Source organism: Nelumbo lutea, chromosome 1, assembly GCF_056320005.1.
Source record: "Nelumbo lutea isolate HS-2025 chromosome 1, American lotus-T2T, whole genome shotgun sequence".
Classification (NCBI taxonomy): Eukaryota; Viridiplantae; Streptophyta; class Magnoliopsida; order Proteales; family Nelumbonaceae; genus Nelumbo; species Nelumbo lutea.
Window position 1 is genome coordinate 70,819,365 of NC_142684.1, and position 72,089 is coordinate 70,891,453.

Sequence of the window (72,089 nt, forward strand, 5' to 3'; positions counted from 1 at the left end):
AGCAAGGCAGCGGACAGCTAATCATATATCATATATGATTAATAATTAATTATATATTTATAACACGTGAGATATTTTCGAGTTAATACATGTTGTGGGTTTGACGAGAGCTGAAGGTCTAGAATGAAAGATGTGGCTGGATTAAGGTTACAATTGAGAATTTAAAATAGCTTAATGCAATGGTTGTTCAATAGGCTATGAGCTCTAACATAAAGGGTGCGAGTCCCATGTATTTTATTTTTGACATGAAACTTCATCATTGGCTCCGTAGGAGTTTGACTTCAATTAAGGCAAAACCCATTCGAATAGCTTTTATAGGAGACTGGATCTGTTCCTCACAACTGGCACCTCACATGCACATCCTATCATGCATTGGGATTATCTCTCTTATTTATTAATAGATATTCATGGGAGATGTTCCCAATACACGATGGATGTGCGTGTGAGACGCCCATTTGTAAGGAGTAGATCCTGTCACCCTTTATAGCCTTGCATTGGGAATATCCCCATATTTCTATACTTTATTTCATGGGTGATATTCCTAATGCAAGGTTGAAAAAGGAGGTTGGAATGATGCGGGCACAAGCTTGTCCTAACGGAAGCTGATCTCATTTCACAACCCATTGAATTGATCTACTCCTCACTTAGCGTTACTCACACGGACCTCACAACATGTACCGATTGCATATTGGAAACATCTTCTCTGCTCCCCTCTTCAACTGGCTATGGAACCAATGATGAGGTTCCATGCCCGTATTAAATTTATGGGCCCTATTATAAAAAATGCGGGTCTCATGTATTTAATACTAGTGTGGAAACTATTGGTTCTATAGCCCGCTGAACCTTGCTCCATATAGAACGTGCCCCACACGTTAAGTAAGCATAATGAGTGAGAATGTAATAGTTGTGTGACATATGTCCTAGTTAATGTGCATTTCATCCAAACGTTTTTATTCCATTAGACAAAAATTATCCATTATTTTATTATCTGTAAAAATAATTAAAAAAATAATATTGAAATAGAAAAACCTAAACGCATTGGGAATTGGGACTCATTTATATTTTCTTTTTTTATTATTAATTATTTTAACAAAAATAATAAAATAATAGATAATTTATATCAAATGAAACAAAAATGTTTGAATGAAAGACACATTAATTAATACATGTATCACACAATTATTACTCACTTATTGTACTTACCTAAGATTTCTGCTACATCCGGACCCGTGAAAATACTTGGGGCTCTGATGTAAATTCGGTTGAGATCGACTTCCATTACAACAAGCCTATGCTCACACCGATCTAAGAGTCTTTCCCGACCTTGCATTGAGAATATTTCCCCATGAAATAAAACGTATCAGTATTCTTCTTCAATGCAAAACAGTAAAGAGAATATTTAGGCTGCTCGAATACGTTGTGCCGACTGCCGCAGAGTACTCGCCTGTGCAGTTGTGCCGACTGCCGGGATACAAATAGGACTATCAAAAACAAGTGTGGAGTCAAATGTATAGTATCAATCCTCCTGACTGTAGATTATAGATTATTTTGTTGGATCCTCGTTGGGCTTTACTACTTTAGGCGTGGAAACATCAGATCAGATGCTCCTGCCTTTCGGCTAAGTGAATGGGGATTTTGGGCTCCACCTGGTCTGCTGGTCCCCGCGTATAATGTACCGTACCTTACGTGTCATACATGCATGAACGACGTTCCATCAGTGGCTCAGAAATGACAAACTGGAAGCTAAGAACCAGTGTTTTGGTGTTCAACTGCTCTGGGCCCCGCTACCGGTAGAAAAGTCACCCCAATGGTTCAAAAGTAAGGGGTCCACACTTCACAAGTCCAGAACCAGCAGAAATCATCTAGTCCACTTGATCTTTAATCGTGAGAGAATCTCTTTTGTAAGAACCATTTAAGCCAAATAGCGATGTACGCGTAACATGTTGGGTGTTGGACCCACCACCAAGCCACCATGGGAGTGGTAGGTCCCATCATATCTCTACAATATACCGTGCTACGCATGCACACTGTATCACTGTACCGTACTGCGCAGTGCGGAATTACCGCGTTGCATAGGAACGCTCCCCAAAGATTCTTACGATGACTTGATGACCCTTTCTCTCTCTCTTCTCTCTCTGGTAAAATCTAACCCAACGACCCTTCAAACTTCAAAGTTCAATTCAACCCTCGCTTCTGGTGTGCATCTCGTCCTGTCCATCTAAAAACCAGAATATAGAAGAGCTGTCGAGAAAAGAATCGAAAAAGGAGAGAAGACTGATCGGGAATGAAGAAGCTCTACAGAAAAGGTAAAGTTCACCCATCGCCTCCGATTGTCTCTGACCACCTCGCTTTCCTTCCTGCGACGATTCTGACGCTCACCTTGGCGCTGCCCCCCGAAGATAGGGAAGTATTGGCTTATCTTTTATCTTGCTCCGGTAGCTATTCAAACACTTCCGGCGGTCGAGCTAAGAACAATCAGAAGAATCTTACTGGGGATCACCCACCTTCTTTTCACTGCAACTGTTTCCGGTGCTATACGAGCTATTGGGTTCGGTGGGACTCTTCGCCTAACCATCAGCTGATTCATGAGATAATCGATGCTTTCGAAGATAGTTTGGTGCAGAAGTCTAACATCAAAAGCAAGAAAGAAAGGAGGAAGAGGGTCAATATTTCGGATGACGGAAATCGCTTGGAAGAAAGTCCGAGTAGGGAGGAGCTGAATAAGTCGGAAGTAGTGGAGGAGAGTAGTGATGACATTGGTGGAGATAAAGAAGTGGAGGAGATGGAGAAGGGTTCTGTGAGGAGGTTTGTGAGTTTCATCGGGGAGAGGATCTGGGGTGTTTGGGGCTAATAAAATGAAGAAAATCGAAAACAGGTTTATTCAGTTCAATCCTCTGTTCAAGGAGTTTTTTTTTGTTTTTTTGCTATGTAGTTTTTCCCTTTTTTTCCGCAACTTTGTTTTTGTGTAAATTAACTTTTTTGCAATGTAAAAATTAAAAAGAGAATGAGTAATTTTTTCATTATTCTGAAGCTCCATTTCTTCTGCTCATAATCTGTGCCTCTCTGTACATTTCTTCGTTCCTATGGGTCTCTCTGTTTTTCTTTTTCCTTATAATCAATCGGTGGGCATAGAAGCAGACCGGATTTTTCTGATAATATGATGAAATTTCAGCGGATAGTCGATCAATAATCAGGAGGATTCTAAGTTTCATCCAAAGCAACTGAAGCGTCATCTTCATTTTTTTCAACTTGCTATTTATTCCTTTTGCCCTTATTCCGAGTTCCCTTCGAGTGTTGAAACATCAACAGAAGTCCCATTCTCCTTAGTTTTAATGTTCTTTATCTCTGATCATTCTGATTTTTTTTTTTTTTTTTTGTGTTGGATTGATCATCTTTTACGTTTCAATCCATTTTTGATATGGTTTGTATATCGGGCAATAACCAGCCAACATTCGGAATAACGGAGCCGTTAGAGGGAAACTGTATTTGGGGTGTTTTCTGAGTTTCTTTCTTTCTTTTGTTATTTTCTCTCTTATCGGAATCTAGGAATTCTAATACATAGAAGATAGAACTCGTGAAGCTGCAATTCCAAAACTCTATAAAAGTGCCTGTTTCTTGATTCCAAAAAATCTGCACTTTGATTTTGTTAGAGAGAGAGAGAGAGAGAGAGAGAGAGAGTGTGCGTTGTGCTGAAACAACGGAAAGTCGGAAACATCTAATTGCTTATTATATGTTATCGCATCTCGAGTAACGAAGTGGGTGGAGGTGGGGCTCGATTAAAGCCAAGAGAGGGTGGTGACCGACCCATCTCAAACCTTTTCCACTGTTCCCCAAAACGCATTTATTCTTTCAATGCTTGAATCTTTTATCGTCACGAGATTATGGCAAATTACGAAATAGGTCAGTCACCACGCACCAGTGCAGTGCCCCTTGGGAAGAGCCCAACAAGTAAAAGAGAGAACACACAGAAGCAAAGGAATTGAAGGATCTTCCATGTGGTTATTAGTCGGTTCGTAATCAGTTTGGTTAGGTTGCTTCTAGCACGACGACATGAATCTGGGACACCTTAATTGAGGGTAATATGGTCATTAAGTTAAAATTGCCTATTTCCACCAACCTATTTCTCTCTCTTACTTTGTTCTCTCGTTTTTTATTCCTTTTTTTTTCTTAAATCTTTTTGGTATGTAGTGGCGAGTATGCAAGCATCCACTGCTCAATTTCCCGGCAGAATCATCAAAAAACAATGACAATTGACAAGTGGCTCAAGTCTCGGTGATACTCTCTCAATTCATTCTTACCAAAACAAAATTATCTCAATTCATTCAATTGAACAATGAATTAAGCTCGGTTGTTCTACGAGGTTAGAGGCTCAATGTCTATGGGAATCACAACTCACAAGTGTGCTGTGAACATCGCACCGTTTTTTAAAAAATGGTGTCAAACTAGAAGGTATTGTTTGATGGTCGGGATTTCCTACTCACTCTACCTAACCAATTGTGAAATGGAGCCACACATTTCTATTATGAGTTGAGAGATGTATGGCTGCCATTCGTGATAGATAGTGGGTAGGAAAAGTGAGTAGAAAATCTGGTTTATTGTTTGAAGCATAGTTTTCTTTGATGTTTCACCTACACTGTGTCATTTTCTCAAAAAACAGCACATTGGCCAAATTGTGCCAAAAACGCCTGGTTCCCATTTCTCTCTTACCTCTTCCACAGCAGAAAAACGGAAAAGCTCCGCATTGTCATCTGGCAAACCCCTCGAACACATAGCCATGCCAGGCTTTTCATTCACAAAAAACAAACAAAACAAAAACAATGAATAAATAAATTTTAATTCAAAATAAATTAAATTTATTAAATCAAATATAAAACCAGCCTAATGCTTCAAACAGTGTATTCACTAATATTTACTGCACGTAACATGGTCTGGTTAATATTAAAATATTTTTATTGGCTCATATTTTACAACATATATAAAATGATCTACTATTTTTTTATGTTTCAGAAGATGTAATTGCCATCGAGACTTTTGGTTCACCTTTCAGAAGATGTAGAAACATGTCTATGTCAAGTTGAAGTGTTGAACCTTTCAGAGTTTCAGTTATCAATCAAGTAGTGAGGAAAAGTGGAAAACTAACCATTCTTAGATGGGGTCGTGTTGAGGGCTTAGAACTCTACAGCTTTGTTTGAAATTTTGAATGGGTCTCCGGTCCACGTTCTTGCGTAAAGAATTTTCATCGTGGACGGTGGACCTTTGACTTAAAAATTCTAAATATTGCAGGGACGTCAGGGGGTGATAGTAAGAGTACGACAAAGTTGAATTATTAAATCAAACACAAAGATTTGGGCTTCAATGTTTCCAAATTCCACCATTCTGGGTTCAGAATTTAGACGTTTCTGACTCAGTTTGTTGTCCCTGACCCTTTTGAAACGCTCTTGAATAGACCCAACTGTAGGCCCATTCCATAAATCAGTCGGATTGGAATCTTTGAGAGGAAGGGAGGCTTTGGATGAACGACCATTCAGGTTTGTAAACCTGCTTGAGAATTGGCCATCTACAGCGCAATACTGCACTCAAAATCTATCCTGTTATAAGGCAAATACTTGCTCTGATTTTGGTACAGGTTAATAGTTAAATTTGATTATACATGTCAATTGTTATCTTTATCCTTTACTATAGAGGTCACTCTCATAGTGTATGATAGTAAGACCAATATCCAGACCCGTTATCCTACCTTTAAGTAGAATATGACAGTAACTACTAACTAGCGGGCCCTTTTGCGATGTATGGGAAAAGGACGGGCTTAAAATTTATTGCTATTTGTGATTATACAATCCGAGGATGGGGATGGCAATTTTTCCCATTCCCTTCGAATACCTGGCCTCCTCCACCAGGCGGGCGGGGATGGAAAGGAGACTGCCTTAGCGGGGACATGGTAGAGATGCGATTAATAGGAATATCTAATTGAGGACCAGGATGGGGATGGGAGTGTTGTGACTCAGAATGGGCTGAGGACATCATAGTAAATTCACCTTGTCTCCTAGACGATCTGGCTAAGAGGATCTATGAACTGTTGACAGCGAAGGTCTGCGAAGCCTGAGGTGCACTGTGGCCGAGGGTTGGTGAAGTCTGGCCGAGGACCAACGGGTTCCGAAGAAGGCCCAGGCCGTAGGCCAGTGAAGGCCAAGTCCGAGGACTCCGAGGGGTGCCAAGGTCGAGGGCTAGCAGGATACGAGAAGTGTCGAGGACTCCAAGGACCGGGACCTACAAAGAAAGGGGACATCAGAGGCCTCGGGTGGGGACTCTGGCGGTCAAGTTAGTAGCGTGGAAAAAAGAGGGCGGACGGGGTCTGAGGAGTTCGGGCAAGTTCGCCCAAGACCCGAAGAGCTAGAAATGGGAATGCAAGTTCCAAATCAGGCCTCCCTTACCTTGGGGGAATGTCACCCTATTTATACTTGATGTCACTTGATGGTGGATGCTACGGATGGTCAGGATGCGATCTTAGCCCTAGGCGAGAGGACATCCGAGAACCGCTGCGTGTGGTTGCACCATTGGTCCCGCGCTGAACATTGACCCCTGCCTTGTACAACGCATTGACTGGCCCCGAACTCGGCCATGTGTCAGTGCGCCAAAGGCCTGCCTAAAGCACCTACATCATTTCCCCCACTCTCGAGGTTGTGGTGGAGGTCTTAGCTAAGGACCTCGGCTTCGGCCAAAGAGAGTGTCATTCTTCTTGTGGGCACTGTGTTCTTCCATGGCGAGGACCTCTAATGAGGCCAAGCTGGAGCGAAAGGTCTTTGGACAAGGAAGTGTTGGTCCCAGTTTCGCAGTCACTAAGGATAGCCCAACTTGAGAGAGTGGAGTTGTCTGCAGCGGCCGAGTCTTCATTAGAGCCGGTCAGGCCTGCGTAGACATCGTCCTCGACTTCGATGGGCTTCCGTTAGCCATTGTGCTACAGAATCCTTCAAGAGTTTACGGAGGGCCAAAGAGCACAGAAGCGTTGGCCTTGGCTCCGAAGAGCTCGATACCATGTTATCCACGGGTACAAGATGCGCGTTCCCCCAGTCGTGTGCTTCAAATGAACTGATGAGTATGTGAGTGAGCTAGGCGTCGGACACCATTGTTAAGATATAGACGACGAGTGGGGGTGTCGTGGCCGCACACGAGATGGGTCTCGACGTTGAAGGTTTTGATCGTGCTGAGGTGGGCATTGGGTCGCAACTGTATGTGAGATGGTGGTGGTGCTTTGAGCTGAAGGGCCACCAAGGTGTGGCCGCTAAGGGGCCGAGGGGTGACCATTGAGGTGCAATTGTCGGGGTGTGATTGCCGAGGTGTGATTGTTGGGGTGTGACCGCCAAGGTACGACATTCGGGGTGTGACTGCTGAGGTGCGACCTTCGGGGTGTAACTACCAAGGTACAACCTTCGAGTTGTGACCGTCGCGGTGTAACTGCCGAGGTACGACCTTCAGAGTGTAATCGCCGAGGTGTGACCTTCGAGGTGTGGCCACTGAGGGGCCAAGGACCGTCGGGGTGTGACTGTTGAGGTGTGACCGTCAGGGTGTGATCGCTGAGGTGTAACCGTCGAGGAGCGACTTTTGAGGTGTAATCGCTTGGGTGTGATCGCCGAGGTACAACCTTCGGGATTTGACCACCAAGGTGCGACCGCCGAGGTACGACGGGGTTTGACCACCAAGGTGCGACCTTCGAGGTGTAACCTCTAAGGTGCAGCCTTCAAGGTGTGGCTGCCGAGGGGCCGAGGACCATCGAGGTGTGACCACCGAGGTGCGATCTTTAGGGTGTGGCCGCTGAGGGGTTGAAGGCCATCGGGGTGTGACCGCCGAGGTGCGACCTTTGGGGTGTGACCGCCGAGGTGTGGCCGTTGAGGGTCCAAGGACCATTGGGGTGTGACCACTAAGGTGCGACCGCCGAGGTGTGGCCATTGAGGGGCCGAGGACCGTCGGAGTGTGACCATCGAAGTGTGACCGTCGAGGTGTGACCGCCGAGGTGTGGCCGCTAAGGATTCGAGGCAAGGTAAGAGAGACTCGCTTTACTACAAGAAGGTGTTTAAATGGTCAGCCGAAGTCGAGCTCTTGTTGTTACATGGTTCGGCAAGCGAGTAAAGCCGAGGCCAAGGTGCTAACGATGGCTGGTTGCGGCAACTGCTGTAGGGACAGGGTGATGAGATCGGTGCCAACGTATTGCTTCCCGTCGTTATAGTCGTCGCCATAGTTGTCTCTGCACTTTCACCATGGTCGAGGTCGCCCCCTCCTCCTTGGTGCTTGCCGGCCAAGGCTTCTTTGGTGGCAATATACTTCTATGCCTTCTTCAAAAATTCTACCTTGGTTCTGAGCGGCGTCCCGGCAACAGAGCGTTTGGGGGTGGACCCTGGGAGGAGGCCATGGATTGCTGCGTACATGGAGACCATGGGATCGAGGTCGTAGACCTCCAATTCTTCTTTCTTAAAACGATCGATGTAGGACCATAGGCTCTCGTTGTGTCATTGCTGGACGACCATGAGTGAGACGATGCTTTTCTGGTGTCGTCGACTACTGATGAAGTGGGAGAGGAAGAGATGGGCGAACTGGTCCCAGGAGCTGATGGAGTAGGGTGGGAGCCCAGAAAACTACTTGTATAGGAGCATGGGTGCACGGAAGCTCTCTAGGTGCTCGTTTGGGTCTGAGGTGCCATCGTAAGCTTTTAGTGTGGGAGCTTGAAATAATGTGCAAGAGGTTCCGTGGTGATGGCGGCGGTGAAGGCGTCCATCTTGGTGGAGGGGTGATGGCTTGCTGAGGTGTCAGCTCGGCTCTCCTTGACTTACCGAACTTCATCCTTCACAGTGTCAAGTTGTGCCCGTAGGTCGGTGATCTGCTGGTTGAGGGATAGGATGGCTGCGTCTCGGTTCCTTTCGGCTCGTCGGTTGCGAGGTCATACTGATTCGTTCTCCCTTTGATCGGGAGGCTAGAGGGTCCTCGACGGCTGACCCACACTGTGGCTACTTCCGCCAAACATTAAGGGGTCAGCCCGGGGGACCCGGCCAGGCGTTTAGCCGGCAGAGCCCTTGAAGGGCATCCGCAACAATGCCTCCTGCTGATTGCCACACCTTGTCGAGCTTCTGCGTGAGGTCATCGAGCCAGTCAAGGACTATTGGGAATTGGTCCCTGGTGACCAAATTCTACTTAGTTTCCTTGCTCCTAGCCATTTTGTTGGAAGCTGAGTCGTAGCGTTGAGGGGAAGACTTAGCAGTCATTCCCATAGACAACGGCAATTGTTGTGACTCAGAATGGACTGAGGACAACACAATAAATTTACCTTGTCTCTCGGACGAACTAGCTAAGAGGATCTATGAAATGTTGAGGGTGAGGGCCTTCTAAGCCCGAGGATTGGTAAAGTATAGCTGAGGACCAACGAGTTCCGGGAAGGCCCAGGCCGTAGGTCGGTGGAGGCCGAGGACTCCAAGGAGTGCCGAGGCCAAAGGCTAGCGGGATCCGAGAAGTGTCGAGGACTCTGAGGACTAGGACCTGTGAAGAAAGGGGACGCTAGATGCCTCGGGTGGGGACTCGAGGCAGGGACTCCGACGGTCAAGTTAGTAGGGTGGAATAAAGAGGGCGGACGAGGTCCGAGGGGTTTGAACGAGGTCGCCCCGAAGCTGGAGAGCTAGAACTGGGAATGCAAGTTCCGGATTGGGCCTCCCTTACCTTGGGGGAATGTCACCCTATTTATACTTGAGGTTGTCTAGTGGCGAATGCTGTGGACAGTCAGGATGCAATCTTAGCCCTAGGCGGGAGGACATCTGAGAACCGCAGCATGTGGTCGCGCCTTTGGTCCCACGTTGGACACTAACCCCTGCCTTGTACGATGTGTTGACTGGCTTTGACCTTGGCCATGTGCCAATGCGCCAAAGGCCTAGCTTAAGCGCCTACATCAGGGAGTAAAGTCCACACGCCGCCCTGACCCCGATTATATATGTTTATATACATTATATTAAATATATAATATTATTTATGTTATAAATCTCAAAATATATTCAAAATATTATTTGCATTTTAACTTTTCTTTATAGTAAATACCTTTCTAAAAACAAACTTTTAGATAATAAATTCGGGGATTCAAGTCCCTGATGGGCAACTCGTCTCCGTCGAGGACCAGGGATGCAGGCTAAATATTTTCCCGATGAAGATCAAGGTCAAAGACAGGGATTAACATTAAACTCGAGGTCAAGATGAAGAGTATGATCCCTACTTTGAACCCGCCCATTGCCATTTCTACCCAAGGGGGTCATCCCCCAAACCCATAACACCCTCAAAACCCATAAATATAGCGGAGGCCATTTTTCAAAAAAACAGTGCCACGTCGGATCCACATAGGCATTTCAACAAGCACCCAAGTATCTCATTGTTTGGTTCAGCCGATTATTAAAACATTGGGCATGCCTCAAAAATCGAGACCCCACCGATGCATGAAGCGCCAAATTTGGTAAGGTGATTTTCATGCATCGATGAACCGTTTCCCCCAACGGTTGGTTGATGTGTATCCTATGAGGTGCTTACCTGTCAGCACATACATAAAAAATGGCGATGAAAATCACCTTACCAAAGAGTATAGTGTTGCTCACTGCCTACGTGGCAGAAGCATTTTTTTTTTGTGAAAAATGGGTCTTGGAAGCATGGGCGTTTTTTCTTGAAAATCGGTCCCAAAAAGCGCCCATGCTTCCAAACACCATGATAGTTCCAAAAATTATGGTATTATAATTGTAGTGTCCAATACTTATAGAAATTATTGAATTTTTTCAATTATTTATTTGAATAGTTGGAAGTCTTATAATTTAACTTTCACTGAATTAAATTACCAAAATCAATAATTTTTAGTAATTAAATTACCACAATCACTAAATATTGCTCAAAAAATTATAGTAAACATCAAAGTTAATAAAAATATAAAATTAAATTTATATTTATTGAAATTAACTTTCCACTGAAAATTTTTAATTATTATTTGATAATATCATTAAATATTAATAAATTGACCAAAATTATTGAAAATATCAATAACTACATGTTGATAAAAAATACTGATAATATCAAAATTATTAAAAATGTAAAAAATAAATTATATTTATTGAAATAAAATTTCCAATGAAAATTTACCAATAATTTTTAATTATTAAATTTCCCTTTATTAATATTTTAATTATTTATTAATTTTCAGTAATTATTGATTTCAATAATTAATTTTTAAACATTTCTGAAATTAAATGACCAAGATAAGTAATTTTCAGCAAGGTCATTTTTAGTAAGTTTTCCAATTTACGAAAATTACAAAAAATTATAGTTTAGGTGTTGATATTTATTGAATAATATTCAATAATATCAGTAATTATTGAAAATATCAAAAATATTTTACAAATTGATTTAACTAATTAATTTAACCACATTTTTTTTTGTTTTTAGATGGGTTATTGGGCATGCAATATAGATTAACATGATTTTAGGAGGAACTTTAGGTGGGGGAGATAGTTTAAGAGTTGGTTAAGTGATTGAGAACATGAGAGAGAGGGGGGGGGGGGGGGGGGAGGGGAGGGGGAGAGTCTAGTGAAGAAGAGAGGGTTGTTGTTGTCACCTATGTCGTTATATAATATAGTACTAGGAGGACCATGCGACACACAAGTTTTGCTAAGAAAGAGCTAAACAATACAAATAAATAATAATATATAATTGTTTTATATTTAATTTTTTATATAATTAATAATTATACAACTTTTAATATTTTTTTTGTAATACAAAAATAACAATAATTAATTTCAGCTAAGATGGTTCATCAAATTGATGAAACCGACCAACTCGGCCAAACTTGACTTGAGTTGGTTAGATTTCTAGTATTCTTTCAGTAAGCTTTAGTGATTTCCCAACCCGACCAGGTCAGGTTAGTTTTAGTTTGAACATTTGTAAACTGATTTGACCATATTATATTTTAAATATAATTTTTAATACGAAAAATGGGAAAGTTTCCATATTTCTTAGTCTAAAATATTTTATATTATAAATTTAAATTATTTATTTATTTTTAATAATAATGCTTTAATTTTTAAATTTAAAATTAACTTTTAAGTTTAAATCTTTTGAGTCAATTGACAAAATTGATACAACTCGAGTTGGCCGAGTTTTACTACTGGTCGGTCAGTTTCGAGTAGATCTGTACACGGGTAATCCCAATCTTGGCTTTTTCTCTTTATAAACAGAAAATGACCAGGCCTTAGCCCAAGCCCAAAGCCTGATCTAGACAAATATTTTATATTATATTAATTATACATTATTAATGATATGTTATATATTTTAAAATATTTTATATATTATAATATATAATACATTTTTCACTACTAATTTTATTATTACATAATATATATTTTATGTATTATTAATATATATATATATATATATATATATTATATTTTTTACTATATATAAAACTATCAGCTTGGGCTTGGGATGAGCTTATTTGTGAAGGCCCGAGCCTGAGCCTATGGGCTTAAAACATCATCCAAGCCCGATTTAGAATGGACCAAGCCAGGCCAACCTGTAGGGCTACTTGGCCCATGAACATCTAGTTTCGGTGACCAACTCCCCAACCCAACCAAGTTGGTTTAGTTGGCCAAACAACCTTCAACTGTTCTGAAATGACTTATGTTCTCTCCAAATTTTAGATAAATTAATATTCTAGTCTCTAATAAGTAGCAATAGTTTAATCTCCAATAATAATTGAGATTTTATAGCAAAAATACAACAAATAACTAATAAATATACAAGGAATACAATAAATACTAAAAATATATTAAATTAGTCAATAAATAGTGCAATAACCAATAGCAATTTAATCTTTAACAAACATTAAGCAATAAATTATAACAAATATATAATAAATCCAATGAGTACAATAAATTAAATTTAAAAGTTAAATATTAATATTTTAATCTCCAATAATTATTAAAGAATTTCTGTTAAAAAACAAAACAAAGTTAGATTTATACATAATTGTTAAAACTATGTTTATAAAAAATAGAATAAATAATTATTGAAAATACAATAAATATTAGGATTAGTATATACAAATATAGATAAATATTTCAAAATTATTATTAATAAATAAGCTATTTAAAATTTAGTTATGTTAAATATTTTGTTACTTAAAATATTTAGATATTTTAAAATTATTGAGAATTTTAATATTTAGTCAACTTTGGGTAGACTTGTACACAGGTAGGCCCAAGTCGGGCTTTTCCCCTTTATAAACAGAAAATGACCAGACTTGAGCCTAAGCATGACCTGATCTAGACAAATATTATATATTATATCAATTATACATTATTAATAATATATTATATATTTTATAATATTCTACATATTATAACATATAATACCTTTTTCACTACTAATTTTATTATTATAATATATATTTATATTTTTTACTATATATAATATTATCGGGTCAAGCTTGGGTTAGGATTATTTGGGAAAGCCCAAGCCCAACCTGAAAAATAGTCAGGCCTAATGTTTAAAGCCCAAGCCTAAGCCTTTGGGCTAAAAATGTTGTCCAAGCCTGATTTAGAAAGGGTCCAGCTAGGCCAACCCATTGGGCTACCTGGCCCATGAACATCTAGTTTCGAGTGACCATCTCCCCAACCCAACCAAGTTGGTTTAGTTGGCCAAACAACCTTCAACCAAATCGAAATGACCCATGAGCACTCCTAATTTTAGCTAAATTAATAGACTAATGTTTAATAAATACCAATAGTTTAATCTCCAATTATTGTTGAGAATTTATAATGAAAATAAACAATTTCTAAAAATAAATTTATAATGAAAATACAACAAATAACTAATAAATATACATTGAATACAATAATTATGAAAACACAATAAATACTAAATGTATATTAAATTAGTCAATAAGTAGTGTAATATCCAATAATAGTTTAATCTCTAACAAATATAAATCAATAAACTATAACAAAAACACAATAAATCCAATAAGTACAATAAATTAAATATAATAGTTAAATAATAATATTTTAATCTTCAATAATTATTAAATATTTTTGTTAAATAACAAAACAAAAATAGATTTTTTTTATTAATTAATATTCAAAATATGATTTTAGTTATTAATTTTTTATATTTAACTTACTTAAAAATTAGTTTTTTACAATATTATTGATTTATTAAAATAATTTCATTATTTAGATTTTTAAAATATTAATTATTTATCGAATTTAGTAATCTGCAAATTACAATTTATACTATTACTATATAATTTTGTTATATTATTAATTCAAATATTATGAAATCTATTATAATTGCTTTCCTACTTGTAAGAAATTTTTTAAATTTATTACATAATTTCGTTATTTTAACTATTTAAAATTTATTAATTTTAAATATTTCATTATTTAAAATACTTAGTTATTTAAATATTTCAATAATATGTCAAGTATTTAAATTTTTATTTATTTTAAAGTTATTACGTAATATTCAATATTATATTATATAATTAGATAGCTATTTTTAATATTTTTTCTTAAAGTATTTAGTTATTGAATTATTTAAATAATATTTTTTAGTTTTAAATTTTTATTATGTGAATAGCGTTAAATAATTTTTTCATTTAAAATTTTAAAATATTATTTAGTTATTAAATTAAATAACCCATAAAAATATTATTTTTGTGTTTATAATAAATATTTTAAAGTTATTACATAATTTCATTATAATATTTAAATAATTCCTTTTTTTTAATTTAAACTTTCTTTAGATATAGATCAAAAGTGGGAGAGGATAAATAGGAATCAGAGATAATTTAGGGGAAGGTGAGGGATAGTGCTGCCACTTGGCTGGATGTTATAAAACCAAATCTCTCTTTCTTTCCTTGATGACTAACTCCCTTGCCAAGTGGCTTAATGGGCGGACTTGGTAGGAAAGAAGAGGAAAAAGAGAGAGTGAATGAGAGAGCTAGAAAGGGGTAAGGGAGAAAGGAGATAGGTTCAAGGAGAGAAGAGAGAAGGGGGAATAGGAGAAGGAAAGGGCTGCTAACGTGGGACCTAATCACTTTATAATATAGTATAGATAGATTCCAAATGATCAACAATGCAGTCTGCAAATCCTGTTGATCAACTAATTGGTATCAATGAACAACCATGCATCAATGTTATGGAGGGGTTATTGTTAGACTAATAGGCCTCGATCTGGTAAATAACAAATAGGGGTGTCAATGGACCAGGTTTGCTTGGGACCCTATCTAAGTCAAAATTAATTTGAATGGGTTAGATTGACCATTTAGACATATTGAATCAGATTGGACTGATCCATTTGTAATGAATTTATATTGGACTGGATCAAATTGAACCAATATTCAGTTCGTTGATATTAGATAAAACTATAGTTGTCAATGGACCAAATTTGGATTGAACCTTAATCTAAATAAAAATCAATTAAAAATTTTAAACAGTTTGAATCAGAAAGACGTTAAATTGGAAAAGTCCAGAATGGTCTAAATTATTCATCGATTGGATTGAACCTGGTCCATTTATAATAGAATCGTACGGAATGGATCTGATTAGACCAATATCCAGTCCCTTGACAACCCTAAGGCATATATGCCAGTCCCAAACGGTGTGTGTGGACCGTGAAGTTGAAAGTTGAAACCCACCAACCTCAATCACTTAAAAACCCACGTTAAAATCGTCTTTTTCAAAATTCAAACATGGAAGCCAAGACAAATTTGAACAACTTAAACCGGCCCAACTTGTTGGAAGTCAAGACAAATCTGATTAGTCACCGAGTTAGACGTGATTTCTAACGATGAAATAACAATTAAGGGCCTGTTTGGCATGCCTTTTTGAGCAGACCTTCTTGTAGTTCTGACGGTCAAAAGATGCATTGACCATTTGACATAAGATTTGGGTAGCCCGAAGACAGTTTGGTAGATGTGCGTCTTTCTATGCATCTGCCCACATCTTTCCACGCAAGATTAAAACACAAAAGACATGGGAAGTTTCATTTGAAGTTTCCCGAAATCAGCCCAAAATGTGCTTATTGCGTCTTTTCAGCGCACTGTCTTTTGGCAGCTAGATCTTCTGTGAGCCAAACGGGAATAGACAAAAAATCGGACTTCCTGACTTGTAAGCAGCCAAAAGATCGTACAAAAAGACACACCAAACGGGTCCTACGTATAAGACTATTTTCTTTTCTTTGCTAATAACCTAATAAAAAACATACTCGGAATCACTCAAAAATCAAAGTGACTCGCGGTTGAATTGGAATGGGGATTTGCTCTTCATAAAGTGCTGCTCACACCGATCTCACAGCCACATCATATAATGTATTAGAAACATTTCCATGAATAATAATATAAAAGTACGAAAGATGTTCTTGATCTGCGGCTGATACATGCTATGATATTGGTGTAAGAAGCGCTCTATGAGGAGCAGATCCTGATGTTGAATTAGTCTCAACTCTCAACTCCCAAGTTATTGTCCCACGTTAGACATACTGTCTCAAACCTGCACATCTGCAGGTCTCTTTGATATGATCAATGGGCCTTTCGATATAAAATCTGCTGGTCGCACGGTTGTATAAATGGGTTATATAACCAATCACAAGTGAATATGCCAATGTTTCGTTCACCTGAGATCTATTTGGACTTCATTTGCATTCTCATTCTGTTCTATTCCATGCCATTGTAAGGGGGCTTCAGCTGCTTCTAGACTTTAGTTTGTAAATATAATACCAACAAAAAAATATATCAAATTAAAATCTTCTTTTTGCATGCCAAATATCCATTTTGGCACCCTCAACTAACACTGCCTGCTATGATATCTTAATGAATATTTACAAACTAAAGTCAAAGAAGGTGTAGGTGATTTTAGTTGATAGGTGAACAACTAATATGCTTCCATGACATGAACCGAGGGAAAGTTGGCTAAGGGTGATTATGGGTCAGGCCGGGTTTGCATTTATGATAAGGGTTATAGTTATGCATGGGCCCAACTTGGATTGGGGTTCTGGGCTTGAAATATAAGCCCTAACCCAAGTTTATATGGGCCTGGGCCGGGCTTGCCCTGATTCTGGGCCAATGTCACTCATATATAAAACATTACATATCTATATATTAAATGATATAACATGCATATAAACTTATTTTATATATTGTATAATATAAAATATTTTTATAATATTTATATATAAAATATATAATATAATGTAAAATAATATGTATACATATGTATTCATTATACAAAAAATGTATAAATTTAAATATATACGGGCCAGGCCGGGCTTGAATTATTAAGCCCAAGCCTAATCCTAAAATTTAGAGGCCTGATTTGGGCCTGGGCCTGAACACAAAACCCAGGCCCAAGCCCAAAATTTTCAGGCCGGACTGAAATGATCACCCCTAACATTGGCCACTTGGCTGTCCATGTTCGACAGCAGCTTGTGCTGTCCACACCCTCTCTCCATGTTATACATATTAGATGTTTGTTCATGGGCCAGGCTTCGGTTTAGCTTTTGCTTAATTTTGAATTAATTCAGCCCGAAGCAGTACAAAAGTTCATGAGCCAAGCTTAAAGCCTGGACCATGAACTGGTCTAACTGAATTCATATAGACGAACAATGTCATCCAAAGGTATGGCTCACGCTTTGGCTCAAAGGGGTTTCATTGAGCAGGGCGTTTTCGTTCATGAGTGCCCAGATTGGATTCTTAATCTGGTAAAGGCTGACCAGAATGTTTAGCTTCTTCTGTTGTTTGCTCTTAATCGAGACCATCCAAAGAACTGTTGGCCACAATTGTTAAACGCACTGTTGTGGCATCTTCAAATTGGCAAGCAAGGTTTACAGTATTGATTCTTATCAGCCAATATAGACAAATGCACATCAGTTTTTTTGAGGCTATGGATAGGATGGAATTAGGGGTGTGAATTGGACTGGATTTCGTCCAACCCAATCCATTCTAATGTGAGTCCATTACAAATGGACCTGGCCCAATCCAGTCCAACGAATATTTTGGACCATAATGAATCGGTCCAGAGACTGTCCAATCTGTTCAAATTTCTGTTCATTTACATTGGTTTCAACTCAAATTTGGTCCGTTGACACCTATATTCTTATCTTCTATAATGGATCAGATATTGGCTCAATCCAATATAAATTCATTATGGATGGACCAGGTCCAATCCAACATGTTATATTGGTCCATTCAGTCCATCCAAATTCAATATGTCTTGTTGGTCGGTCCAATCTGTCCATATTGATTTTAACTTAGACAGAATCCAACCCAAAACCGTTCTATTGACACCCCTAGATGGAATGGTCAAAACTCAAAGTCATTTACACCTGTATCCACAATATCAGCTGACATGCTTATGGTATCAGTTTCTAGCAGATCCAGGGGTTGATGCACTAATTTTTTTTAATATATTTTACCCCCAAACTTTACTTCTGATGAAAGGTGGCCACCTTAAATTTTATTAACAATTTTTAAAAGAAGAATTTGGAATAATAGGGAAGGACATAACCCGCCTTATCCCAAAACTCAAGCAAACAAAGCTCAAACAAAGAAAATACATAGCATAAATTCCTGTAATTATTCTAATGTTCAAAGTTTATGTATAAAATCTACAAGTAAGAATATCTAAATTTTGATCATTAATCCACCACCACTCCATCCTTCAATTACTTGTCATAATTATATAGAATTTGAATCTTAACTTTAAAAAAAATTCTATTCTCATTGAATGTTTGTCAATAAATGTTAAAAATTGATTATAAAAATTATGTATTTATAAACATTAACACTATATGTATATTGAATGTTTGTCAATATGCAAAATTGCATACTTTAATTCTTCCCATTAATTTTCAACATTTACCAATTACTACCCTAAACTTTATATAAACCATTAAAGTATTTAATTCTTATGAGTATACAACTTGTTTTTGGTCAAGGTTGAGTAATTAATCTCTATTTATTTGCACTAATCACAAATGAATTGACTAAACATATTTACTTATTTAGGATGAGGTCTTATGGCGCATGTTGTTTGCTTATGATGTGTTTTAATTGATGAAACTAATGAAGGATTAAATTTATAAGAAACAAATACCTCAAAGGCAAAATGTTTTAAAATAAGACTAAAACAAAATACATGATATATAAATTTTGTAATAATAGGAGTGCAAAACATATTACACTTAGGATTTCCAATACCTTGGTTTGATAATTCATAACAACAGAGAAGTTGAGGAGGATGCCACCCCCAAAATTATAGCAAGATGGGCCAAGTTAGAATTGGAGACCCGAGAGATAACTCAGTATGGCCTTTTCCAAGGGAGAGGTCGAAAAGAATGCCACCCACAAAATTATATCAAGATGGGCAAGGGTTGCATCTAGAATCTTATGTGATAAGTGGATACCACTTTCGAAAGGAAAATTTTATAAAATAGTTGAAAGTCAAGTATGCTATATGAAGTATTGAGAGGTCAAAAAACATGTCCAAAAAAAGAATATGGGAGAAATGAGCAGGCTCAAATGGATTAGTCATAAAACTTTAAAAGGATAAACAAAATCATTTCAAGTAATTTAGGAGTAGTTCTAAAAGATGATAAAATGAAAGAAAATAGACAAAGATGGTTTGATCAACTCCATGAAAGACCTTTTGAAGCATACATGAGAAGTGATTTATTATAAATTGAAGGACTAAAAAGAATAAAGATACGAACTGTAGTAGCAAAAAATGATTTGATTCATGTAATGTTAACCGACCCATACAGCTGGGATAGCATTAGATGATGATGATGATGATATGAATTATTTGAGATGACTATAAATAAATAGAATAAAATAGCTGTGTGTACCTTAATTCACCCTATCCATGTCTATCTAAAACATATCATAACATGAATTTTTATTCAGAATTCAGATAATCTTTCACGTTGCAGCTTGGTTTGGAGTCATACCAATACCCTACGTGTCCCCCCACCCCAAGATATACTGGACAGTCCAGACTGTACGTTGGATGATGGACCTTCTGGTCCTAGAGTTGGAATTTTTGTCCACGCCGATTGACCATTCCATTTGCACTTTTTCTTGTGAATTTCCTATTTCCATATCCTCCTCCCGGTGTCAAGTTTTCCTCTCGTGTAGTTGCTTGTTCATCAGCCGGCCCAAATTTACAAATTTTTGTTGCACCCAAGGTTTTAAAACAGTTCTGATGGTTGAAAATGCAGCGGACCCAACTACTCCTGGGTCCTGAGTCCTGACTAGGCCTGGCCTAGTCCAGTAGACGACTGGTTTGAGAATTCAGGTTTTGCCTTCACTTAATTGTTTTGAGGTGCATGGCACAATCACAGTTGTCTAGTTTCTGCTAAATTGGGCCCATCCTCTGCCGATTCTTCAGTCAAGAGATCGGTTTGATTTATAATTAAGGCCCATTTGATGCATCATTTTACGTGGGTTATCAGTCTTTTAGAAGTTTGATAACTCATATTTCAGTTTTGTTCCATTTGGTTGAAGGAAGATCTTTCTATCAAAAGACCGCATTCTGAAAAAATGCAAGAAACTCAATTGGAGCTTATTTTGGGGAATTAGAGATGGAACTTCTTGCCTTTTCTTGCCTACTCAAATCTAGTTTTTACATAAAAAGACACACCCCCAACCAAATGGTTTGTGGGCCACTATGATTTTTATGTAAAAGCTCAAACTGTCTTCTGAACTAAATAAACCAAACAGCACCTAAATTAACCCATTGACGTTGAAGTTTAAGGGGGTTCCCCTCTTGGCTCCCCATATTCGTGTTTCAATCCACGAGGCAAAAACCATCAAATCTGGAGAGTAAGAAGCGTTGGTTAAATCTGGCTTCAAGAAAGAAATACAACTCTTACCCCTTGCTTAGCTTGGTTGACTTTCAAATGGACTTGTGCTCAGTCTTGGATCACATGAGTCTGACCCATTCGCAAGCCCACGAAGCCCATTATGAAAGGTCTATCTCCAACATCCATTGGGAGAAAATGAGTTGTTTGCATTAAAATGGTCCATTAAGAGACCGTGGTATGTACTAAATCAAGAAATCAACAAAGATAAAGGAAAAAAAAAAAAAATAGAAGAGGACCTAATAAATCGGCAATTGAAAAGGAATACATAGGATGCGTTAGGCTGCATTTGGCATTTCTTATTTTAAGGACTTGTCTTCTTTTTTGCAGCTTAATTAGAGAACTAATGTCCAAGTCCAAGTGTCATACGATAGAACCAAATGAGCCCACTTCAATGCTTTGGTGTCATGCCATGTCATGTATTAGACTTAATTCTCTAGTGATAAATTTGCTATTCCCTAGAAGGAGATATAGTCAAACAGGTTGGACTCTCTTAGGCTATGTAACACAAACTGTCCAACTCCAGGTTCCAAAGTTCTCGTCTAGAGAGGTCATCATCCATAAAACTGGAAGTCAGGATCCTTTATAGTGTAAATCATTGACCACAGTAGCCCACTACTATAGTTTGCAAGTTGCAACCTGAATACACAGGTAGATGCATTTTACATCAAAATTAAACTGTTTCAGACTTTCACTGATTTCTTGTCATTACTGTATTTTCATATACATGCATCACCTTCAGGAGCAGACCAGACTAGGAGTGTGGTCAATGATCAAGATTCAGATTTAAAAAAAGAAAAAAAGACATCTGAACTGAACCGAACCATCCAATACTAGTCTAAATTTCATCTATTCATTGTCTGCAAAGAAATTTTAGTCAATGAAGCTTGTAATTTATGATCATTGAACATTTAACCAACAATAAATTTATGTTGTATCTTTAGATTCATAAATAATATTTCTATCAAGGTTTTTAAAACTTGATCAGACAGGGAACCATTATGGGTACCAGTTTTCAGATCGAATGGTCTGACCGTCTGGTTTGAATGAATAGCCCATTCTGACTTAAAAAAAAAAAAAAAGAAACGGCAAAAAATTATTGTCCGAGTCAACAGTTCGACTGCCCAATCAGCGGGTCGCTGTGATCAAATCAACGGTTTTTATCTAAAAAGTGGCTTGAGGGTGAAACAAAACTGATCAGTTGACCAATTCCTGGGTTTTCAGGTCCAGTCTGGTTTTGAAAACCATAATTACTACAAAAGAAATTTGTTCATTTTTTGTGTGGGGCAGCAAGTTTTTCAACAGATGTCTCCTATAGGAGTTTTAATACTTGTACACTAGAAAACGAGATGATATAATCAAGTTTGAAACAAAGAATGTTTCCAAAAGTGTCTCAAATAACCTAAATAAATCTTATTCTATTAAGGTTTTAAAACACAAAACACAAGTCTCTTAAAAAGTTAAAAGAAACAAAAGAATGAGAAGAAGGCAGATCATCCACATTGATTCAAATTATATAAAGGCCCCTTTTGTTTTTTGGTAATTTACTTACCCCAATAAATGCAGTTATCTGGGTAAATTTTTTCTAAGAAACACTTACTTGGATAAGTGCATTTACCCATGTTTCTTTTATTTATCATATAAATAAAACAATGACCATTTTAGCCATAAAAATCCATTATTAAAAAGGATATTTTTGTCCCATTCAAGTGTTGGCAACTTTCCTCGTAGGTGGAAAAGTTATTTACCTACCTAGGAGATGGGTATCACTTACCCGGGTAAGTAGTACCCAGGAAAATAAACTTTTCTTAATCCCAACATAAATTTAAAAAAAGAACATGAAATTTTTGGTCAATAGGAACCAAATTTCTATTGACCAACTTTCCCCCTCTCAAAATCCAAAAAAAACAACACCCCCAAAGTGTAAACTTCAATAAAATAAAATGAGACTTTCAATAAAAAAATTCAAACGTAATATTGGAATTGAAAACGCTTGAGGTTCATGATTTGAATTATGAATTCTATCATAAACCATAGGATTCTGATGAAATGCCTCTCGACCACTTACCAAACTATCAAACTATTGATTTCAATTTTGAACCTCATTCCCTACTATTTCCTACAACTACATTGCCGTGACACGTTACTTATGTGGTTTGCAACACCTCGCTACTCTATTTGTTTGCAGTGTAAATCTGTATATAAATTTTGCACCTGTTTCAGTATTGAGAGTTGAATCCATTTATTTGTAACTATGAATTAGATTTAATGGCAGTGCAATTTCTCAAAACTGTTACAGAATTTGCACCATTTTCATCATATCTCAAATCTCATATAAAGTGAGGACCACAGCATCCTACTTCCTACCACATTCCAAAACAAATAACTTCGTCCTATCTCTATTTTATTTTACGTAAAAGTAGATAATGACCACCGGATACTGAGTACATATAAGACCACCATTTTGACCTACCTTTTTGACACCTATCATCATTTTTATGTTGTTGTTTTTTTATTATATTTTATACAAGAGAAAAAATCAAACTTTATTTGTAAACAATAACATGTTATTTATATAATTTGAGTTCCTTATTTAAATTTAAAAATTAAATCAAATTTGTAATTGATAACCTATTTCATTTAAAAGAGTGGAGCCCATACCATTGAAAGTCTTTATAATGAGTATTTAACTTAGGAGATTAAATTAGAAAGATTAATTTACATCTTTGAAAGTGGCAAAGGAGGCTTTTAAAGTGGAAAGAGACAATTTCTATTAGGGGTGAGCATTTGGTTTATTCGGTTAAAAATCGAACTAAATAAATCTAAATTTTAAAAATTATAATAAAAAAATAAAAATTGAATCGAAACCGAATTACAAGAAAACTGAAATAACCGAAACCAAAATTTTCGGTTCGATTTTTGCTTAAAAACCGAATTTAATTAATATATATAATACTAAATATTGTAACTTATAATATGTTATGAAATTTCATTATAATACATGTATATAAATATATTAAATTATTAATATATAAATATATAGCATATTATATATTATATGTTATATATTTTATATTATATATTACATATTATATAATGAATTTTGGTTAATTCGGTTTTTTCGATTAACCAAATTTCTAACTTTGAAAACCAAAACCGAAAACCGAAATTCTTAAAAACCAAACTAATCGAACCAAATTACCCAAAAACCATAAAAACCTAACTGAAAAAAAAAAAAAAACAAAACCAAAATTTTCAGTTCAATATTTCGGTTTTAATCGAATAATGCTCATCCCTATTCTCTATACACTTTTTCTTAGGAAAATAGGATGTTACAGACCCGATCCAGCATATACCAATCTAGGTCAACTCGAATTTGAAATAGACCTCAAACGGGATGGCTCGATATCGCTTGCTTTTCCCGGTTTGGGTCATCCGGTCCAATCATTATTCACATAGCCCAACCCAAACTTACACAAGATGATCTGGGTCGAGCCAAATCCAAAGCGGGTCGAACCGGTGTGAAGGCCAGACCCTAAACCACCCCCACTTGCTTTGCCTGGTTTGGATCGTATCCATACAACACGACCCAAATCCGGCCTGGGACCGACCCGAATCCGGCTTGGCCTGGTCCAACCGAAGTGAACCGGTCCAACTGGGGTCTGGCCCGATCGAGCTGAACTGGACCGATCAGGTGTGGTCACAACTGGATTGAATCCGACCTGTTCGGGTCTAGTCTGACCGGTCCAGTCGAGACCTGGTTTGGTCGGACGGGTCCAGATCTAAACAGTTCAACCACTCTTGATGTGATTAGCTCAAAGACAAGCCAATTAAATAGTTCAAGTTGGTCTGACCAGTTTGAACCTAAGTGGTTTGTCAAATCCAAAGCCCAAACATAGTTAAAAGGCTTTGTTGGTTATGTAAAAATAATGCATATAACATGATTTGAACATTCACCACTTGTGTAAATAACAATTATTATTACCACTAAGCTATGACCAACTTATTTATTATAATAGAGTTAGTTTTTGGTTTTAAGTACATAAATATAGGATTAATGGGTTTGGGCAGGTTGGATTGGGTAAAAGCGAGTTTGGGTTGAACCCAACCCATTTAATTTTACATAATTGGGTCATTAACGGTTTGACGGGTTAAATGGGTTGAGTTGAAACTCAACCCAAACCAAATCCAACCCAACCCGCCCAATTGCCACCACTACTTGTCTGAAATAGAAGCCATTTGGTATAGGGGATTTCAATTAGAGTACATAGTTACATACCTTTTCTTTGATACGTACCCACGTGTTTCTTCAAGGAAAATTGTCAAAAACTCACCATGAGTTTTCAGCATTTCTCTTAAATTCACCACAACTTTTCAAAATGTCTAAAACTCACTATGTCACTAACTTAACGTTAAAGAGACTAACGGTTGTTAATATATTGCAATTTTAACCTTCATAGAAAAATATAAAATATACATATATTTTAATATTTAGACATGGAAAAAAGGAAAAAGTTCAAAAAATATTTTCAAATATAAAATACATAAAAACACAAAAGTTGCAAAAAAATATAAAAAGTTATAGAAATTTCACACAAAATAAAAAATGATTTTCAAATTATAGATATAGAAATTGAAAAACAAAATCCAAAAATAAAAATTGTAGAAAAAACACCAAAAATTATAGAAAAACACAAAATTTGTAAATAAGTAACAAAAATACAGGAAATTTTATAGATTGTAGAAAATAGAAAAATGTAAAAAAAACAGAAATTATAAAAAACATTAGAAATTATAACAAAACGCTAAAAATGTAAAAAAAAAAAGAAATTTGAAAAATGAAAAAGACCCTTTTCCTCTAACTCACCATTGAAGGGTGATTTGGTCATAAAAGTTGTTATTTATGTTGATGTGGACACCTCTGTTAAGAAACATTAAGGGTGCACTAATGGAATGTGAGTTTTGGAAAATAAAAACTTACTACATAGTGAGTTTTAGATGTTTTGAAAAGTTGTGGTGAGTTTAAGAGAAATGCTGAAAACTCATGGTGAGTTTTAGACAGTATCCCTTTCTTCAAAATGAAGTTAACTACCTATAAGTACATGAAGATCAGTATCAATGAAGATCATTGATACATAGGTGATCACCATAGCACTTGCGATGAACGTTGCACTTGTGGACAAATTTGCCAAGCAAACACAAATGCATACCTCTGAGGTTCACTATTTATTGATTTCTATTTTAAGTTTCTTATTTAGATTTGCAATTAATATCCTATTTTATCTAAAAGAATTGCTTCTACACAATTGAAAGTTTTTACAATGAGTTTCTTTAAAAATGGGCATTCATGTATCATAAATTATCATTTTTTCCTTTAAGGGTGGAATCCACTATTCACTTTTCCTAGAATAGATAGACATGTGAATGAGGAAGATTGCTTTTATTTGAGAGTGGAATGAACGATTCCTTAGATACTCTTTATTGAGAATATAGGGTGCTATTTGTTTAAGCAATAATGTTTCAAAAATAACTGAAAAACTTTTGATCAATCAACTAGAATAATAAACTTGGTAACCAATCAGGCGTTATTTATCAAAATTCATGGGTGGGTTTTGATTGATTAAAACTCTTCCTATACCATGTCTTTCCCACATCATTTTTTCCCTTTAGAATATCATTGACTTGGAAACCAGTTGCCTTCGTGGGTCCATTTACCACCTTGAATTGTTGTTTTGCAAAAAAAAAAAAAATGTTGATTTGGTCAATGTATTTTGACTTGGATGGTTGAACCGTGAAACTATTCAATGAGGACAATAGTTTGTGTGCTGCTGATATGTTTGTGATGACATTACAAGCTGATTTGTTTGAGCTGGATGGTTGAACCACTGACCTAGAACCTGGAGGCAAAAAATCATGGTTTTTAAAACCGACCCAGTGACCCAACCAGTCAGGGGTTCGGTTACCGGGTTGACCCGAACGATCGGCCCATTCTAACAAAAAAAATTAAAAAATTAAAAAAATTAAAAACTGGCCAAAACTGTTTGAATGGTTCGAATGGTTAACTAGCCGATTCAACAGTTTGCTGACCAAAATCAACAGTTTTAGGGAAAAATGGGTGATTGGTTTCCGATTTTTCTTGTCTGGTTTTAAAAACCATGCAAAAAACGGTTCTCTTTTTGGGTCAATTTTTAAGAAATTTCTTTAAAGTAAAAGCCTTCTACTTTTAGAAAAGTGAGAATACTTAACTCTATTTTACTTCTCACAAAGAAAACAAAAAAGGGAAAATAAAAAAGAGACAAAAAAATAGAAAAAAGAAACAGAATTTACAGTCAACCTATATGCACTCCCATGTATTCACACCAGAGCAAATAAAATTCGTACTCCAAACAATCTGAGCCTTAATAGTTAATTCATAACTCATGGAAGAAACAATTTAATATCCCCAGAAGTAACCTTTTAACTGGTTGCCTCAGAGTCCACTTTGGTACAACCGTATAGATCCTTCTTTCAACGCAAGTGATTTCATTGATAAACTTGCGCATTAAAATAAAAAGAGATAACAAGGGAAAAAAAAGGAAAGAATAGTTAGTGTGAGAAGAGAAACACGTCTTTCGCAACCAAACATTCCTCCGATTTACAAAAACGCAACGGTTGCTGTTTTTTTTTGTATGTTTTGGCCCTTACTATCTATCTTAATTTCGAAAAAATTGTTCATGCAAAAACAAAAAAAAAAAAGTCCCAACATCCTACCAACTTGATCTGACAATGAAAAGGTTCCATGCCGGTGTTAAATAGATGGGTCAGCATCTTTTACAACGAGAACCGTGAATTTAATATTAGTGTGGAACCTCATCATTTATTCCATAGCACACCCAACAACTAAAGTGTTTAGTTAATCCAAATTCAAAATTGGAACCCATTATAAAAGTGGGATCTATCATATATGAGATATGTAGTGTCAATAATATTGGTAGGATATTGCCTGTTAGGTTCAAAATTTTGATATGACATGCCCTATATCCGATGTATTGTATCAGTGGCTTCACAATACATCCTTATAAGGATCCTATTGGAGTGTGGCCTAGTTCAGGGGGTAGACCAGTTTTAGACTGACCCCTCTGAACCAGTTCCAAAGAAAAAATAAAGGTGCAGAAAGCTTCGGTACAGGCCGCTATGCCCTTATTAACATATTAGCCTGTATTTTTTTTGGCAGGTGATTCAGGCTCGTGCCCATCACTTGTTCGTCACACATTCATATGTAGTGGGGAGGAAAGAGAGATCCGGAAAACAAAATTAAAAAAAAAAAGGAAATAAAAATTCAAAATTCAAAAGAGTGGTCCAGCTCCAGCTCCCAACATCATCCCGTTTGGAAATTGGAATTGTAACTGACCACAATTACGCTGGACCCTGGAGTAGGAGGGATGTCGGACTCGGATGAAATCATCAATCATATAAAAGAACCAAAAATGTCTTATCTCTCTCCTTCCTTCCTCGTAGCCCTACCACCAACATTGTGAAAGAAACATCCGTCTACTACGTCCCTACTCCCTACTCGATCCCCCTACCACTACCAACTACTGACTAACGAAAAAAGCCAAAACAGTATCCACACCCCCCAGCCCCAGAAGAGTGAAAACGATTTACGGTTGATGACATTTCCATAATCGATCCAATTCATACGTAATTGGTAAATTAATTCCCATTTTGAAAGAAAACTGAAAACGTTTGCTTGAAAACTTGGAACTGTGATTAAAAATCGAAAAAAAAGGAAGCAAAATCGGGCCGACATTAGTCGTATCCACCCACCTCACAATCTTGTAAGGAGTGCAAAAGCTTGAAAGCGATTGGAATCCCATTCAATGTAATCAAACACGAGCCGTCCGACATCCCGCGGCTTTCAATTGAACGGTCTAGATCGATTGGACAGTTGTCAGCTAATAAGCTTGTACATGCGTCATGCACAATCAAGGAGAGATTTCGGATCAGAGAAATCAAAATTCAAAAGCCGAACTTCCATTCCAAACAATCAAAAACCTACTTTCAGAATTTAAAGCATTCTCTCCGACTTCGGATGCTCGTCGGCAAGTGAGAATCACAGAGCTCAGAGGATGTTTCATTTGTTTTCATTATTTTTTTAATATATATATATTATATTTTGTAATTGCATGGTGAAAAGGATATTATCGTCCTTACGCTGCTGCCATAGGACGTGACCGACCGACTACTCTCCTACTCTTTCTTTCTAAGCTTGAAAATTGAAATTCTCCCCTGAACAGCCCTAAACAAATGTTGTCTTTGAGGTTTTGGGAGACAACGGGGCTTTGAGGGACCCTCCTCACAGCTGGACCTAATTATTTTTCTATTCGTTTTTATTTTTTTATCCGAAAGTGGTCCCGGCCGTATGATAAGCATATCCTCTGTCAACATTTCACTGTGGACCGTGCCATGGAACAGGAATGGATCAACCGTTTATTTATTTACCCTATTATTTTTACGGTTTAGATTTTGGTTTGCTTCGATCGATTTTTTGTAGCCTGGTGTCGTGTGTGGGAATGGGATTCGATTTCTCAGAAATTGAAAATATAAAAAAAAAAGAAATTAGCAGGGGTAAAGTGGTAATTTACAGAATGGGTACTAAAACGTCAACCTCCGAAGACGGTAACAGGGTGAAAGGCTCGCCAAAGTAGCAAACAAATACTGTAGTGCCATTTCGAGACAGGGATATGCACGGCATTATCAGAAAATAACAGCCCCACACTCGTCTTTTAAATTGTCATCTCCCACCACCATCACCTCCTTCCTTCTCCACAATCACCACCGTCTTCAAAACCTGCCTGCACACACCCACTCACTCTCACACTTCACTGTTTCTCTCTCTCTCTCTCTCTCTCTCTCTCTACTTAATCCTCGTTTCATGGGAACACGAATTCCATCTCACCAGCTCAGCAATGGCCTCTACGTCTCAGGCCGCCCGGAACAACTCAAGGAACGCCCACCTACAGTGGCGTCGCGTGCCGTCCCTTATACCGGCGGCGACGTCAAGAAATCGGGCGAGCTCGGCAAAATGTTCGACATCGCTGTCGATCCTTCCTCCAATGCTCCTCCCTCGTCCAAGACCTCTCGCCCTTCATCCTCCTCTCAGCATAACAGCGGATCCCTCCGATCCGCTTCCAACTCCGGCCCACTCAGCAAATCTTCCAGTTCCGGTCCTTTGCAGAAGAAATCTTCTGGTCCCATGCCGTTACAGCCCACTGGTTTAATCACCTCCGGTCCGCTCGGCTCCTCGGGCGGCGGTGGGACCCGGCGTTCTGGGCAGTTGGAGACATCGACTTCTATCAGCAAGGCTACCTACGGTGCGGCAGTTACCAATCTGACTGAGGAGGTTAAATTCGGGTTTAAGGTGTCTAAGTTGATAATGTGGGTTTTCATTGGGGTCATGGTCATGGGTTTGTTGGTGGGCGGATTTATGATGGTCACGGTGAAGACGCCGGTCATATTAGTGGTGGTTGGGGCTATTTTACTGCCGGTTGTGCTGCTTGTTGGCTGGAATTATACTTGGGGAATGAGAGGACTGTTAGGGTTCTTGAGAAGATATCCTGATGCGGAGCTTAGAGGTGCTAAAAATGGACAGTATGTCAAGGTCACGGGGGTAATTTTCTTTCTTCCTTTTCCTCTTTCGACAATTTATTATGGTTCACTTCCTATTGTCATTTTTAAAGTTCTGAAAGTTAGAATGTTTCGTTGATTTTATACTTTAAAGCTGCGGTATGCTCTGAATTTTGCCAAATCTTAACAGAATTCGTAGTAGCAGCGGCAGTTACTGATGATTCTCTATCGGTTTTGGGAATATAACATATAAACACATTCGTCACCAACAATACTTCAATTCTTACCGAATGTGAATTTTTAGCTTGCTATTATATTAACCTTACGCTTCTTATCCTCTTTTTTAATTCATTCCCCGCCCGGTTCTGTGAAATTCAACAAAATGGACTTGGAATGTGAGAGCAAGATCATTGTGTAGTTCATCTACACTAAGAAGCTAGCTTCTTAATTGAACCAATGATTTTCTTATATATTGCTTGAAAAGTTTGGCATTTAGCCAGGTAGGAAAGGCGTTTGGCTAAATCATTTTCCTTTCCTTCCTTGGTACCAGTTATTTGGTGCTTATTGGTGGCGTTTCTGGTATCACTATTTGGTTCACTGGAGTCCTAATTGGTTATAATTTTTTGACCGCAGTGATTGAATCTTCACACTACCTCCTTTCTTAGATTGATGTCCTTTTGTCCTTTTCCATGTCAGTACAGTCTGGAAAAATCATGCAACATTTTTTTATGAATTTAGCATTTGAAGTTTGAAATTTTAATGTTTAATCATGGAAAATTGTGCATATAAAGTAGCTTGGGATCTTGGAAAAGAGGGGAAGGTTTGCTGTTTCCATGGTGGAAGATATCAATAACAATTGTTAGGATTCTTCCGCTAAAGAATGGATATTATCTTGTTTTAGGATGTTACGGAATTTCATTCCTTTCAAAATCTGCTGGAGTAGGGGGGGGGGGGAGGTGAGTCATGATCAGTGATGGGCAAGGTGAACAAGCCATTCTTTAGGAGAATTGCTGTTGATTCACATCAGAAGGATCAAAGGTTTGATTAAATGTTCTACATGAGCTGAAAATTTGTACTTGTACTTTGTATAGGAGAATTGCTGTTGATACCTTTTGGATTTAAATAAAAATTAATTCTCAAAAAACAATAAAAAAGAGAGTAGAGTGCAAGATAGAGAACAAAACAAGAACTGAATTTAGCTATTATAACAAGACATAACTCATCAAAAAAATGGTAACAAGACACACAACTAAACTTGTCATGATCATGCCATTAAGAAAAAGGGGAAAAGCCCTAATTGTTAACCTGAAATAGTGGGGCCCCAAAAGTCTAAAACAGCTTACCCTTCCCAACACCCCCATCAATTACTGCCTTCCTGAAAAATAAAGGAAATTGACTGTGATGTTTAGCCATGTGAAAGAAGATTAATGAATAGACAATGAAGAGGAGTGATCTGGTGCACATTAAAGGTAGGATGCCAGTGGTACTGATAAAAAAAAGGTAGGATGCTAGCAGTTCAGGTTCAGCATGGATTTGGCTCAACCTGAACCTGACCTGAAGTAATTCCAACATGAAGCTGTCTAATTGGGATAGGATTACTGAACCTGACCTGCCTCATTAGTCATGAACAGTACCGCTATTCTTAGTGAGGGTGATATTTATAGTGCTTTTTTATTTGTTTGAGAGAACCCAACCGAGACCTAACCAAGATTGACCTGAAAGGGTGAAGGCATGTTTACGACTTTACCTAACTGACCAACACCCCTGGTCAAAGGTTTTAAAAGGACAAGAAAAAAGCCTATAAAGGAGTAAAGGACATGAGCTTATGTGAGAGAGAAAATATTTGAACACATTCAAAAACATAAAATATGCCCCTAGAAGGAGAGGAATAGAAAAATGGAGTTTTTTCATTTGAATATGGAATGGTGGGTGAAAGTAAATGGTAATAATGATGTTTTAAGGGTTTGGTAACTTGAAAAATATGTTTTGATTAGTCTCTTTGTTAATTATTGGATATTGTAGATGGATTTGTTTAATGTTGATCCAATAGTTGTTTTGGTTTATCTGTCTCTAGATTGTGTTGCTAAAGGCTTGTCACTGTAAGAGTAATCCATGTATGACACTTCATTTTATGTTTTTAACTGAAAATGACCTACTAGGGCACTGACATTGTTTTGATCATTATTATAAAAAAACTGAGGGGGTAACCTTCAATTGCTCCTTAAGCTTGTAGTATGATAAAGTGAAGAGGTCTGCTTGGATATTCCAGAAATAGAAGAGGTATATTAGGTGATGTGTGTAATAATATCCACCAGGGCACTGGGCTTATTTGTCATAGCTGCAAGATCTGGACCCCTCCCTCCACCCATAAGAAGGAAAAAAAAAAGGATAATTGGATGTTATGCAGATGTTGTTGCCCATTCAAAGGAATTCCACTAGACTAAATATTGATGGATGCTCTTAGGGAAATCCTTTGCATGAAGGATTAGTGGAGATTTCAAGAAATGTGAATCATCATCCTACATTCCTACTGTACTTGAAGCTGGTAGTGTTGACAGGCTTGATCAAAACTACTGTATTTCAGCATAGTTAAAAGTGTCACCTAGGCATCTAGGCCTTGGGGAGATTCAGCCCTAGGTGAATAACTAGGTGGGTGGTATAAATATTAACATCTTAGTGTGGACAAATAACTAATTGTGCCCCTATAACATGTTCATATGAGCGTGTACAATACAGCTTTGTTCATAGTAGTGTTTGTAGTGGTAAATTAGGGTTTTGCATTAGTGATTTCCTTTTAACTAGGGAAGTTATTAAAAAGTCCTGTCATTATTTCTAAAAATCAAGTCTTGGTAGCCACCTCTTCATTTATTGATTTGATATGGGGATTAATAGTTTATAATTAACGTGAAATGCCATAGTGCTTATGTATTCAGAGTTTCATACAATACAAAATATGTATGTATTTAGTTATTCATTTTTGTCACCTAGACATCAACTCACCTTGCTAGTCCAAAACATCTAGTTGTTGCCTAGCCACCTTAACTACACTGTTCTATTTTCATCACTCCAAAGACTTGCATTAGTATTTGTAATGGGATTTGAGAGAAACATCTTTGAGAGGGACTCTCATATATTGATGGACTAGAGATTATAAAAAAATATATTGATGAACTATATGAGGAAAAGTTTGAATTGTCCTTGGAGGTTAAGCCATTGAATTAGAGAAAGGATGCACTTGCATTGCAAGCTGAACCCCTTATTTATGCAACTCAACTCACCCATTGTGCATAGGGTCAATCGAGTTTGTTGGTAATATAAACTACAATGTAACCTTAATTGTTTTTGGAAACTTAGAGACCTTAACTTGGTTTGGATTTTGGAGTTGGGACTAACTAATTCATGTCCAAAAGCTTGCAAAATATTGGTACTTCTGAACCTCTGATCTTGTAAACATTTGGTTTCTAGTCCAATTATTCCTATTGGCTAGTTTTTGTCCAACAAAATTGTAAACAGTGTCTGTGTCATCTAGCATTTTCTACAGAGAAAGCATAGATCAGAGTAAACCATGCCAGAGCTGCTGGAGCCATAATCCTCTTGTTGATTGTTGACAGGGTTGTGGTTTTTGATGCTTAACTGACAGTGCTGCTTGAGCTGAGAAGCCTACTAGGAATAGCTTCACTGGATGGTTGGTTTCTTGTCTCATGAACATGTTTTCTTGGCTTTCCAGGTTTTTTAATAAACATGGTTTGAAGGCTTTCCACGTGGGGCATACCTTGTAATGCCAGAATCTGCTTTGTGAAATCCCTCCTAAACAGGCACTTAGTTTACTGGAAAAACCGAGTTATTGGATCCTAAATTTCTGTTTTGTTCTCTCTATCTTTATTCTATTTTATCTGAAAAAGAGTATTCTGTGTTGTGAGGTTTTAAACTTGTTTCTTTCATTTTCTCAATCCAAGTATAGATCGAATTCTGCAATGGCATATTTGCAATTTGTTTTACAGTTTTTTTTCTGAAATCGGTAATACTTGTTTCTTTCATTTTGTCCTCTTGCATTTTGAATAAAGTTATCATCTCTTTCAAAATACATAAAAAAATCTTGACAGGTAATACGTTGTATGTTTTTCCTGTAGGTTGTTACCTGTGGCAGCATTCCATTAGAGTCGTCGTACCAGAGGGTGCCCAGGTGTGTATATGTATCTACAGAATTGTATGAGTATAAAGGATGGGGTGGAAAGTCTGCAAGCTCCAAGCACCGTCCATTTTCATGGGGAGTTAGGCATTCAGAGGTTAGTTTGTTTAGCTTCTTAGTGGTATCTAGGCTCTGTTTTTATATTTTTTTTGTTCAAATATGGTTCTCTCTTTCAATCTATGGTGGAGAAACACAAATGTTTATTTTCCACATGCTTCATTGGTTTGGTTGGCTGATTTTGTGTTCTTGAAGTACCGGAATGCTGCATCAATTTCACCATTTCATAATTTACCTATCAACATCCATTTCCTCCTAAAGTTTATTAACACAAATACTTTACCTTCTTTGAGTTTCAACTCCTGTTTAGCTGTACCTTTTTTTATCAGCTAATGGTCAGCTTTGCTTGATGTAAATCTGGCATTGTTAAAAGGCCACTCTTTCTTTTTAAATTTTGTATCGACTATCAAGGGTTACTTACCCCTCCTTTCCTTCATGAATACAAACATCTAATTATTAGAAATAAAATACTAAAATTGGGTGTGATCTGTGAATATGTCTTATGCACTATGATGTGGGGCACACAACTACATGTACGGTGGACGGCCTAAATGTGTCAGAAAGGACATGTATTTGGGCATGTGTCAACAGTTTGCTGTTGTTATTCCTCCATTGCTGTAGTTTACTAACAGATACATTGGACTTGGATAAAATCCAAAATCCAATAAATCTGATCAGAGTTGAGTCCACCTCCCATACATCTATTTGGATTTAGGATTGGATTTGGATGTTGCTTATTTTTAATTGGCTCAAACTTGGATTTAAGTACATCCAATCCAATTAGAGTCCTAGGAATACTCATACCCAATTTGTATATAGAATTGTAGGAAATGGAGGGTCATATCCCTGTTTCTTGTATCCATATCCATGTTTGGCTATGGTAGCATATCTTTACTAGAAATATATTTTTAATTGGATAATTTAGGCTTATTTTCTTTTTGACCTACCACATTTCTGTCACATAGAGAGATGACATGGGCAGGTCCAGATCGTTAATTTGGTGAGAATCCTTTGGAGTTAATGAATGCTTGTTCACTGTTAACATAAGCCCTGCCCCATGAGGTAAAGCTTTGCCTCATGTAATTTGGAATGTTGTTCTCTCCCACTCCCCTCCTTTTGAATGTAATTCGGAAACTGCAACAAAACAGTCTCCTATTCCCACCAGTCCCGAAAAAAAGTCAATGATGTTGCTGTTCTCATTTCTCAGTACACCACTAATCCTAGACGGTCTTGGGTTACCCTGACTACTTCCGTCAAAGTTCAGCTTAACAAAACCCTCCATCGGCAGAGTCCAAGTTACTTGAACTCTAGGCTTCCTAGAGGAAGTGAGGGCAACTGCAGACCAATTCCTCATTAAATCCTCAAAGGAATAATCTGCAAAGAACTTCAAGGATTTCAGCCACAAAATAGTCCTTGTAACAATTCCTCATGCCATTGTTATCGTTGTTACTACCATTATTATTTACTGGTGATCAAGTGGAAATTTTATAAAAGGAGAAGGATGCATCGACTAGTTTTAGATGCAGAGCATGATCAACCCAAAAAGCAACCACCAGGGTTGGGGTCACTGGCTCATTGTAGCGGAGACTTGGGATCAAATCCCACTGCCACCAGGGTTGGGGGTGATGGGTATGGCGGATACCTATGATGCCTAGATATGAATATTGACATATACATGAACCTGAATATGGTAAACAGAGTATGGCTGATGAATACCTAGGATCCTAGACAAGCATGCTGGTAAGTTTTCCCACTTAATACAATTAGGTCATGCTTTTTATGTTTAGTTTTTGCATCCAAGGCTTAGTTTGGGAAGAGTACAAACTACAAATACAAGGTTTTGCATTTGTATTTGTAGTTTGTACTCTTCCCAAACTGAGCTATGGAAGGAGTACAAATACAAACATGTAGAGTGCAAAACCTTTATATTTTATATTATTTTGTATGTATTTGTATTGTACATATTTGCATTTGTATTCCTTTCAAACTGAGCCTAAGTTTCATTTATTAATACTTACTAGTCATAGCTTACCAAATTTAAATAATCTTTGGATATCTATAAATATATTATTTTACATGTTATAGAAGTGTTAATGTTATACTCTTAAAGTGTCTGTGCTGTATGTGCTGTCATATATTCAATAAATATTGCTGTACATTAGCGTGCTAGGAATGTATAAACATTCAGGTATCATAGGGACCCTTTTTTACCATGATTCATGGTTGAGATTAAGAGGGTAACAAATGGGCTAAGAAAGGTTTAAGATGACTTTAAGACTAAAAGATAAGGATTTATATTACAACCTCTCTATTGGCCTTAGAAAATGAGAAATTAAATGTAGAGATGCCATTTTTAATGAAACATTATAAAGATGTTTACAAGGTTTCAAATATCGACATGATACGTTCGATATGGAGTGTATTCTACATGTATCCAAAGGTATGTGTATGTGGAATGAGTGGAAAACAATATGACCTATGCTGGTGATCATAGGCCTATGGCAGTGGTCATGACTGCCGCTAAAGGTTATAGCAACAGAAGTGACAGCTGATATAGCTCAATTGTTGTCAGCATAGGTAAAAAAATTGTTTTTTCTTTCTTTTTTTGACAACTTCTATGGGTTGTTCCAACACTCTATAGAAAATTATAAAAAATTATAAATGATTTTATTTGCAAGAAAGAACTATAAATGGATCTATTAGTGATCTTTTAAACTCATTGATCTAACAATAATTTATGCCAATAATTTTTTTCTTAAATTTTAGAAAAATTTTAAAATTAATAAATAATTTATTTTATATATTCTAAATCATTTTCATGGTTAGGAAGAACTATAAGATGGATTTATCAATGATGTATCAAACTCATTGATTGTTGAAAGGTGTGCAAAGAGACTTGTAGTGTGGAGAAGAGCTACATCTCTTTGGGTGGGAGAATCACGCTGTTCAGATCAACTTTGGCAAACTTGGGAGGGAGAATCATCTTGATCAGATCAACTTTGGCAAACTTGCCACTATATCACTTGTCCGTGTTTTAGGATCCCACAGAAGGAGGCGAGGAAGATTGAGAAAGTGATGAGGGATTTCTTATGGGAACCGGGGGAGGAGAAGAATGATCATTTGGTAAGTTGAGAGATAGCGACTAAAGGCCTACAAGAGGGAGGTTTGGGTCTAGGTAATGTAATTAAGATGAATTTAGCACTTTTAGGAAAATGGGTTTGGAGGTGGCCTTTGGAGTGGGATAAATTGTGGCATGATGTGATAGCTAGCATTCATGGTAGGGTGACTCTGGATGGGACGCAGGAGTGTCTCAATGGGCTACCCTTTCCTCACTGTGGAAAGCTATTCATGGTGTTCTTCACCAATTTCTCAGTTTCATCAGGTATGATGTGTGTTCTAGGGAGGGTGTAAAATTTTGCAAAGATGTCTGGATTGGCTGTTCAGCTCTCAAGGATTTGTTCCCTTCTCTTTATTCTGTCTCTTTGCATAAAATAAGTGTCTGTCAGACTTTATGACTCATCTTATTCTTCCTTTGGGTCACAATTGGAATTTTGGGTTCCGAAGAGGGTTGAGAGATGCTGAAATTGCAGAGCTGAATGGGTTGCTGCTACTTCTTGAATCTGTTTGATCCTACTAAATCGGATAAGTGTATTTGGGTCCCTCATCCTAAAGGGTCTTTTACTTGTGCTTCTTTCTTTAAATCTCTTTGCTTGTCTTCTTCTTCTCAACCTTTCCCTGTGAAGGAAGTGTGGTGTTGGCCTATTCGTCCTAAAGTTGGAGCATTTTGTTGGGAAGTGTATCATGGGAAGATCAACACTCTTGATATACTACAAAAAAGAAGACCTTTCATGTGCTTATCCCCAAACTGGTGCACTATATGTAAATTGAATGAAGAGAACTGTTTCCACTTACTAATTTCCTGTCCTTTTGCTGTAGATATTTGGAACTGGCTTTTCTCTTTATATGGTTGCAGTTGTACCTTGCCAGCGGAGGTAGATAAGCTTTTTGACCCTTCTACCTTCATTTGGCCTAAAAAGAGGGGAAGAATCATGTGGAGAAGCGCTAGAGCAGTAATAATTTGGACTCTGGGAAGAAAGAAACATTAGAATCTTCTCAAGAAAGGAGAGAAGTAAAGAAGATGTAAGAGATTGTATATTGGTGAGGGTGATACATTGGCTTTGGACACTGGATTCTTTCTCTCATTGGTTCCTTGATGATTTATGGAGAAATTGGAAGGCAATGGCAAAAAACTCATCCTTAAGAGTAAAAGAAAAGGTTCTGTGGACACCTCCAGCTGAAGACTTTGTGAAATTAAACCTTGATGTGAGTAGCCAAGGCAATCCAGGCCCCTTGGGTATAGGAGGGGTGTTGAGAAGGAAGGAAGGAAACATTATGGTTCTATTATCTGGTGCTGTGGGATCGGGAGACTCTATGAGGGCGAAACTGCTTGCTGTCATGAAAGGGGGTACATATTGCAAGTGAACTGGGTGTGGAAAATTTGGAGATTGAAGGGGATTCAAAGCTGGTGGTTGGTTGGTAGAAAGATCCAGACTCGATAATTTGGTGTTATAGAGGTGAGATGAAGAAATTTAAATGGCTGACTAGGAACTTGAACATGAGAAGTTGGGTTAGGAGAATAACTAATGCTATAGCAGATGGGTTAGCTAAACAAGGGGTAAGCAAGGATGGCTTGTATTGGGCTCAGTTGTAATTGATTTCTGTTTTTCTAATGTCTAAGTGAGAGGTAGTGTCTCGTGCCTTTCCGTGGGATGCTTGTATTGTTTATTTCTTGTGACTATTAATATACAATCTTTTTACTTATTGAAAGGAAAATTTCAAATAGAGCCTTAAGCCTGGTTCTAAGAGTGAAAAAAAAATTGATGTAATGTTCTTAGTTGTGTGCCACAAGGGTATATATGTATATATATATCAGTTCTGGTGTCACCAGCCTATTATTTTTTCTCTCACCATTTGTTTTCTTCTTCCTTCCTCTCTCCCTCTCCTTTCTCTTCTTCCCTCTCTTTTCCTGTTCTTTTCCTCGATAATAAACTATGAAAATTTGTATTTCTTGTGTGTTTATATCTCATTCATATTTATTTCAAGTTTAGATTTATTGTTATTGATGTATGTTTGGGATTTATAAGAGTTTCCCCAATGTATCCAACTGTCCAAGTGTATTCAAAGTGTATTGTGGTGCGTATCCATATCCAAGCTTACTGATATGCTTCGACACCAATACTTTGAACCTTGATGTTTGGGATGGTAGACTGTGTGAGACGATTTAATTTGAAGGTATTCTGAGTATTTAAAACAAAGTTTTGGGTTTGAATTTAATGTGGATGATGACAAGGACTTAGTGCAGATGGCTAATACATGGGCTCTCAGAGATGGTCTGGTATAGAAAAGATTGAAACTAATGAAATAGGAGAAATGCACCATTACCAATTTTACTCCTTTATAGATGTTGAATGCTCCTCCCCTAATGGAATAAAAAATATATGACAAATCAGAAAGTTCCAATTTTGACTCTTTTGGCTCATGCATCATCCCCACTATCAATTGGTTGGAACTAGTCTGGTCTGACTCGGGTTCACGTTGGGTCAGCCCGGTTAATGCACTTATATAAACCCATTGCCTTACAGGTAGAATGAAGTGCAATAGAGTGGTTCAGAAGGCAAAATGTTTTGATACCTAGGAATTAGAATATTTTACTAGGAATAGCAAACTTTGTGTAATGTTTTCTTATGTCTTGTGAGCCATGGGCTGTTTTATTTGTCCTCTGCAACTCAACTTCTTGGGTTATAGAGACTTTCAGTCATCATCATCATCATCCAAACCCCCAACTATATAGGGTCAGCTATATGAATCCTGTTTTGCCATTTCGTTATGTCTAATACCATATCCATTGTTAAAGCGTGCCATTTCTTGAGATTGCCCTAGCACGAGCATGAAAAGACATATCAAGATCCTTGGTCGTCAGGTTTTGGCAGGCTTTAGTGCCAGCTGCCAAACTGATGCAACCCTCCTTTATCTGGTCTTGGGAGCCGGAACAGTGGTGCAAGACATGCTCATGCTAGCAGAATTGTTGTAGAGACTTTAAATATTTTGTTTTATTTTTTCATGGATGGATTTCAATATTTAATTATATGGATAAAACTTAAATATCCTATAGTAGAGAGCCCAAAAATCAAACTTAACACCTATAGTAGAGAACATAAGTTGAAAGACATGGAATTTGTGAAAATATCCTACACCCTTTAAATTCTTAATTTTTTTACAAGTCTTTACATTCTTAAATTTCTCCAAACTTCCTTAGAGCTTTGCATTGGTAACCATGGTTATAGTGATATGTGTCAACCTCAAATGATCCCTGGGAAACATGTACTTAGAAAAGTTGAAAATGTTATATTAGTTTCACTTTTGAAGGAAACCGTTGTAGTAACTATCCAAGGATTCAAAATTTAAATTAAGTTAAATGTTTTGTAGCAAGTACATTAATGACGGAAGAGTATCATGCTTAAGACCTAAGTTTATTCATCTATACCTTTGTATATGAACTGCTGTGCAACTAATTACCTGTATCAGTGCCTTTTTCCATTTAGATGGTTCTTGGTGTAAAGTATGGGTAATATGTCAAACTACTTTGTATTACCAAGAGAGTTCCTAACTTTCATGGGCACTTATGGGTGTATTTGCTTGCATCTCATTCTCTTTTTAAGCACACAAGTTTTTGATGCTACAAGTCATTTATTCATGATAAATCATGCCCTACATGCTGCTATGAACTATCATATCTGTGTGGTCTTTGTCCAGAGTATTGTGTTTCAGGCTAGAAATCAAGTTAAATGGTGCATTTTATTTGTCATGATTAGAATCTTCACATTCCCTGCTTATTCATCCCTGCATGATCAATATTAAATTTGAAACTCATTTGTCTGCTTAACTCGGTTCAAAGGGATTAGCAGAAGTAATTTTATAAGTGTGTATTTATTTGTCCTCAGGTTTTTAACAAACTTTTATTATCAGAATATTGACCAATTCATTGTCCCTTGTGAACAGAAACATGTGGCAGATTTTTATATATCAGACTTCCAATCAGGGTTAAGAGCACTTGTAAAAGCAGGTTATGGTGCAAAGGTTGCCCCATTTGTCAGACCTGCTACTGTGGTTGATGTAACCAAGGAAAACCGAGAATTGTCTCCAAGTTTTCTACGTTGGCTAGCTGAGCGAAACCTTTCCAGTGATGACCGCATCATGCGCCTGAAAGAAGGGTAAGCTGTAAATTGATCTGCCTCAAGCCATGAACCTTAAATTCTCTAAACCATAAATAGGAACTGTAAGGTTGCAAGCATTTTCTTGTGAAATTTATAACAAGGAGCAGAGCATTAATTTGCTTCTCTAAGAGGCAGATCTGGGACTATGCTATGTCACTGCTTTAAAAGGGATTGCTCTTGAATTAACCAAAGAAACTCTGTATGTCAGATATATCAAAGAAGGGAGCACTGTAAGCGTGATGGGGGTAGTTCAGCGCCATGATAATGTACTTATGATCGTCCCATCGACAGAGCCAGCCTCAACAGGGTGCCGGTGGTCCCGCTGCTTTCTTCCCATGTACATTGAAGGTCTCATCATGACATGTGATGAGAGTCAAAATGCTGATGTTGTTCCTGTGTAAATATATTGCATGCCATCTTTAACTTTCTTTCGCTAGTGTGTATTGTAACGTTGCAAGACAACATTGTACGGGTGAAGCCGGAAAGAAAGATGAGTTGGTACCGGACCACCCTGTTCCTACTGAAGCCAGGTTTTTTAAGTGTATGTAATATGGGCCTAAAGATGCAGAGAGCAGGAAGCTTGATAGAAGATCACAAAATAAGTGAGGATAGTCTAGACAGGCGAAATATGTCTTGTGTTCTAATGGATGAGGATAAAGAAGAGGTAAGCAAGTAGGCAATGTTGTATTGGGATGTCATATACATTTTGGTTTCAGCTGATTTTGTGTACATAAGAGGTGAAGATGCCCCAAAGGGTTCCTCTTTGCTCATGCAAGTGGTTGGTGTTGCGTTTATTATGACACTTGATTGTAGAATGAATATTGAAGTTGAAGGAAATAATATTTGTTTGTGCTTTACTATGATCGGTGATTTGTGAATGACTTCATTGCAGGGTTTCCAATTCCACATACCATTCCAATTGATTATATGGTGGCACAGGTGCACAGCCAAACAATCTATTCAAAAATCAAACGACGTTTGCATCATTGTTCTTTTTTTTTTTTTTTTGGCTAAGGGCCTCATGCACTTAATGTTGATCTGTTTACCTCTAGTTGATACGATCATACGAGCTTGCGAAATGAATTTAAAATTTGGAATCCTCAGCAAAGTTAAGGTTTCTATTGGGTAAGGAGAATTATCGGTTTCTATTGAGGTTGTATCTGCAGCAATTACCTCTTCATGGGTTGGACTGACATTTTTATCTATTTGAGCGAGGAATAAAGAGGAAAGTATCCGGCCCCTGTTAGGACTTAAAGGAGTCCAAGAGAAGGGTTTGAGTATGCATCTTCATTCCTTCACACCTTGTGATGTAACGAGATGAATTTTCCAGGAACCAGCCCAGGAGAAACAGGGTGTATGTGGATTGTGGAGCCACCACCGGTTCAGGAACCTGGAAAAATAGCATTAATGAACATAGATTGGTACGTAATAGATGAGGATATGAGAGCATTTGGGGCCAATCCATTGGACTGTCAATGATCTGGACAGTAAACGTGACTTGGGTGATTTATGGCTGGTGAGGTGAGGCCAAGAAGAGATGTTTATCCCACCCCCATATATATGGCCATTGGCGTCGGTACCTTGATAGGATCCAACCAGCAGAAACAAAGACAAACTGATGATCCTTCTCGCAAGGGAGGTGCTGCACCCTGTGTAGTGGCAAATGCTTGGGATCTTGACAAAACAATGTGTTGTAGGACAGCTAATCAACATGTGTCCAAACACTTAACGTGCACCGTCTAAGGTCTGAGGATCTGCTCTGCTGGTTCCTTTATAGACATGATTTCCAATAGGAATGCACCTTCGGTTGTGTACTTGTGTAAGCGTAAAGTATGCATTATTTTGCTTACTAAATATTTCATTATTTATAATATAGGCCTATTAGCTCAGTTGGTTAAAGCGTCGTGCTAATAACGCGAAGGTCGCAGGTTCGAGACCTGCATGGGCCATTTTCTTTTAAGAGGTTCTAGTTCCGTTCTGTAAATATCTGTGAATTTGGCCTGCCTGATTTCATTTGTACCACTTCCAAACTGAGCCTTAGCCAAAATAGTTGAATTCCAAAGGAAAACCTACTTCCTAGCAAAGCCTCTTTGTGATTCCGAAACCGGTTCCTGTGTGAAGGCTGGTGGTGACGGAAAATGCCTATTCCATTTTACATTACCATGCCTAGGTTTTTATTTTATTTTTTTGGTGAGGAGGAGGAAGGAGGAGGTTAGTGGAATTCGGATTTGGTTGTCATAGAGCGAATCTCACACCTACCTCGTATCTCAAGTTACGGCTGTGTGCATTGAGATTTGAGAATATCCTTTGAATGACAATATACAAGTAATAAGTGATAGAGCACAATTTGTAAGCTCCTAGCTGGAAGACTATCTGGACACTAGTCGTGTAGTGAGTTGGAACAAGCTGCAAGACAAAGGATGAGAGAATCTGGGGTGGCCAATCCGGCGAGGTCGCTCCGATGCTTAAGTTAATATTGCACTCTGGTTGTAAGCTGAAAGGTTGAATGCAAGTAAGCTAGTGAGCAAGTAATCATGCGTACTTGAGTCTTGGGGGTTGATGTCCTTATATAGTTGGGTTGTCGTAGGGATCCATTTCGCTTTGGGAGGGTAACGTACCAGTTAATAAGGTTTATTGTTTCCCTCTGATTCGGGCAGGATAAGGATAAAGCCTACAGTTACGCAACGTGATCCCGAGAAGTTCGAAGACAACCGGCAGGCTTCTAGGTTCAGTTATGTGGCACCTCGACATACATGGGTACCGAGGTGCTCTGGCTCCAAAGTGTCCGAGCACCCAAGGTCCCCCAATCAGCTGACGTGGCACCTTTGGTGTTTGGCTGGCAGGTCGCATCCACGTGTCCTTTACTTATTAGGTCTGATCCGGTGCGGGGAACTCATGATGAGCCCAGGTCGACTTGGCACGACTTCTAGGCGGTTCAGAGGGTGGCTCTTTGGTTGGACCTTCATGATCCGCTTGGCTCGACCAAGGAATACCCCAGACCGTGTACCGGGTACGTGCGGACACCACACTGTTTATAAACTCCGCAGATGTCAAGATGTGCGCTCAACCGATTTCGACCTCAGGTGGCGTGCAACCAGTTTTCTTGGGAGCCATTGGATCATGTAGATCTCGACTGTTGAGTCCCAGTCGCGGTGGCTATAAATAAGGGCTAGAGGGGCCCACTTTTCTCGCCATATATTGTGTGCTTGAGTTTGTTGAGGTCGCGCTTTAGTCTTCCAAGTCAGTGTTAGTTGCCTTTGCATTCGAGGTCGTTTCGCTTCCTTCGATCTTCTTGGTGAGTTCGTCTTTCCTTGTTTCCTTTTCCTATTGTCTTTTTCCTCTAGTTCAATATGTCTAGCGATAGTGTAAATAGTGTTTTTGATGAGAGCGAAGAGTCCACCGGGGCCAAGGTGGGCACCTTGATCCATGTTGAGGAGTTCGGTCCTACCAGGGCAAATGCTTCAGTTGAGGGTTCGAACTTTACTTTGGATATGGAAAACGCGTCATGGCAAAACTGCGGGGTGTACGAATAAGGGGCATCCACCTCACGCCCTAGTCGGAAGCCAGATCGCTTCGGCCCTTCCACTATGAAGGCCGAACAGTTGTAGTCTTTAGCCTCCCACTATAGGTTTCCTGAGAACCACGTGTACAACATCCTCTTAGGCTAGTACCCTTGGGATCACGCCCCAGAAGAGATCATTGTTTACGAGGAGCAGCTCGTAACTAGACTCCGTTTTCCACTTCACCCTTTCATTGTCGACATGCTTAAATTCTTTAATGTCACTATAAACCAGCTTCACCTGAACTCCATCCAATCTATTGTTGACATCATCTCCCTATTCCACGAGTACAATAGACCTCTAACTCTTGAGGTGTTTAGCTCGCTTTGTGCCATCAAAAAGAACTCGACATGCGTCTTTAAGGACGAGAAGCGCAGATATTACATCTCTCCTTGACCTGGGTATAAAGTCTTGCATGGCTTCCCGAATAAAGTGTCAGCCTAAAAAGGGCGGTACTTCGTAGTCTCTGTAGCCGGGGGGGTGGTCGTTCCCAACAAACTGGAGAATGGCTATTACTGACCTCGGAGTCCAATTGAATAGTGAAACTTCGGCGACAAATCCAATCTTGGGTTGATCTTAACTTGAAGCTGAAAGATTTCTTGTTCGAAGAGAAGCTCATGAAAGTTGGGCTGAGTCCTCCAGGTAGATTGTCACTTTGGTACACACACATGTATTCTCTTCACATTTCATCTTTAACTTTGCAACTAACTTGTTCGTTACCTGTTGTAGAAGCCATGGCTGACACCCTTGCTATAGAGCTCTTTAGCAACATGAAAAGGGGGAAGAAGAGAAGGGCCTCGAAGGAGTCTTGTCCCCAAGAGGTTGCCACCACGTCTGACGTTGACACTGCTGCCACTGAGCACTCTATTGTCGTCGAGCACCCAGAACCTCCTGTCATCGACTTGGTCGAGGAAGACCAAGGTAGGGCTTCTCCGCATCACTTACCCGAGTTGGCCTCAGCACCCAAGTCCTAATTCACTTAGGTAGGGGATGGTTCCCCCCAAGTGTGTCAGAGTATAATGAACCCGAAGCATGGTCTCCTCAAGAGCAAGGATGCAGTCTTCACTGAGAAGGTCATGGAATGGGTTGAGCTACCGTTGGGTCAGCTCGGGGCAAAAGCGGCCAATCACTGCATGGTGGTACGTAATCTGGTCCTTAGGTGATGCCTTTAGTCATTCTTTCTTGTTACTTAACTTTTATTTCTTTCTTGATAGGTGAACTCCGCAATTCATTCCTTGGTTTGCCAATCCGAGATGCACCTTAAGTGGGCTCTACAAGCTGAGGAGTAGGCTCACTAAGCTGAAGAATCCTCCAAGAGCATTTAGTGCGAACTATACTTAACTCGTGGTGAAATTCATAAGCTAGGGAATGATGTACGAGCTCAAAAGGAGCTGATCGTGCTTCTGAGGGAAGAGAAAAAGAAACTCATGGAGGAGAGGGAGGCTCTCGAGAAGGAGAAGGAGAACCTCGAAGCACTCGTGAAGGAGTGCACAGAGATCTTCGATGACATGACCAAGGATGTCAAGGTCCAAGCCATCGAGGAGTATAAGTCTTCAGAGGAGCAATGCAAATTACTGATCGATACTGGCACAACGGCCTATCGCAAGGGCTTTAAGCTTAGTAGGTGGCTGACACAGCATGAGTTCCCCAAGCTTGACCTCAGCGCTATCACCACGTCTAGAGTCACTGAGGAGATGGCCTGGGAGATTGCCAAGGACCCGGACTCTGAGAAGGAAAGTGACGACGACCTCCTCGATGAAGACACAACGGAGGAGGGAAACAAAGATGTTGTTGCCGAGGATTGTATGGAGACCAACCAGCCTGTTGGAGTTACTATTGGGGACAAGGATCCCCATGTCAATTGATGTTTATCTGCCTCTTTTCTTGGACCCCCGTACATATCTGATGTCCCAAGCGTTCGAGCTTGGCTGAGTAGATGTAACTTTTTTTTTGCATGTACTTTGAACTCCTTTTCATTAATACTATGCAGTAGTTTCAAAAATCTTTGTTGTGCAAAATTTTTCTAAGTATGGATTATTCCTGAAGTGTCAAGCTGATGAGCTAGGCCCAAGTAGGAATAACCTAATCTCAATGTACGTCGAAGTGAACAGACACTGTAGGGTATATGCTTGACTTGTTGCGCATGAGCTATTGTTTTATTTGCCTATGCCAAAGCGACTGGGTTCTTGGTTGCCTATGCCGAAGAGACTAGGTCTTAAATTGCCCATGCCAAAGAAGCGGCTAGGTCTTAGCATGACTATGCTGAAGAGGCGACTAGGACTTATCTGCCTATGCCGAAGAGGCAACTAGGACTTATATTGTGCCGAGGTCTTTTGTTAACTCAACACCATAGTCCTTAGTCTCTAGGAGCGACTTACAGTCATCTCTCCAACTCGATGTCCTTTTGACCAGCTCGGTGGTCTTGTGGATTTAGTAAATTTTTTGGTCGTATTGAAGTTTTAAGCTCATAGATAATACCTCCTTAGGTTGTTATCATTCCAAGCTCGAGGTACTTGTTTTCCCTTCCATAGTCTCAAGCTCATATGTGCCCTCTCCGAATACTCGTCTCACCCAGTATGGACCCTCCTAGTTCGGTCTGAGCTTACCTACGCCGAGCTCCAGTACCATTACCTTGCAGAGCACCAGGTCACCAACTCGAAACTATCATCTTCTGACTTGAAAATTATAGTACTGAGCTACCCACTGCTAGTAGGCCGCAATCTGAATATAGGCCAAGTCGCGTACTTCTTCAATGAGGTCCAAGTTGGTTCAAAGCTCGTCATCGTTCCCATCTTCATCATATACTTCGAGCTGCAGCATTGGTACTTTGATCTCTATCGGAATCACGACCTCCGTTCCATACGTCAAGTTGAAGGGTGTTTCACCTATTGTAGTCTTCATGGTCATTCTATAGGCCCAAAGGACACTGGGCAGTTCGTCCACCCACAACCCTTTAGCTTGTGCTAAGCGAGCTTTTAGTCTGTGGAGGATAGCCCTGTTCCTCACTTCAGCCTGCCCATTCGCCTATGGGTGTGCCACTGAAGTGAAGTTTTGCTAAATCCCCATCTTGGCACACCAGCTCTGGAACTTAATGTCTTCGAACTGCTTCCCATTGTTCGAGATCAGCACCTTGGATAATCCAAAATGACACACAATGTTCTTCTAGAAGAAGTTCAGCACGTTTTGAGCTGTAATATTCACCAACGGCTCAACCTCTACCCGCTTTTTGAAGTAGTCCACCACTATGACCAAGAACTTCCTTTGCCCGGTTTCCAGCGGAAATGGTCCGAGGATGTCAATCCCCCACTGCACGAAGGGCCACAGGTTGGTCAGGTACTTCAGATCAGCAATAGGCTGATGGAGGATGTTGGCGTGCCTCTGACATTTGTCGTATTTATTGACGAGCTCAAGTATGTCTGCCTTCATGGTGGGTGAGTAGTAGCTCTGTCTTAGTGCTTTTTGGACAAGTGCTCTACCCCCCAAGTGTCCTCCGCATAGTCCTTCATGAATGTCGTGAAATACTAATTTAGCTTCTGAAGGTCGTAAGCAACGTAGGTAGGGAAGCATAAAGGACCTCCTGTACAGTCATCCGTCGATAAGAACATACCGAGATGATTGACACTCTACCCTCAAAGCTGCATTGCATTCTACTGGTAGGGTCACGTTGAATAGATAATTAACGAGCCGGTCAATCCAGCTCGATTTTGCTTGCAACACAGGAGTGACCTCTTCTGCCCCATTGAGAATGTTGGGTTGAGGTAGGTCTTCTATGTATAGAGTATGCATTGTGTTGTCGCTAGCGCTTGCTAATCGTGACAAGGCATTGGCCACAAACCATGAATGGAAGCACGGTATGGTTTCCCTGACCTTGGAGAGGTAAGCTGCCATGGTTGAATCACAAGTTTCGTAGTCACCATTGACTTGGTTTACTACCAGCTAAGAGTCGTTACACACAACAAGGTGTTTTACACTCATTTCCTTCGCTAGACTTAGTCTGGCAATCAGTGCCTCGTACTCTACTTCATTGTTCAATGCCTTGAACCCGAATCGGAGAGCATATTCTAGCTTCACCTCGCTCGGGCCATATAGTATCAGTCCAACACCACTTCCTCACTAGTTAGACGAGCCATCTACGTGGAGGATCTAGGATTCCTCATCCCAAGTCGGTCCTACCCCAACTAGGATAGGTGCCACACTGGTTGATGCCTCCGACATTTTAGTGAGCTCAACCAACTAGGGGCCAGTGTGTTGAACGTACATTCTGCTATGAAGTCCACCAAGACTTGGGCTTTGATTGTTGGATGTGGCTTAAACTGGATGTCATATTCGCTCAACTCGATGGACCACTTCGTCAACCTACCCGACACCTTAGGCTTAAGCAAAATGTGCCTTAGAGGTCTGTTGGTGAGGACGACAATGGTATGGAATTGGAAGTACGGATGTAGTTTCCGAGCTGCTACTACTAGCACGTATGCTAACTTCTCGATGTGGGGATACCTGGTCTTTGCATCCTACAAAACTTTACTTACATAGTAAACAGGTCGTTGGACCCGGTCTACCTATCTGATTAGTACCGAGCTGACCACCTCGTCACTCACGGAGAGGTACAACTTCAGCTTGTCGCCTTCCTCAGGTTGGGTCAAAACCGGTGCGGTACTTAGGTACTTTTTCAGCTCATCAAACACGAGTTGGCATTCTTCGGTCCATACAAAGTCTTTGTTCTTTTTTATTGCTTTAAAGAAGGGTAGGCACCGACCCACCGATTTAGACATAAAACAATTTAGGGTGGCTACCTGGCCTCTTAGTGTTTGGACCTCTTTTGTCTTCTAATATGGCCTTATTTTATCAGGGTTGGTTTCAATGTCACGTCAGTTCACTATGTAACCAAAGAATTTGCCCAACGTGACCCTGAAGACACACTTGTTCAGGTTGAGCTTCATGTTAAATTTTCTCAGAATTTGAAAAACAGAATTTAAATCATCAACTAAGGAGTCTGAAAATTGGGTCTTCATGACCATGTCATCAACATAAGATTCAATCTTATTACCGATCGACCGTTCAAAAATTTTGTTTGCAAGTCATTGGAAAGTTGCTCCAGTGTTTTTTAAACCAAAGGGCATGACTTTGTAACAGTACAAACCTAGCTTAGTTACAAAAGCGGTCCTATCCTGGTCGGCTATGCCCATCCTAATCTAGTTGTAGCCGGAGTAGGCATCCATAAAGCTTAGCAACTCGTGCCCTAAGGTTGTGTCTACCAGGCGGTCTATCTTGGGAAGGGGGAAACAATCCTTCGGGCAAGCTCTATTTAGATCGGTATAGTCGGCAGACATGCGTCACTTTCCATTGGCCTTTTTCACCAGCACGGAGTTGGCCACCCAGCTCGGGTAATGAACCTCCTTGACGAAGCCTGCGGCGGGGAGTTTCCTGATCTCCTCATCGACACCCACCACCACTCTAGGGCAAGGTTGTGTTTTCTTTGTCTAACTGGACTAACTAAAGGGTCCACATTTAACTTATGAATATCACACTAGGGTCGATGCCAGGCATTTCTACCATGAACCAAGCGAAAACATCTAAATTATTAAGTAAAAAAGCTTACTAGTTGTGTTCGAAATGGTTCGCTTATTAGAGCACCGATCTAGAGAGTTTTGGTTGGCTCAGTTTTGGAAATTGGTATATGAACTGTCTCCTCCATCGGGGCAGCTTGCTCCTTGATGTAGTCTACTGGTTGCTCTAGCTCGACATCATCCACCAACTTCGCCTCACCTTTCAGTGCAGCCACGTAGCACTTGTAAGATTCGAACTGATTGCCTCGTATGACCCCTACTCCGTAATATGCCGGGAACTTCATCACCAAGTAGTAATTTGATATTATTGCATGTAAGACGTACTAGATGGGTTGACCTACGATCGCGTTGTAAGGAGATGGAGTCGCAACCACTAGGAAAGTATGCTCGAATTTTACTATGTTTGGCTACGTCCCTGCCTCTACTAGTACTGTGACCTGGCCAAGGGTTTTGACTTCTTCACCGCTGAACCCCACCAAGGGTGTATCTATTGGTTTCAAATCGCTTTGATCGGGAGACCCCCAAGGCAGTCAGCGGGATGGTGAACTGCCCAATAGTCACTGAAGGGCCTTAAGGGAGTGATGCTGGGTGGTCCTGCACCCCAGTGACGCTCATGCCAATGCCCTTTCTGGTGTTGCTTGGAGATGCCATTGAGAGAGAGTAAGGTGATGGATGAGGTGTAGGGTTGAACTTTTGATCGGTTCCTACAAACGATGCCAATTGATGGAACACGATCTAGAAGTTCCTAGTTGGAAGATTATTTGGACACTAGTCGTGTAGCAAGCTAGACCAAGCTGCAAGACAAAGGATCAGAGAACCTGGGTGGCCAATCCAGCGAGGTCGCTCCGATGCTTAAGTTAGTATTGTACTCTAGTTGCGAGCTGAAAGATTGAATGCAAGTAAGCTAGTGAGCAAGTAATCGTGTATACTTGAGTCTTGGGGGTTGATGCCCTTATATAGTTGGGCTGCCGTGAGTCTCGCGAAACACTCTCGAGATCCTTGGCCCGCGACGTAGGGACCCGTTCTGCTTTGAAATGAGGGTAACATACCAGCTAATAAGGCTTATTGTTTCTCTCTGATTCGGGAGAAGTGAGGATAAGGCCTACAGTTATGCGACATAATCCCAAGAAGTTCGAAGACAACTGACAAGTTTCTAGGTTCGGTTATGTGGCACCTCGACGTACATAGATACCGAGGTGCTCCGGCTCGAAAGTGAATGAACACCCAAAGTCCCCCAATCAGCTGACGTGGCACCACATGCTGATTTATCGTCTGGCTAGCAGGCCACATCTATGTGTCCTTTACTTATTAGGTCGGGCCAAATCATCAATCATTAACAAGCATAGCAGATATTCCCCATGTAAGGTTGGTGCTCGGAGATACTGTTATTTACATTTTTCTGAAGGGGATTCCTTTTGCCAATTTGTTACGTTCTTTTCTATGTGAAGTCTGCGCACAAGTTCATTTGGATATCTACATACCCACTCAGATTAGTCTTAGACAGGCATAGTTGAATTCACATTGCCCAAGCCTGGGGCAGCAGATTATAATTTAAACTTCTTTAGAATGAAGTGGGATTTGGGATTTAGATGACTTATTTTGTCTATTTACAAGCATATAATCTCTTGTATCATTTTTTTGAACATTTGTAGATTTATGCCAGTTTTATACTTTTTTTATAGATTTAATGGGTTTTGGATTATATGATAATTTGAATCAGATATTCAGATACATAAATGAATTGAATTCGAATATATGTTTCACGTATCAATCTGATATCCTATCAAATTTGATGCCTCGTATTCTTGTCCGGTAGGGATTCAGATGCACCCCTATCCGATTTGTCTCATCATTTTGCAGCGTGTAACATGCAGTTCTTTGAATCTACAAGCCCTTACTGTTCTATCTACCTTGACTCAAAAGATCTATATCAGATTCATCTAGCACGTAATAAACAGATGGCTAAGAGCCTCAGACAAAAGATTTAAATGGGAAAAAACATAGAGAAAGGGATAAGTGAATGGTGGTAGCATGCCCTTGCGTCCATGGAATAAATATATAAAAAGGCATACAGATAAAAGAATACAGATGTTAGGAGTAGTTACAATATTTTCCAACTTATGTAATTGGAAATTAATAAAAATTAATAGCCATTCTGAAGCCAATCATAGTCACAAGAGTCACCTTTAGAGAAAGGCTGGCTCTCCTTAACTTGGATCTTCAGAAGTCCACCGGTTGCAAATGGTGACACATTTGAGCATGGAAAAATCTCAAAATGCTACTAGAACAATGACATAATAGCAGATGTACAAGGCCCTACAGCATATGGTTTGCAGTTGCTCAACCTTATCTCATTTCTTCAGCGGCTGATGTCTTTTAACTAACAGCTTCTCACTCATAGGGGTTTCTGAAGTTCTTCAAGAGTTCTGGGATATCGTAACCCAGCATATCATCCACAGCTTTTATCATCTTAGGCTTCAACTTCTCAAACTTATCTATGTTATAACCACTTAAAATATCTCTGAATTGTTCAATATTTGGGAAATCCCCAGCTGGGAGATGAAACTCTTTTTGGACCTGTAACAACGAAATAATTGCAGAAATGAAATGACGATAAAAAATGCATCACAGAAAACCGCAACAATGTAAGCATGCATCTGTTTGTGTGAGACACCTTAGAAAATTCATCTTCTAGATTATCAAGAAGTCTCTGCTGAACCTTAGCTTTGCCCATCATTGCTGGCATCTCCTTTTTAAGGTGGCTGATTATGTAGGCATGAATCTTAGCAGCTCTTGCACGTTTTACAAATTCATTGATCTGTGAAAATGCCACTTTGAATGGGATGTACGAAGAAGAAAGCAGATGAAATTTTCTCTACTCTAAAAAAATATCAGAAAAAAGAACTGGAGGTTTGGAACAGTGAATATACTCTGCGATCACAAGCTTTCTTTGGAATATCTTTCAAATCAGAAAGAAGGTCTTCTTGTTCTTTCTCAAAAAGCTCCTTCCCAATTGGACCAGTGGCTACTTCGTTCACTGGTTTGTCATTGAATGAACTGTCAAAGTCGAGAACAAAATGTCAACCAAAATGAAGTTTACCTATATTCAGATTAAGGCCAACCGAAGTTGCATATCTAAACAAATACTAAGCAAAGTGAAATCTAAAAATGCCAACAAAACCCAAACTGAAGTAGGTTCTAGAAAATGTAAATTTTAGACCAACATTTGAAACCAACCAAGACATTTACATCTGACTACTTTCAAGGAAAATTAAGAACTCTATGTCATCTCACTCGAGATACATGTAAAGAAGATGACAAAACAAGAATCCTCTTTCCCCTCCAAAAAAGTATAACATAAAGGAAATATGCTGATCTCTTCATCTATCTTCCATTGACAAATAATGGACTTGCAGAAAGTTTAAATTTGGCAGAGTACAGTACATGCATTAAATTAAGTTAAACCTAAGCATATTCCTCCCAGTTGTTACATGTTTGTTAAGGAGTGCAAAAACTCGGTCACATCCAGATTTCTTAAAAAACACTCAAAAGGATTTCAGGCTTGTAGTCCTAGGAATAAAACAAACCATGTATTAAAATGTTTGTTTTAATGGATAAATTTAGGGATTCAGAAGATGCCCACCAGATCCTTACAATGAAAAGCATAAACAAACTGAAATGGAGAGAGAGAGAGAGAGAGATGAAATGAAATGAAAACATGTCAAAAGGAAAAATTAGTTCAGCAAAATAACATTATGAAAGACACATACCCAATATAGACACGCATAACCTCAGGAGTATTTAGAACTTTCCCAAGTGACCACATTAGTGCCCCATAAACTCTCATCAACTACACCAGACCAACCAGTAACCAGGTCAAGAATATAAAGGCAATATGATAACAACTAAGAAATAAAACATCTAAGCTTTCTCACTTGTTGCGTATCAACTTGATCAGCCTTGTTCAGAACAACACGTATCTTGTCATCATTACCATGTAGAGATCCAATTACTCGTTTGAATTCATCACTTATGTCAAGCTTATGAGGATCGAACAGAAGAAGAATGAGGTCACATTTTGCTGCAAACCATGATGTAACACCTGTAAAATCATAGCTTCGTTGTGTTCGTTGCTTTTCTCCAGATAAAACTCCAGGTGTGTCCACAAATGAAATATGCTCTAGCAGCTTCATGCATAAAAAGAATGGTTAATCTATAAGAATATAAGGAAAAATGTGTCATGATAAGCTTGTAATGGTAAATTACTGGATGTGGCATCTGGGAACACTGAAATTTTGATAAGAATGTGGTTCCAAAAGTTGTCAGACCACCAAATGGCATATCTGCCTGAACAGCAATAGTGTTCCCTGGAATACTCCTTTCATCATGCCCTGACTGTGTAACAAGATTATAATAAGTTAGAAGAGATCATATGAACAATTTTTTTGTGATGCATAAAAGCTAATCTTGGGAGATCAATAACTGAGAAATTAAAAAAAAATGTAAAATTAAAATAGAAGATCAGAACCATAGACAAGAACAAAATCCAATTTCTTATAATTATTACTTTTCAGAAATGATAACAAGTTCGCAATAAGGGATATTAAACTATAATTCCAACTACAACCTCACTAATTTTGAAAGTAGATTATATAGTAATCTAATTCCTTATATTTGTTACTTTTTCAAGAATGAAAATACATTTGCAACAAGGAGTATTTATGAATGACTCAAACTAGAACTAGGGCATGGCTGTTATAGGCTACAATTCCTATAAATTTCCTATCCTTCTTCCACCAAGCTTGAGTGTAAAATGCTAATGGAAGAAAAATCCATTGAAAACCAGAGTTGCTATGCTACCTTTTGTCATGGTTAGTTAAAATATAAAATAAAAATAAAAATAAAAAACTTAGTGCGATCTCAATACAATGCAATTCCATAGAGAGATCTGCTTCCTCAGGAAGTCTGTTCATGAAAAACCATGTAATGGACAAGTCATCCTTTGGAAAGAAATGGCAAGCATGGGAATTGATGTACTGTTCAGTTGTTATGTACCTTAAGGGGCACTTTTGTATTTTCTTTTATTTTTTGTTATGTTCAGCTACCCTAAGATATATACGCTGGCACTGCCAGTAATACATTTTGCCTCTCTAATCTTCTTCTCTGAAATCATGGTATCAGAGCAGGTTAGGCTCTGTAAATCCTATCCTCTTCTAGCTGAAGCTTCCCCCTCTTCATTGGACTGAGAATGGAAGAAACCTGGTCGAACCTGCACTGAGAACACTTCGGCTGTTTCCTCTCTTACACAGTTAGATCAGAACCCAACAGAACTAATACCAGAAATAAGTGCATGGTGTTTTGAATCTTCTCTAAGAGGTCGTTGGTTTTTTTTCCTCTTTTTCTTACTATATTGGGGCTTGAATCTCCCGAAACCTACTCGAACTGAACAAGAACAAGAACTAAGCCCTTTCTTTTTCAGTTCTTGGTCTGGTTACCAAGAACAAGCAGTGGCCTGTCTTGGCTGAATGATATAAGGGTGGTCTGAACCCTATTTGTGGATCTGTAGATCCAGAACTGTGTGAATGTTGAACCTCTGTAGGTCATGAATGACCTGGTTCAGTTTACTGAAGTACTACAGCAACCCTATTAATCCTTTGTGTGGCTTGTACAAGCCTCAATGAGATCTGGTAGACCTGTTAATGTATGTAACAGCAAGTGCTCTACTTTCTGGAACTTCTTTTTGAGTCAAAAATCACTCTACAAAGTAGGGGCTGCTGTCCTATGTGTGTGGGCTGTAAGAACAGAATTGCAGATCATTGATAAGTGATTACTTATGGCTTATGAAGACTCTGCAACTTCAGGAACCACTTCGAATCAGAGTGTTTTAAACAGTGGTCATGATACAGCAAACTTCCCAATGACTATTACCCCCTTAGATGGTAGAAATATTTGGGATGGTCCAAGGAGATGTGGCTGTATATTACAGCCAGGGGTAAAGTTGGATATATAAATGGAAAAGTGAAAGAACCTAGGGGTGGCACTGCTGAATCCCATGTATGAACCTGTCAGAGTGCAGATTTGGGCAGTAAGGACGTCCCTTCTGTCCAAGAGGTGTATCCTTAGTGCAATCTGAGGAAAGTAGGAGATCAGATTCTCCTGAGGTGCACCCATTGCTAGAAATCTAGGCATACCCAAGAGAATTGTTGGAAACTGAATGGAAAACCTAAATGGGCACAATAACTAAGCAAGAAATCAACATAGGAATAGAACAAGAAACCAAGTCAGAAGTTCACTTCAGCAAACTTAGCATCTCAAGAGCCTCAGAATGATCTTTCTACTATGAGTTCTACTCAGGGTTGTCCTCCTAGTTCTGATCTCAGGGAGGATATTATTAACTCCTTTAGTGACCATTTGGAGCAGTATGGTAGGGCACTTCACCATGTAGATTCTAGATCCACAGCTTCGACTTCTTTTGCTTCCTCCTCAAGTACCTTTGCTTTCCATGTATTCTACTAACACTCTGGAATCCCCATGGATTATTGATTCAGGTGCTTCAAGCCATATGGCTGGTAAGTCAACCCTTTTCCAATCATACACCCCTTCTCTCTGGTAGAGATAAAGTGAGATTGGCTGATGGATTCTTCTCCTCCATTGTTGGCCGAGGATCTATATCTCTATCATTTGGCCTCTCACTATCAAATGTCTTATATGTCCCGAAGTTGCTTATTAATTTATTATCCATTAGCAGTTACCCATTCTTTGAATTGTTTAGTAACTTTTTTTTGCATTCTTGTGTTTTTTAGGATTTGGCCTCCGGGAGGATGATTGGTGGAGGAAACATAGTTAATGGCTTGGGGAGGGACAAATGTACGAGGCTCCTAACAATGCAGGGTCTGGGGAGGGAAAGATGTACACAGCCTTACTCCTACAGATACATAACCTAGACCTACATAGAAAGGTCCAACCCTAGATTTTTTTCTTAATCTACATAGAAATTTTCATTGAAAATTTCCAATGCTAGGCCTGTTTTCCACAATTTATAAATTTTAACAAATGTGGGTCAAATCTGTAATTGTTGTAGTTAGATCCTTAGACCCTAACCTAGCCAATATCTTTAGTCCCAAAATCATCTATAATCCCATATTAACCCTCCTAGACTCATCCTTGATTCATGTCAGTCCTACATCAGCTGGTATCACAGCTATTAATTCTACATAAATTGGTATCGGAAATATTGATCCTACATCAATTTTATAGTGAAAAATTATTCCAAAGAGACAAGATGTAATTGTTCCCTACATTGGTACACTGGTTTTGTATCCAATGTCTTAATAATATGGTAAGATTTATCTAAGCTGTTTTCAAGTAAGAAATTTCAGATGGCGGGTGCTGTTCACAGTCGATCCGTATTCTGATGTAGTTTCAGTAGGAAAAAACCAAAAAGAAATAAGGGAAAAGCAGAAGAAAGAAGAGAGGAAGAGAATAGAAGAAGAATGAGAAGGGAAAGGGCGCAGATCTTAATTCGTTTCTGCCGCCCAGATTAGGTATTTATATGTTTCTATTATAATAAGATCTACAATGAAATCTGTAATTGTTGTAGTTAGATCCTTAGACCCTAACCTAGCCAATATCTTTAGTCCCAAAATCATCTATAAACCCATATTAACCCTCCTAGACTCATCCTTGATTCATGTCAGTCCTACATCAGCTGGTATCACAGCTATTAATTCTACATAAATTGGTATCGGAACTATTGATCCTACATCAATTTTATAGTGAAAAATTATTCCAAAGAGACAAGATGTAATTGTTCCCTACATTGGTACACTGGTTTTGTATCCAATGTCTTAATAATATGGTAAGATTTATCTAAGCTGTTTTCAAGTAAGAAATTTCAGATGGTGGGTGCTGTTCACAGTCGATCCGTATTCTGATGTAGTTTCAGTAGGAAAAAACCAAAAAGAAATAAGGGAAAAGCAGAAGAAAGAAGAGAGGAAGAGAATAGAAGAAGAATGAGAAGGGAAAGGGCGCAGATCTTAATTCGTTTCTGCCGCCCAGATTAGGTATTTATATGTTTCTATTATAATAAGATCTACAATGACATCTATTCCCCTGCCGCCCAACACACTCCTTAATAAACAATAACAAAAATAATAGTAGGCCCAGTAAGGTCCAGAAAGACTAATAACAAGGCCCATAAGACTAATAATAGATAAATAAAAAAAAGACAACTAATATGGCAGGGACTTCACTAAATTACTAGTCTATTTCTCCAGACTCCCCCTCAAGTTGGGAATAGAGATTAGTCATTCCCAACTTGCATAAATCTGTCTCTAATTTGACCCTTGTAACTGCTTAGGTGAAGAAATTGGCAAGCTGCATATCGTAGGCAACATAAGGAAGGCACACTTCTTTGGAGGCAACTTTCTCTGATAAAGTGTCGATCCACCTCAGTATGTTTGGTTCTATCATGTTGTATTGGATTATGATCAATATTAATAGTGGCCTGATTATCACAATACAACATAGGGGCTTTTCATATTCAACCTCCAACTCCTCAAGTAGTGATTTTAACCATAACACTTCAGCTACCCCATTAGCCATAGATTTGTAGTCTACTTCAGCACTAGAGCGGGCAACAAAAGTTTGTTTCTTACTCCTCCAAGAGACAAGGTTGCCCCCTACAAGGGCACAGTACCTTGAGGTAGATCTCCTATAATCCACACATCCAGCCTAGTCTACATCAGTGTACACTTCTATCTTCATATGATCATTATTCTTGAAGAGTATACCTCTGCCTGGACACCTTTTTAAGTAGGCAAGTATCCTCTCAACTGCAAGAATATGAGATGTTCTGGGAGACTATGTATATTGACTGACAACACTAACATCAATCAGATATGAGAATTTTGATCCTTACTCCAAAGTGAGTTAAAACCATCTAGTGGAATGCACGGGTTAGAGTAGGTACCTCATCTCGAGATCGCATAAGATAAACCTAAGAAAAACGAGAATAGTCTTCAACAAATAGAAGGAAATATTTGTAACCCCCCATTGCATTAATGTGATAAGGTCCCCAAACATCGGTATGCACAATTCCAAAAGGAACAATGCTTCTTTTATTGCTCAAAGAATAGGTTGGTCAACAATCCTCTGGTACCAATACTTGGACAGACTCAAACAATGTAGGAAAAACACTTTTCAATGACCCAATTGATTATGCCAAAGCATAATCTGACTCACAGACTGAGACACAAAAGACCTCCCAACATTTTTGTTCCTTCTAGGTGGATGTTCAAGCAAGTAAATTCCATTGTCTCACAGCTAGTCCCAGTCACCCTCATCACTAGATCCCAAAAGACACAATGATCAGGAAAAAAAGGTTACTGAGCAATTTTGATTCTTAGTAATGCTACTAACTGAAATCAGATTTTTGCTAAGTTTAGGGACATGCAAGACAGAGGATAATGAGATGGTATTAGACACTCTGATATCTCCCTTGCCTGAAATAGGTACAAGGGAGCCATTAGCAATAGAAATTATCTCTTCCAGAAGATAAGGAGTGATTAGTAAACATGGAGGATAAACTAGTCATATGGTCAGAAGCACTTGAATTAACAATCCAAAAACAGCTAGTACTACCTGGGGATGAAGCATGATATGCAGTAGCTCTTTTACCTGAGTGAGCGAAAGCCGAAGTGGGAGTAGCAGTAGATGTAGCAGCTGAAGACTAAGATGATCCTTAAGCTCCAACTTCACACTCTAACTAAGTCAATACAGCTCTAACTGCAGCTAATGCATTTAGGGATGTGGGTTTTGCAATAGAAGAAAATGCACAATCAGTAGTGACTGCTACGTTGGCATTCTCCTTCTTATTCTTGAATCTTGCTGGAACAAGATGAGGATGCAACTTCCAACAAGTGTCTCTAGTGTGTTTTGGCTTCTTGCAATAATCACACACCATGTCCCTCTTGTCTTCCCTTTTCATTGCCCTCTCCTTATCACTAATAGGTTTTGATTTCATTGCTGCCAAGGCTGATTCCATGGGTGGAATTTGTAACATAACTTTCCTACTACTCTCTTCATTATGTACTAGTGAATAGGCTTGAGACAAGGTGACATTGTCCCTAGTGAGCAACTGTTGCCTTACAATATCATAATCTGAATTCAGTCCAGCAAGAAATTCAAACACTCTATTTGTTTCAACCAGCTTCCTATGTGTTGCTGCATCATTTTGGTTTTCCCGTTCAATAGTCTCCAAGTGATTAATCTCATGCCACAGAGATTTTAAGGTAGAGAAGTAAATTGATACAGGTTTCTCCCCCTGTTTAAGGTTATTCACTTCACTTTTTAGCTCATATGCCCTAGCAACATTAAGGGGTTGTGAGTAGGTTTCCTTCATATTTTCCCAAATTTCCTTAGCAGTATTCACCCATAAGTAATTTCTACTGATGTGTGGATTCATAGAGTTGCAAAGCCAAGTCATCATTAGATAGTTTTCTTGAACCCATTTTGCATAGGTTGAGTCTTCCTTTGCTGGTTTTTAATGTCTCCAGTTACATATCCAAGCTTTCCCCTTCCCCCAATGGCTATCATGGCTGATTGGGCCCATTCCAGGAAACTTGTGCCATAAAATTTAACAGTAGTAATCTGAAAAGTATTATCTGACATACTCCCAGACCACATAGATCCTTCTCCAAAGGATTTTGGTTCCTTCCCACCTATGTCCATACTGATCACACCACAAAGGCCCCAAAAACACTCCCTTAACAGGTCTGAAACACTGCTTAAGAAGTAATCCAGTACAAACTCCAGGTCTGAACTACTCCCTTAACAGTCCAGTACCTGTAGTGAAATCAGGACAGTAGAGGTAAATGGGGTAGGACAAAAAGCACTAGAACTGACCTGTTCTCAGTAGAAACCCTAGAACCAGCCTAGAGAGAAAAGCAAAAGACCCAGCCGCTCCTTCCAGAAGATCTCAATCACTTCCTACAAGCTGTCAATCTCATAAAGGAACTATTTTCTACTCAGAAACCACTGAGCACCAATACCAATTGGAGGTTTAGCCCCTAAACCTTAATCTGATCCAAAGAACTCTGATTCTTCTTGGTTATTGGTGATCTCCAAGATTGCAGATCTTGGGCAGCAAGAATTTCTCCAATCAACCTCCAAGAATCAGGCGAGATAGTCTGAAGTATCCAGCCCTAATACATCCTCATGTGGCCAGCTGGAAGAAGCCTACATAGGAGCCCTAACCCTAAACCTGGTTCTGATACCAAGATGGCAGGTGCTGTTCACAGTCGATCAATACTCTGATGTAGTTTCAGCAGGAAAAAACCAAAAAGAAATAAGGGAAAAGCAGAAGAAAGAAGAGAGGAAGAGAAGGGAAGAGAATAGAAGAAGAATGAGAAGAGAAAGGGCACAGATCTTAATTGGTTTTTGCCCAACACACTCCTTAATAAACAATAACAGCAATAATAGTAGGCCCAGAAAGACTAATAACAGAAATAAAAAAAAAAAAAAGACAACTAATATGGCAGGGACTTCACTAAATTACTAGTCTATTTCTCCAAACAGAAAATGAAGAAAAAAATGCCCAATAGATTCCAGAAAATTTTCATTTAAATATAAGTGAAAAACAAAGGCCATTATCCAATGTCTGTCCATTGGAAGGGGTATACTGGGTACAATCCTAATCTTTTGCACAAAGTGGCCACCCTCGGACTCGTATAAGTGAAAAATGTAAGGAAATAAACAACTGAGAACCAATTTAAAAAAAAAAATGTGGTCACAAGGAATGAAGGATATTAAGAAAAACTAATCAGTTCAAAATTGAAAGGTCTCGGAAATACAAGGAAAACAAAGAAAATTCGAGATACCATAACAACAACAAATCTGTCAGTTGTGGGTTCTGGTCCAATGTGAGCACCTGGCAAAGATTAAGGAAACATCAACTAAAATAGCATGAGCCGTCTTCCTATCTCATATAAGAGAAAAAATGAAAGAATGGTGCAAGAATAAAAAAAAAAAAACAAATAAACAAGATAGTTTTAACTTACCTGGATAACTACTTTTAAGCAAGTGTGTTATGAATGTTGTTTTACCAGTGGAATACTGACCCAAAAGCATTACCATAGGCCTTGCATCAAAATCACTATTTGTCTGCAAGTTAAACAGATAGGGCAAACGAAATAGGTGATTAAATCCAAGAAGAGCAAGCATCTACCCATCTCCCAAATCTAACTATTCTCTTAAATGAAAACTCATGATATTTCAGGTAAAAAAGGATGGGGCAAAAGGTGGATGTTTTTTCAATTAAAGGAAAAGTAAGGTACATTATTAACTCACCAATAAGGGAGATACAAAATCATTAAAATGGTAGGTAACCTCCAAAGGTTTTAGCTTTTCAGTGTACAGCTTCTTCAAGCCATCAACTATTGAGGTAACTGAGTTTAAAAATAACTGCACATGTGAAAAAAAAAAATAGAGTAAAAAGGCTGAGCTACAAACCCAAAACATTGATATTTCCAACTCAAAGAAGCATATGAATAGAAAAGAAAAACAATTTGTCACGTGATATAAATATATGAGAAAGTCAAGACAGTTCCCAATAAAATAATGAAGAAAAATAAAATAAAGTCTCTTATATCAGAAGTGTGGGCTTTAGTGTTCATTCAAAGTGAGACTATCGACAACTAATTGCCATTAATGTATACTTGAGAGAAAAAAAAAAAAAAAGTAAGTTTGCATGGATATGATCAATCAGAACGATTCCATCATCAAGTGCATCCAACAAAATGAGCATTGCTTGTAAGTTGTAAACCTAGGTCATCTTTTAGAACACCGACGAGAATGACATGAAGCATGCACCATTTAAAGAAAATTCCAAAATTGTACTGCCTTCTTGTTTATGGTGGGATAAATAATATAGAGGACAGATGTGTAAAGTCAATTCATATGTGGCACTCAGGGGACTAAATTTCACGTTGGAAAATCCAATGCAAGGAGGTTCCAAAAATCCGAGTGAGATCATCGTCAAATGGACAGTTCTACTGGAGGTTTACAATGGGCCAAAAGCACAACTAGAAGAAATATGTACTCAGAAGGTTGCTAAAGACAGAAAAAGAAGATGACAAATATGGGACATATTGAAACCTATTTGCTTAAAGACAAATCTAATTATATCAAAATGAAATTATAACAATGAAAATTTTACCTTCTTTGAAGATCTTGAAGAAGAAAACCAATTAGCTGATGGTGATGGTTGGGTTGGGTAGTTACCACACAAAATCATCAATACCAAAATTACGGGAAAAAACAATAATACCAATTAGAAATTTTTAAGGGAGTCAATGAAAAGGGTGAGTTAAGAAGAAGCTTGAAAGAGTTTAGTTACCTTTTTCATATTCAGGTTTTTTGGGTGCTTGTTTAATTTTCTGAAAGTCAATAAGAAAATGAATATTAAGACATAACAAATGTTTAACTTGCATCACATAAGCTATTATATTAAATACTTACAGCCATTAAAATGGTCAAACCTTCCATCACTGGAGGGTTTAAATTCTCCAGGTCAACTGCAACCAAAAAAAGAATGAACAAAACCAACGTTAAATAACTAGATCAGATGGCTAAATATAAGTTGGAGAACTAGATAGGCATGCTTATCAATAAGTAGTTACAATCTTATACTTGTCTCTGATCTGAATAAAGCACTGCAGCTCAACATATGATAGAAGGACTAAGGCTAAAATGTGCTTCCATGCTTACTTCCACTGCTAAGAAGGTCTAGTGTTATTTCATGTCCTGCTTGTGCCAGAGCAATTAGCTGTTCATCATGAGAATTCAGTAAAGACCAAGTTCTTATCAAATTAATAAGATAAAAGAAGATATTGAAATACGACCTGCATTGCAGTAATGAACTCTTTGAAACCAAGAAATCCTTGTCGTTTGGAATCTGCAATGGCCCAGACCTTTAAACCAAAAAAAGATGACAAGTTAATACAAAATAATTACAAGCTAAAAAATGGTCAGCACAATGGAAATTTACATTGTCACTTAGAATCTACAGTTTCCACAGATATAGCTAGCAACCAAAATCCAAAAAGCTAGTAACCAAATCCCAATGTATGCAAGCTAACAAAATTTTTAGACCATGAAAATCTACAATTACATAAACCCAATAAGTATTAGTATATTTACTACATTGGAGGAGAAGACAAATATTTGAAAGTGAAATAAACTAACATTTAATCCCAGCCCTAGGAACGGTATAAGCAAAGATTATACCACAAACATGTGAGTGACCAAAAGAAGTATCTTTTGGAGAGAAAAAAAAAAAGAAGGGGTAGGGTTGTCCTGTTACATGTTCCCATTTGTATAGAAGGAGCAAATGGATTCAGAGGACATATAGGTCCTTCAAATCTACAGCTCTCCAAATTTAAAAGTAAAGAGATTAGAAACACAGTTCTCATGTAAATCAGCCTTAGATACATAAAATCACGACTAAATGTTACATAAAACAGAGTCATTCCAATGATTGTATGGATAAAATTCTCGTATCTATGCCGTAAGGATTTCTTCAAAATCCACACAAACAGCTACTGATTCATCGATTCAGCAGGAACCACTACAACGATAACCAAGCAAGTTACCACTTGGTGGGTCCATGGAATTCCAGTGTAGAGCTACTTTTAACGTGGAATGCAAGGGCTAATAAGAAGAGGATACAACATATAAAAGGAAATAAGCCGAAACCGATCAAAAAACGAATAATGCAAAATCCCCTAGGTAAAAAATAAATTAAAAAAAAAAAAGGGTGAAACTAGTGAAACCTCCTTGAGTTCTGACCGAGATAACTTGGACATGGCCAAGAACTTGGTCGCATCGTTTCCCGTAAGGCGGCCATCGCCATCTGAAAAAGAAAACAAAAAGAAGGGGAAAGAGAAAGTGGAATATGATAAATTAATAAAGACAAGGCCGTTAAAAAGGAAACAGAAGCAGAAAGAAATGCAGGAGCAGAAAAGCTGACCGGAGTCGGCATAGTTAAACCAATCCTGGTAGATCTTTTGGTGTTCTTTCGAACACGAACCGATCGGACCTGAAACAATGTCCATCATTCAAGGCGCTTTCTCTTAGATTTGAAATATTTCGAATCCACGAATTTGAACGGATTTGTTCTTATTTTTATTTTTATTCTCGGTTTTCAATTACATTTACAGGGGTATCGCTGTCTGCTTCTCAATGAATGGGGGGAAACGAAGGAATCAGGTTTTTCAACTGTTTTCGCGCTTTTCAACAGCTCGACAGGCGAGAGCCAAAAACGGTTTCCACTTAAATTACTAAATTACCCCTGATACCCGAAGAATTGGCATGATTGTTTACTACCTTGCCCTTTTTATCAGTTATTAATGCACTTCGCTTTGAAATTGAATGCCTCGTTCGTTTGTCTGGAGCATATTAGGGTCCGTTTGGTTAACTGTAGGAATTGGAATTAGAATCAGAATCAGAATGATTTATTCCCATTGTCTATTTGGTTCCAATAAGAATTGGAATAAGATGGAATGGGATTTCATTTTCAAGTAAGAAGACAGGAGGGAATGGCCATTCTCTCAAATGGGGGAATGCTGATTCCACCCAACCAAATGGTTGGAATAGAAGAGTCTCAATGACCCCTTCCGATTTTGATTCTAGACCCCTTTTCCCGTGAACCAAACAGACCCTTAGTTCTTTTACACCAACTCATTTTCTCGTATAAATTGGTTATTTTCCTCTGTTAAAAACTTAAAATCATTTTTAATTTTGGGTTTTGTGTGTTGGTAAGGGCATTTTAATCCTATAGTTGTTTTTATAACTCCCCGTTTCTATAAGAAAGTAAGTTATTTACCTAAAAATAATACTTAATAAAAAAACTAGTACAATATTTTATAAAAAAAAAATGCATAAATTCTACATTTTTCTACAAAATAATTTTGGAATTGGAATGGTTTATTCTCATAGTTTGTTTGGTTCAGACAGGAATGAGAATGAAAATTGGAATCAACACAAATGGGATTTCATTCCCAAGGGAGGTGAAGGGAATGGCCATTCCCTCAAATGGGGGAATGCCATTCCACCAAAAAAAATAGGATTGGGATTCCAATTCCACTCAACCAAATAATTGGAATCAGAATAGTCCGTTTCAATTCCGATTCCATACCCAATTCCTACGAACCAAACGGGGCCTAAAATCATACGTATTGACAAACACCTTTTATAATTGATACCCCAAAGGCTCTGTTACAGAAGGGATGCAAATACATACAGTATAAATATAAGGTTTGGAAATATCATATAAACATTGTATATAGTACATATTTGTATTCACACTTTTCTCAAACTCAGCCTAAAAGATAAAAGATAAACCAAATCAGGGTCAAACTGTCTCTATGAGCAACATCATTGGCTTAGGTTTTGTTTTTACTTGAACCTGGATTACTTGAACTTAATGACTGCATAGCATAAGGGATTAATCGTATGTGTGTAATAACACCCTAGTAGGGACAGTAATTTCCCCATTTCCCCAACCTTCATGGGGATCTGACTCGAATGGGACAAGGATGAGAATATTTTTTCCTCTATGGGGATGGGGATGGGGAAATTTTCATCTCTATTGACAAAGACGGGTGGGGATAGGGAGAATACTCCCCACCCCATGGGGCTCCCAATTCCGCCCTTGGGGATTCCTGCTTATATATGTATGTATGTACATGTACGTATGTGTATATCAATACACTTAAAGGTTTTCGGGTGTTTATCTTTTGCTCGGATAGCTCCACCAACTCATGATAAATTTGCCACACAAGCCCGAAAGTGCATATTTGTGGACTGCCACCCATCATGAGATGTGTATGGTCTAGAGTCCAAAACCATATTTGTATCTAGAGATGTGAATTTTTATTAAACCCAATTTCCTTTTAAGGACTGCCACCCAAATCCAATTCGGCCTGTTCCCTCACCTGTTATTCCTTTCCCCCAAGAGGATGTTGAATCCACTATTATTTCACAACACTCCCATCATGATGCTCCATTTGACCATACCATAGATCAACAACCTCGGTCGTCTCATTCTAGGCAAGCACCATCCCATTTAAAGGACTACATCTACTCCATACCCCCATCTTTGCAACAATAGTCCCATGCCCTCACATCATCGTTGATTGAGCCCAAGAATTATACAGAAGCATCTCAAGACCCAAAGTGGCAATAGGCCATGGCCAAAGAAATTGAAGCTCTTGAGCGAAACAACACTTGGTCCGTTGTTGATCTCCCACTAGGAAAAAGAGCTATTGGTTCAAAATGGATTTACAAAATCAAACTAAAACCCGATGGTATGTTGATCACTACAAGGCCCGCCTAGTGGTCCGTGGATATACTCAAATTGAGGGGTTAGACTATCATGACACTTTTGCCCATGTCACCAAACTAGTAACCATGCATTGCTTGTTAGTTGTTGTGGTAGCTCGAGGTTGGTCTCTTCACCAACTTGATTTCAATAATGCCTTCTTAAATGGTGATCTTCATGAGGAAGTCTATATGCGCATCCCACAAGGATTTGATAAAAATAAGCCACACAATGTTTGTCGCCTACAAAAGTCCCTATACGGGCTCAAGTAAGCGTCAAGGATGTGGTTTGAAAATTTCACTCTTGCCCTACAAGAATATGTCTTCTCACTACCCAAAACTGACTATTCACTATTCACACTGCAAAAATTAGATACCTTCACAGCAGTTTTGGTGTATGTTGATGATCTTATAATCATTGGTACTCATAAGTCATGCATTCAAGAGCTGAAGGATTATCTACACTCATGCTTCCTTCTCAAAGATTTGGGCCCTCTCTCTTATTTTTTAGGCATTGAGGTTCAAAAATCTACATCGAAAATTTTCCTAAGTCAGTAGAAGTACATTCATGATATTCTACAAGAAACAAACATGCTTAATTGTAGGCCTGCTAAAATAGCCATGGAGCAATTATCACCCCTCCATGATGACTCTAGCACATTACTTCAAGATCCTAGACAATATAGAAGACTTGTGGGACGACTTGTATACTTACAAGTCACTAGACCAAAACTAAGCTTTGCAGTCAATACTTTGAGTCAGTTCCTTCACAAACCTCGGCAGGTGCACATGAATGCAGCTTTACGAATCCTACGGTACTTGCAAGCCACAACATCTCATGGGCTATTTCTACCATCTGCTTCTGACCTCACCCTCAAAGCTTTCTGCAAGTCTGACTGGGCCTCATGTCCCACTACCCAATGATCAACCACAAGCTATATTACCATGCTAGGACGATCTCTCATATCTTGGAAAAGTAAAAAAGTAGAGCGTGGTGTCTCGATCATCTGCAGAACCAAAGTATCATGCAATGGTTGTAGCTACTTCAGAGTTATTGTGGCTCAAGCGTCTCCTCCATAATCTTAGAATCACCATCAAAGGTCCTATGCATCTCTATTGTGACAATCAAGCGGCTCTCCACATCGCCAACAATCCAGTATATCATGAACGAACCAAACACATCAAAATCGACTATCACTTCATTCGCTAGCACATTGCAAACAATACAATTACTACTCATCATATTTCCAACAAAGATTAGCCGACAGACCTCCTCATCAAACCTTTGGGGCCTCTTCCATTTTCTACAATAGTAAGCAAGTTGGGCATCCAACCTACCCTTGCTCCAACTTAAGGGGGGCATTAGAAGGATATGCAAAACTGTAACTTAAAATTCTAGATGGTTCGAATTAGTTTACCCACATGTACTTACCTCTTAACACCTGGAATGTTCCCTAACATTGTATATATTTCCATCGTCTTCCATATGTCAATATATGAAGTTTTTCTTCAACGAGTTAGTTTCATTTTCTGTTATGGAGGGTCTACAGTGAGAGGAGGAAATAGGTCCAAGAAATCAAAGAGGTTATCTAAACAGAGATGTTGAGGTGGTGAAGGAGAACTTTGTTGCCAATTTCTTTGATTTCTAGGAAACAAAATATCAAAAATAAAGAAAAAATAAAAAATGTGTGAAAAAATTGAGCTGGAGAGTACCCGCCGGCTGTCATTGTAGATCGCCGTTGCCAGAGAAGGAGAAGAGAACTATGGTGAGGGGAGAAGGACTTGGGGTCTGGGAATTAGCTGCAAGAACACAAGAGTGAGGAGGTGGGAATAGGGTTTTGAGATTTCGAATAACATGTTTTGGGAGTTTTGGGGTAACGGGAGGGGCTAACGGGACGCGCTACAAGCGGAATCCTAAACCCCAATCTTATGGCCTTTTGTTCTCTTTTTCTTTTTGTCTGAACACTTGGGAAATAAGAAAGAAGAAAATACCAACATGGGGATCCCGATAGATTTGAGAGATACCTGGATATAAAGAAGGAAATCAATTTTGATTGCTCCTCCTGCTGAAAAACAGAAAATACTCTGATCTAAACGTTGTATTGAAGAAGGGGTTTATGTGGGAGCCAAGGCAACAACAGTTGCATGTGTCGTCAGTGTGGTGCCAAGGTTGGTTGTGGTTCGTGTAATCCCTTGGGCAAAGGCAAACCTCAATTATATTGCTCAATCACTTATTATATCTGCAGTCTGCAGGTTCAGTTGCTGCCTACTTCATTATTATTAATAAAACCATTTTGGAGTGTGCAAGGAGAAAGGGCATTACAGAGTTGGAGAAAACAGCTTAACAGCTTGGAATGGACATAACAATATTCCTGGTTCACAATCAACATATCTGACTAATGTTTTCTTTTAGTTTTGAAAATGAAAAATGCTTATCTAAGGCCATGCTTGGGCGTTTTGAAAAATAAGTGTTTATTTAGGCTATTAAGCACTCATTGGTATTTGGAAAATAAGCCCAAAATAAGCGCTAATTTAAAAAATAAGGGCTTGTTTTAAGATCAAATTTTCATTTTTTTTTTCCTAAATGATCCCTAATTGAATTTTAAAATACCACTTATAAAATTATTTCTAGTTGAACTTCATAAAAGTACTTCTATGAAAACACTTTTACGAAAACAATTTTATGAAAGCTCTTTTATAAAAGTACTTTAACGAAAGTAAGAGAGTGCTTTTATAAAAATACTTTCATAATACTTTCTTAAAAGTGCTTTCAAAGTGTATATTTTAAAATTTTAAAAGAAAATGAAGGACAAAATAGTCACAAATGCTTATTTAAGTGATTATTAGAGAAAAAGACTACCAAAAACCTAAGGGTTAGCATAATTCGATTAAAACCGAAAAAACAAACTAAAATTTCAGTTTCGGTTTAATCGATTCATCCTATTCGGTTTTTTGGTTGGATTCAGTTATTCTATTCAGTTTTTGTTTATTTCGATATTTCCCAATTCGGTTAACCAAAAAAACCAAATTAGTAATTATTAATTAATACATAAGATAAGACCAACCATTAACCGAATTAGCAAAAAATAGGCAATTCCGCACACATTAGCATATTAGACACGTTCATGTTATTATGTAAAGTCAAAAACAACAAGAAAATCGAAAATAGAAAGAGAGAGACTCTTAGTCTCTTCATCTTCCTCACTCGGCACTTTCAGTTCCAGGATACAGACTTGAGAGTTGAGACTTTCATAGTTCCATTCTAGAGTCCAGACTTTGCACTCCAGTTTCCAGTTCGGCACTTTGTCTTCCTCATTATCTGTTCCAGTTGACTCCGGAGCAAGAGCCAAGAGCAGATCCATCACTCCAGAGAGGTAGAGATCGAGAATCCTCCAAAGCAGAGTTCTTTGTCTGTCGCAGTCAGGCAAGCACTCTGCACTCAGGCAGAGATGCAGAGTTCTTCGGTTCTTCTTCTTCTTCTTCTTCAGTATTCACCACCATCTGACTTTTGACTGTTGCAGTTCAGGCAAGAACTCTA

At 38.5% G+C, this 72,089-nt stretch overlaps 3 protein-coding genes and 1 non-coding gene across 5 annotated transcripts; 3 read left to right on the plus strand and 1 right to left on the minus strand.

The window, feature by feature from the left end:
• The first annotated feature begins 2,284 nt into the window (after positions 1 to 2,284).
• On the plus strand, positions 2,285 to 2,851 carry LOC148875211 (uncharacterized). Its single transcript, XM_088963886.1, has one exon. The coding sequence runs from the start codon at positions 2,285 to 2,287 to the stop codon at positions 2,849 to 2,851; it is 567 nt and encodes a 188-aa protein (XP_088820012.1).
• Positions 2,852 to 29,589: 26,738 nt separating this feature from the next.
• On the plus strand, positions 29,590 to 42,905 carry LOC148875212 (Ubiquitin-specific protease family C19-related protein). The gene is made up of 4 exons (XM_088966014.1): positions 29,590 to 30,568; positions 34,656 to 34,811; positions 41,831 to 42,042; positions 42,254 to 42,905. Exons 1-4 carry the CDS (start codon positions 29,834 to 29,836, stop codon positions 42,444 to 42,446), a joined length of 1,296 nt encoding a protein of 431 aa, XP_088822140.1. The 5' UTR covers positions 29,590 to 29,833; the 3' UTR covers positions 42,447 to 42,905.
• A 1,015-nt stretch (positions 42,906 to 43,920) lies between these two features.
• Positions 43,921 to 43,994, plus strand: TRNAI-AAU (transfer RNA isoleucine (anticodon AAU)). The gene has a single exon. It is a non-coding gene; the product is annotated as a tRNA-Ile (tRNA).
• A 9,161-nt stretch (positions 43,995 to 53,155) lies between these two features.
• Positions 53,156 to 66,437, minus strand: LOC148875214 (EH domain-containing protein 1-like). Of its 2 annotated transcripts, none has more exons than XM_088982465.1 (16): positions 66,201 to 66,437; positions 66,004 to 66,083; positions 65,074 to 65,142; positions 64,940 to 64,997; positions 64,691 to 64,746; positions 64,569 to 64,608; positions 64,389 to 64,423; positions 63,521 to 63,634; positions 63,232 to 63,334; positions 63,052 to 63,101; positions 55,439 to 55,567; positions 55,108 to 55,359; positions 54,943 to 55,022; positions 54,103 to 54,229; positions 53,847 to 53,990; positions 53,156 to 53,749 (listed from the first exon to the last, which is right to left on the minus strand). In XM_088982465.1, exons 1-16 carry the CDS (start codon positions 66,286 to 66,288, stop codon positions 53,564 to 53,566), a joined length of 1,611 nt encoding a protein of 536 aa, XP_088838591.1. In that variant the 5' UTR covers positions 66,289 to 66,437; the 3' UTR covers positions 53,156 to 53,563. The 2 variants fall into 2 exon arrangements, with proteins under 2 accessions (XP_088838591.1, XP_088838598.1); XM_088982472.1 differs by having other exon boundaries at positions 64,862 to 64,997.
• Between the last annotated feature and the right edge of the window lie 5,652 nt (positions 66,438 to 72,089).

What these genes read in the sequence shown, in the direction of transcription:
- LOC148875211 (XM_088963886.1), top strand. Translation starts at nt 2,285, where the DNA reads ATGAAGAAGCTCTACAGAAAAGGTAAAGTTCACCCATCGCCTCCGATT.
- LOC148875212 (XM_088966014.1), top strand. Translation starts at nt 29,834, where the DNA reads ATGGGAACACGAATTCCATCTCACCAGCTCAGCAATGGCCTCTACGTC. An exon ending in GGGGAGTTAGGCATTCAGAG is followed by an intron (nt 34,812 to 41,830) that starts GTTAGTTTGTTT and finishes CCTTGTGAACAG; the next exon opens with AAACATGTGGCAGATTTTTA. An exon ending in ATCATGCGCCTGAAAGAAGG is followed by an intron (nt 42,043 to 42,253) that starts GTAAGCTGTAAA and finishes TCTGTATGTCAG; the next exon opens with ATATATCAAAGAAGGGAGCA.
- LOC148875214 (XM_088982465.1), bottom strand. Translation starts at nt 66,288, where the DNA reads ATGATGGACATTGTTTCAGGTCCGATCGGTTCGTGTTCGAAAGAACAC. An exon ending in GCTTAAAAGTAGTTATCCAG is followed by an intron (nt 63,102 to 63,231) that starts GTAAGTTAAAAC and finishes AATCTTTGCCAG; the next exon opens with GTGCTCACATTGGACCAGAA. An exon ending in AGAAAGCTTGTGATCGCAGA is followed by an intron (nt 53,991 to 54,102) that starts GTATATTCACTG and finishes GCATTTTCACAG; the next exon opens with ATCAATGAATTTGTAAAACG.